This window comes from Bufo gargarizans, chromosome 2 (assembly GCF_014858855.1).
Source record: "Bufo gargarizans isolate SCDJY-AF-19 chromosome 2, ASM1485885v1, whole genome shotgun sequence".
In the NCBI taxonomy this organism is placed as follows: Eukaryota; Metazoa; Chordata; class Amphibia; order Anura; family Bufonidae; genus Bufo; species Bufo gargarizans.
In genome coordinates this window covers 597,403,350-597,475,438 of record NC_058081.1, presented here as the reverse complement: position 1 = coordinate 597,475,438, position 72,089 = coordinate 597,403,350, and the positions used below count along the sequence as shown (strand labels likewise).

Here is a 72,089-nt window from a genome sequence, read left to right as displayed (position 1 = left end):
TACAGCTAAGACCAACATTTACAGCATCAAGAAGCGGTTATTATTATAAACAAATGTCATGTTTGGAGATGAAAAAATGAAATGTACCTTTCCCGACCGACCATTTAAAGACGCTGGAAGTTTTCTGAAGACGTTGCCATCAACGAGTTTTCTGTAACACTAGTGCCACCTCCTGGACATACTGCATGCCTTTATATGTGTATGGAAAGAAAGTATGTTGGGTAAATAACAATTTTATAGCAAGACACGGAGGCGAGTATTGCATTCTCTTTCTTTACTAAATTCTATAGCAGCAAAGAAGAAAAAACCAAGGTAACATACAGAAACACCCCTAAGGGTAACCCCTCCCACCAACCAGTCCATAAATAGCCCCCCCTGGGTGTAATCTTCCTCTTTTTTTTGCTGCTCCATGGCAGATAAGTGTTTGGTTTTCTTCTCTAGCTTTATGTAAAGGGTTAATAGGGTCTGGGTGACCCTGCGACTATCTATATATTTTTCTCCACAGGTTTATAGTTTTTTTCCTTTTTCCCTTATTTAGTTTACCCTCGTTTGTGGGTTTAGTGCTGTCCCCATATATTTTCTATTGTTTCATTTTACGTCTGTTTCCCCATTTCCCCATGCCTTATTCCATCCGTTTTTCATCCCTGCCTCACTCTAGCTGCGCCGCGCCGCTGGCCCTCTCTTCCTTCCCTCCTCTCGCCTGTTATTCTCGCTGGCTTCTTTGTTGGTGAAGGGGGGCTGTTCGGCGCCATTTCTCCCTCTTTGCCGCCTTCGGCATCTGGCTTCTTCACTGCGCCCGTGATCTCGCGAGACGAGATTTCGGGCGCCATCTTGGGTTGCTGTCGCTCGGGATTCCTGGGCGTTTCCTTGGGCGGCGCTTCTCTCACTGGTCTTCTCCCTGTGGACACTGGAGGGGACGGGGGCGTGTCTCCTATTCCCCTCTCCGCCCCTTGTTCTCAATGGCGCTCGCGGTCGCCATTTTGCTGTGTGGATCGTCGGCTTCGGTTGGTTCTGCCTCAGTCTTGCACTGTTTCCCCTCAGGAGTGACTAACTCCCTCAGTGTCTTAATATGTCTCGCCCTTCTGATAGCACCCCTTTAGCCCCTGCCAGTTCTCAAGTGGCCATTCCTCTGGTGTCCCCCCCTGCTCACCCAGGGTCTGTTTCTGTGCCTGCTGCAGACGCCCAGACTCTGGCTCTGCAGCAGTCTATCTCTCATGCCATTGCCTCTGCTATGAAGTCTATGTCCTCAATTTTATCTCAGTCTATATCGCAGGCCCTTGGCCCTTTGGGCCCCCCCCCCCCCCCGCACTCCCCATCTGATGCTGTTGCCTCCAGAAATCCTACTAATGATAGCATAGTTCTATCAAAAGAGAGCGTGCTCAGCACACGCAAGAGAGCCTGTCCACTCCAGGCAGAAAAAGCGTGGCCGTGGAAGTCAGCTCGCAATCAGCCTGAGCATAGTTCTAACTCCTATATGGAGTCCGATGAGGAGGCTTTGAACTATCACCAAGGTTATTCTGATAATGATATTGAGGGCGCTATGGTGGACCCTGAGATGGACGATAACGTCCCTTTCTCTCGCCCCTCTACTAGTTTGGCCCCGGATGCCACCATGTCAGGCTCTGTCTCCCTTACGGATCCTTCCGGGGAGCCCCTGTTTGACCTCGATAGTCTGCATCATCCCAGATCTGCAGAGTGGTTCCCCGCGCCACATGTGGCCCATTATTTAGAAGCCAGAATGAGAACGCCCTTATGTAAGGAGACGCGTAATAAATTAAGGGCTGAATGCCCTCGCCCTCTTATTCCTAATAAGGTCTGCAAGACTCCTAACGTTGACCCTAAAATGGTCCAGTTTCTCGCCAAAACGGGGTTCAATCCCCGCAGGGGCTTAGATTCCGCTCTCGGATATCCTAGGGCCCCTGGCTAAAATATTTGATATAGCTGAGTCTGCTAGGGCGGATAGCTCCCCCATTGACCCAGAGGAACTCCGTGGATGGGTTCAGCGAGCAATTTGTGTGGCAGGGAATGTAAATACTTCCCTTGCGATTGAGAGGAGGAAAGCTATCCTCATGAAAATAGAGCCGAAACTGGCTAACATGGATTTAACTGAAGCCGGCAAGGACGCCCAAGGGCTTCTTTTTGGTGACTCTTTTATAAAAGAGCTAGGGAAATTTGTGGGGGCCTTCACGGCCTTAGACAAGGCGCAGTCTTCTATGCGCAAAGTTTTTCACGGTAGGGTCTCTACTAGGGCCGGCAGTACTAGGGGCCGTCTGTCCGGCCGTACGCATTTTCAGAACCGTAACACAGGTCGAGGTCCCTTCAACCAGCGTCCGGCGTTTTAGGACCACAGACAACCAGCCCCCTTCTTCCCGTCCAGAGGTGCTTTCGGAAGGTCCAGAGGCTTCAGAGCAGCTCCGGGTTCAAGACGTCCCTTCGGTGAGTTATCAAAACCTGCTCCTTCCTTATTCCCTTTGCAACGGGGGCAGACTCCAACATTTTTTGAATGCCTTGTCTCTCATTACGTCCGACCTGTGGGTCCTGGCTACAATCGGGGGGTTTCAGATAGAGCTGATAGACGCCCCGCTTTGTCTTCCTCCAGGCAGGGCAAGGAAGTTCTCGACAGAGTCTCTCCGGCTCATAGATATGGAGCTCACATCCCTTCAGGAAAAAAGGGCTATAGAGAGAGCTCCGCTTTCCCGGGGCGGTGTCATCAGCGAGATTTTCCTGGTGGAAAAGAAGGGCGGACAGTTTCGGCCAGTAATAAACCTAAAGGCCGTAAACTGTTATGTTCGGTACCGCCATTTCAAAACGGAGGGGATCCATCTTCTCAGGGACCTCCTGCTTCCGGGGGATTGGATGGTCAAGCTCGACCTGAAGGATGCTTACCTTACGGTTCCGGTTGCCAAACGGTCCAGGGACTTTCTTCAGTTCCTTTGGAGGGGTCAGCTCTGGCATTTTACCTGCCTCCCATTCGGCCTTTCTTCGGCTCCATGGTGTTTCACCAAACTCATGAAGCTGGTGGTTTCTTGGCTTCGCGGTCAGGGTGTCCGTCTGATAATCTACTTGGACGGCATGCTGATCATGGCCCAGGACCCGTCCATCCTTCTGTCTCACCTGCGTTTATCCGTTTCCCTTCTAACCGGTCTAGGGTTCGTTATCAATCAAGAGAAATCTTGTCTTCATCCGTCGAGGTCCATGGAGTTCTTGGGATTCACTGTGGATTCCACTGCTCTCACTCTGCGCCTTACCCTGTCCAAGGTCCGATCCATCCGCAAGGAGCTCCGTCACACCTTGTGGCTTCCCCAGGTTTCCCTTCGGCACCTTGCCCGGATAGTGGGTCTCCTGTCGTCCTCTATTCAACCAATCTTCCCGGCCCCGCTTCACTACCGGGAGCTTCAACGGCTCAAGATTGCACATCTGCAGGTGGGGGCCTCCTATGCGGACTCAATAGTCCTGGATCAGGACACCAGAGACGAGCTGACGTGGTGGATTCACAATCTCGACGCGTGGAATGGCAAAGCCATCGTGGGGCCCCAGCCAGATTTGGTTATAGAGTCGGACGCCAGCCTGCAGGGATGGGGTGCTCGCTGCAACGGTGTTTCCACCGGGGGTCCTTGGTCGACGTCAGAGGCGTCGCTACACATCAACGCCTTGGAGCTCTTAGCGGGCTCCTTCGCGATTCAGAGCTTCACCAGCGACAAAGTCAGTGCTTGCATACGGCTCAGGATGGACAATGTGTCAGCCGTTCGCTATGTGAACTCCATGGGCGGCACTCGTTCTGCAATGTTGACGCATCTGGCAAAGGAGTTCTGTTCCTTCTGTCTGGACAGGGGCTTCACGGTGGTGGCGGAGTATATCCCGGGTCTTCTCAATTACCACGCAGATTGGAATTCTCGGTACATCTCAGACTACAGCGACTGGAGATTGGAATTGACAGTGTTCTCTTCCATCGAATCCCTCTGGGGATTGTTTTCCCTAGACCTCTTCGCCTCGCGATGGAACGCCCAGTTGTCCAGATATTACAGTTGGAGGCCAGACCCTCAGTCAGAAGCGGTGGACGAGCTCCTCCAGGATTGGTCAGGCACCCTCTCCTATGCCTTTCCACCATTTGCGTTAATTCCGCGGGTGCTATCTCAGGTGCGTCGCCAACGGCAGAACTGGTGGCTCCTTTTTGGCAGGCTCAGGTGTGGTTTCCCCAGCTACTGGAGCTCCTGGTCGAGGATCCTTGTCTTCTTCCATCCCTGCCGAATCTCCTTCAGGGTCCAATGGATCAGCTCCACCCCCTCCTGATGGACGGCTCGCTGCGTCTTCTGGCGTGCAGGATTTCAGGGGGCGCTGGGACGTCGCTGGAGTATCAGAGACAGCTCGATTCCTTCTGGAGAGTGGGTGGGCCCCCAGTACCGGGCGTGCCTACCAGGCAGCTTGGGGTTCCTGGACTCGCTGGTGCATGGAACGGAACCTGGATTCCATTTCGGCTCCTGTAGAGGATATTTTACAGTTTCTGTCCTCACTGTTTGAAGACGGCAAAGCGTACCGTACTATTAATCTGTACAGGTCAGCTATTTCCTCCCATCATCAGGGTTTTTCTGGCTGCCCGGTGGGTCAGCATCCTTTGGTGCGTCGGTTGCTCAAAGGTTCTTGTCTCTCTCGGCCTCCTAGGCCTCGTTTCTCTTCATTATGGGACGTTTCGTTAGTCATTGATTTCCTGTCTCAGCCTTTTAATTCGGATTTATCTCTTCGTCACCCTTTTTTTCCTTATATCCTGTAAGAAGGTTTCTGATGTCCGTGCCCTCGACTTTGACGCGGTCTCCTTTACCCCGGATGGGGTGACTTTCAACATTTCCCGCCATACCAAGACCGCTATCAAGTCGGGTTTTCCTGAATCTCCGGCAGTTTGTCCGGTTTCATGTTTCAGGGAGTACCTTTTCCGGACTTCGTCCCTGCGATCCTCGGACTCTCCGCAGCTTTTTATCTCCTTTCGTAGGCCTTTTAGACCGGTCACCAGTGTTACCCTGTCTCGCTGGGTCAAATGGATTTTGTCTCTTGCAGGCATCGATACCTCAGTCTTCACCGCCCATTCGGTTCGGGGTGCTTCTGCCACGTCTATGGCGGTCTCGGGAGCCCGTCTGGAGGATATCTTGAAGTTGGCGGACTGGTCCAGAGCTTCTACATTCAGGGATTTTTATTTCAGACCTAGTCCTCACGCCTTTTCGGCAGTTTTGTCATAGCTTTAAACTTGCAATATGAGCCTCCGTGTCTTGATATAAAATTGTATGATTTTCCTAGTTTATGACGTAAAGTCATGATTTTATGAAAGACACGGAGGCGAGTATTGCCCTCCGTGTCCTCTCCCCATTGTTGGGTTGTAAGATATTTCATGGGAAGTGTATCTATTAATGCCTGTGTTTGATTATCCTATGATGCCAACTATACCTAATCTGGTTTTGCTATTGGTATTATTTTATTGTTAGAGGACGATTTTTGCCATAATATTACCACGTATTTTATTCTCCTTTTTCCCTAGGTTGAGTTCCTTGGTGTCGGAGTGGTTCCTTTAATCCTATGCCTGCGCATTCCGTTGTGGGCGCTCCAGTATGGGTCAGCGTTATTCGCGACTCCCGTTCAAGTTTCACCGGTTTAAAGAGGTTCCAGTGTCTCGTTTAGGTCCCGTTGGTGCTATGGTTGGACAAAGAAAGAGGAAGATTACACCCAGGGGGGCCTATTTATGGACTGGTTGGTGGGAGGGGCTACCCTTAGGGGTGTTTCTGTATGTTACCTTGGTTTTTTCTTCTTTGCTGCTATGGAATTAAGTAAAGAAAGAGAATGCAATACTCGCCTCCGTGTCTTTCATAAAATCATGACTTTACGTCATAAACTAGGAAAATCATACAATTTCTCACCAAAGCAATATTTATTACATACAGTAAGAGCTGCCATATTGTAGATTGTGTTCTCTAACATGTATAAATATCTTTGGCAACATTCACCTGTGATGAAAGTTACTGGTCACGGCTGTGAACAGTCTATTATGTGCCCGTGTCCCTAAGATAAGTCTCACATACGTGGGGAAAGTCCAGTTTTCTACTCTGGCATAGGAACAGAAAACCACATCCAGCATATGCCGGCCACCGCCTGTGCCTGACCGATCCCATTCATTATATTGGGATTCGTCACTTGCATGAGTCGGAATTTTCTCCTTTTTTTTTCCAACTGTGCCCCTTAGATTGACATATGCAGGCCTATAACGTTTGTATTGTCCAAAAGAAAAAAACTTGCTGCTACTGGTTGTTCTGAGAAAGTCTTCACAGGATCAAAGACACATAAACCTTTAAGATCTTTTTTCTGATGTGGTCAATCACTGCTCCATTTACAAATGCTTCTCCCAAATCTCCACACTTAACTCTGTGGGGCCACCACCTATGTCGAGATGGGCATACTTTGATGAGATGGCTGCCGTCTGACGCTCCCTTTACTACAGCAACTGATGATCCTCAATGCTCAGCCTTCCGAAATTTATTTTCTCCAAGACTGGAGAAGTAAGTTTGGGACAGCAGTTCAGCCATGAAGTCTTTTCTTCCAGGTCACACCTGGAATAGACTGAGAAAGAAAAGACTTCATGGCTGAACTGCTGTCCCAAACTTACTTCTCCAGTGTTGATTCCCCCCCAAGGGTTCTTAAAGGGGTATTTTGGTTATAAGATGTTATCCACTATCCACTGGATAGGGAATAACTGTTGGATCAGTGGAGGTTTGATTGCTGAGGACCTCCATTGACCAAGTGTTGACCTTTTGGATGGAGCGCTGGTCAAGTATTCCCACCACTCCTTTATTCAAGGTCTATGGGCCTCCTGGATATAGGGAAGCGCTGTACTTGTCAATCTCTGGCAGTCTCATAGATTTGGGAGGAGCAGTGGTGGATCAGTGCTTTATTCATACAGGGGACATGTCTTAGGAGTCCTTAAAAGATTGAAGGCTTAAAACAGCAGATAGTAGGTCACTTTTTAGAACAATTTATGCCTTAATTTAGGGGCACACACATTAGTAAATGTCGGCAAATGTGCCTGGATAACAGTGGTGGTGTAGATGTAAAATGCCAGGTCCCTGCCTATCAGACCCTCACAGATCACACATCGATAGCACATACTGAGAATTTTAAACCTCTGAAAAACATTTCCCAAAAAATCTACAAGAGGGCATTTTCTGGATTAAAATTTCTATATTGTCTCCTAAAATCCAAGCTTATTTTTCCATATCTGTCCACACTTTCCGGGCAACTGTAATATTTTAATTTGGTCTAAAACATACTAGACTACTTTTAATAAATTATTTTAGGCTTATGCCTTGCTGCTTAAAATATCCAGAAATTTGTGCAACACATCTGCCACTTGTTAATATACCCTAAAATTGCCCCAGTGCCTAAATTCCAGAGGGTCCCTTTCCCTTGGAGCAGCCATGATGCTATTGTTGATACATTTACTGGCATTTGCCCTGATATCTACCTGTCCGAATACTCAGACTATAGTGTGCAGGGCCCCTAGGGACAACTGCCGATCCTTGCTGTTACCACAGAACCACCGATGAATTTGGAGTAACCTAGGAAAATAGCATACTACTCCAGGAGGGTCACCTCTTTGGGATTTTCTCAGACATGCCAGGAGAGTAGACAAGTGTGGTCATGGATGAAAAAGGGACATGAATCATTAAGCCTATTACTATAATTACTATAAAGAATGTGTATGTAACAGAGGTCGCTTAGTGACATGGACGGTTTGAGAAAGGATTAGACATGATCAAGATGCCAAGATAGTTGTATAGTAACTTCAGAATTGCTTCTATAGAGACTTATTGGAGTTACACAGTCAGATTTCCTGATGCAGTTTTGAAAGCTGATATCAGAAGTGGATGAAAAAAGGAGAGAAAGTGTAAAAGACAAATACATCCTGGTTTTGACTTCTAAAGCTGCATCAGGAAACCCGGCCATGTACCCTTAGGGCGCTGCTATATGTTAAGGTTTTACAGTGCTGTTTTTAAAGCCAAAATCAGGAGTAGAGCATAAAAGGACAGAAAATATTAAAGAGGTTTTCCGGGTAGGGAGAGGTAATCAATATTAAACTGGTGTTTCTCCAACTCCTGACATGGCCCCCCGAGTCAGCTGTTGGAAGAAGCTATGGCATACCTGTGAGCGTTGCTGTCTCTTCACAGCTTACCAAGTACAGTGCCTTACATTGCATAGCAGCTGTGCTTGGTATTGCATCTCAGTCCCATTGACATGAATAGGTCTGAGCTGCGCTTAGGTCACGTGACCAACAGTGATGGTCAGTTCGCAGTGTTCGCCAGCGAACACATGCGGGCTGCCATCTTTATTAAGGTAGACTCACCCTTACCTGTGCCGGGAGCCAGTCTGAAATCAAATGCAGTCACCGGGAGCAGGCAGTTTCGAGAACAGCCGCCAGGGGCCTTAATCAGACTGTTCTCAAAACTGCCTGCTCCCGGTGACTGCATTTGATTTCAGACCGGCTCCCGGCACAGACACAGGTAAGGGCTTACCTGTGCATCGTCGGACGGGTGAGTCTACTTTACTAAAGATGGCAGCCCGCATACGCTGGCGAACACTGCGAACTGACCGTCACTGGTGATCAATGAACGTGGAATGAAGTCACTGGGCTAGGAAGAGGCTGCAACACTCCCTGGTGTGCCATGGTCTCTTTAAACAGTTGATCAGTGGGGTGCCGGGAGTCGGAACCCCACTAATCAGATACTGATGCATGAGTACAGGTCATCAATATTCTACTCCTGGAAAACCCCTTTAAGGGCAGATAGTCTTTCTCCTCTTTTTTGAAACCACTCTTGGTCTTGGCTACACAAACTACATCAAAACCTGAACATAGGGCAGCATAAGCAAGCATGGAAGGACCTCATGGTATGTTCACGGCATGAAGAATTCCAGGCACATACTGCAAAATCAGCAAGTTTTCAGATGTTGCAGGTTCTTACTGGAGCTGTAATACCAAGCTACAGTTTGCTGATAAGACTGGCACTATTTTTGGAAAGAGGTAGACCAATTTACTAATTTCAGTAGACAGTGCTTGCTGCTTCAAGATCTGTTCACTGTGCTCTTTCTGGCTGCTGAGAACAGCTGAACAGTGGAGTGCAGGTTCACCACTGAGCTGATATTGATGACTTATATTGAGGATAGGTTATCAATATGAAAGGATGTTCCTCTGTCCATAATGGGCAGAGCAGTGCGCAGGTGCGGTCCAGTTCCCAGCCCGCCATCCTCTGGTGCTGCTTGTGACGTCCGCCGGCTGGAGGTGTGTTTTTCTGGGCACATTGCCCAGTAACGCCGCCCCTGGGCACCTTCAGAAGATCATTTGCATAAGTTTAAAAAGTGTTATTTTCATTATCTGGACGAGGGACACAGAAGGGAAAGGTACGATTGTAATGAGGGTCAAAGAGTCTATAACCTGATCTGAGCGGTCTAAAACACTCAGATTAGGTGAAAGACTCCCTTTAAGGCCGATGACGTCCTTACGCAGGCGGGTGGGTAGTTTTGCTCCTCCGCGGCTAACGGCTTTATGTTGGTTCGTTGATAGAAAATCGCATGGCAAAGATGTAGTACCGGAAATGGTATAAAGTCCGATATGATGATTCGAAGAAAAGGCCTCTTTGCTCTTGAATTGGGGGGCAGTAGTACCAAATGTGTTTCAGGACTGTGTATCGTCCCTTCCTTCTACCACTGAGGAAGGGACGATACACAGTCCCGAAATGCGTTTGGTACTACTGCCCCCCAATTCAAGAGCAAATTTTTTTTTGCTATTCTTATTTTTAGTTTTCTATGTCAATATTTATATAAAACAACATAAGATCCTGCAGTTTTTGCACTGACCATTCAGCCTAATAATGGACGCCACTTCTTGGTCTGTACAGATCACTTTACTGCAATTATCTGCTTATCATTACAGGCAGGATTGGATTGACACATCTTACCTATATACACAGATAACGCAGGATTCACCATTCACAATAGATGATTGTCAAATTTTATCAGATCCCTCCTAACCTCTGCACAGGTCACAGAGCATGCCTAGAAAGTTCTCCCATAGACGTCAATGAGGTCCCCTCCTGACCATTGTGGATATGGATCATGGGGCTGCCGTAAAGCAGTTCTCTAAATGCTTTCTAAATGCTGTTAAGAACAGTTTAGGCAAAATCATGTTTTGAAAATAGAGCAAAAAAATCTACAACCAGAAAATAAAAACACAATCGAGAAAAAAAGTGTGTCACTATCTTGTTTTAACTGGCAGACAAAATTTTCTGTGACACATTTCCTTTAATAATAGATGAAAACAGATATACCGTATATAGCATTCAGGTGTGGATGAAAGACAGCATTTTTGGGAGGCTTTGTAGGACAAAATAAAAGTGCTTTATCAGTTCAGACCTCTGAGACATTTTGATAGAAGATATATAGATAGATAGATAGATAGATAGATTAGACAGACATAGATAGAGTAGATAGATACAGGGCCGGCTCCAGGTGTGGCAGGCGCAGCACTATGTGCCTTTTGCGCTGTGGCATTAGAAGAATTTTGATATCTGACTTTTTGTCTAACCAGAATGTCTATTACTCTGTAATTCCTCTAGCGCCGTTCTATGGAAACAGTAGGTTTAAAGAGCACACCAAATGCTTGAAAATAACTTTTTTATTAACTTCAACTTTTCTTCATATATAACACTGCCGCCTCCGCAGCAGATAGTCCATGTACAAAACACATGTTGAAAAGGTATCATAAAATGGCGGTGTTCTGCCTCTCCAGTCTAAGCATTACAATGTGATCTCTGAACTTACAGTTCTGCGGAGATGGCGATAACCATAATCTTAGGTGAATTGGCGGACAGGGACTCGATCCAAATGACACCTGTCACGGACGGTGTACAGGAAACAAGGCAAAACAACATGCATAAATGACTCGCTGGATCCAAAAGCTAAGGAACAAAAGGGAGAACCCTGCAGAAGACCTGGCACTTTCCCTGGCTGCTCAGCCTATGCAAAGATCCGAATGGTGGAGGTTTGCATATTCACGTACCTTGACTATATAACCCCTGAGCACCCTACAATAGTGAGGGGACACGACCACCAGCTCCCTACACAAGACACGGAGGAAGTCAGGGTCACCTGGGATCCAGCAAACAGAAAATAACAGATAAATGTACAACACTTAACTTTGTAGAAGAGAGGAGAACCAGTTGAGCATGCACACACACTCCAGGAAGAAATATAAGCCGCCCAGAAAAGCATTCTGGGGAGGAATTTAAAGGGAAGCAATTAGTCCAACACATGACAGCTGAGAGAGGCTAACGAGATGAGTAACTGAATACCACAACAAAGAAACTCAAGGGGGAGGTTCTGAAAGGCCTCTGTCAGAGCTTCTCAGCTGTCTGGTTGTGACAGTACCCCTCCCTCTACGAGTGGACTCCGGACGCTCAGAACCCACCTTCTCAGGATGGGACCTATGGAAAGCCCTGATGAGACGAGAGGCCTTAATGTCCGTCACTGGGACCCACATCCTCTCCTCAGGACCATACCCCTCCCAATGAACAAGGTACTGAAGAGAACCGCGGACAAGACGAGAATCCACAATCCTAGAGACCTGAAATTCAAGATTCCCATCAACCATAATCGGAGGAGGAGGCAAAGGCGAGGGTACAATGGGTTGAACATAAGGTTTCAATAAGGACTTATGAAAAACATTATGGATCTTCCAAGTCTGAGGAAGATCAAGACGGTATGCAACAGGATTGATGACAGACAGGATTTTGTAAGGCCCAATAAACCTAGGACCCAACTTCCAGGAGGGAACCTTCAATTTGATATTCTTGGTAGACAACCACACCAGATCACCAACATTCAGGTCCGGACCAAGCACACGTCTCTTATCTGCCACACGCTTATATCTCTCACTCATGCTCTTTAGATTATCTTGAATCTTTTGCCAAATAGATGACAAAGACGAGGAGAATCTGTCCTCATCAGGTAAACCAGAAGACCCCTCTCCCGAGAAAGTCCCAAACTGCGGATGAAACCCATATGCACCAAAAAATGGTGACTTATCAGAGGACTCCTGACGACGGTTATTTAAAGCAAACTCAGCAAGGGACAAAAAAGAACACCAATCCTCTTGATTCTCCGCCACAAAACAGCGCAGATATGTCTCCAGATTCTGATTGACGCGCTCTGTCTGGCCATTCGACTGCGGGTGGAAAGCAGAAGAGAATGACAACCGAACCCCCAAGCGAGAACAGAAAGCCTTCCAGAATCTGGAAACAAACTGCGTGCCCCTATCAGAGACTATGTCTGAAGGAATACCGTGCAATTTGACAATGTGATCAATAAATGCCTGCGCCAGCGTCTTAGCATTGGGCAAACCAGGAAAAGGGATGAAATGCACCATTTTGCTAAAACGGTCCACCACCACCAGAATCACAGTCTTCCCCGAGGAACGAGGCAGGTCCGTTATGAAGTCCATGGACAGATGTGTCCAAGGACGGGAAGGAATGGGTAAGGGAAGGAGAGGACCTGATGGCCGTGAATGAGGGACTTTGGCACGAGCGCAAGTCTCGCAGGCTGCCACAAAACCCTCAACCGACTTACGAAGCGCAGGCCACCAGAATCTCCGAGCGATGAGATCCAGTGTGGCTCTTACCCCCGGGTGTCCAGCAAAGACCGTATCGTGGTGTTCTTTAAAAATCTTGTGTCTTAAAGCGAGAGGCACAAACAACCTCCCAGGAGGACAAAGATCAGGAGCCTCTGACTGGGCTGCCTGCACCTCTGCCTCCAATTCAGGAAAAAGAGCCTAGACCACCACACCTTCAGCCAAAATGGGACCCGGGTCTTCAAAATTCCCGCCTCCCGGAAAACAACGTGACAGGGCATCTGCCTTCACATTCTTAACTCCAGGGCGAAACGTGACAACAAAATTAAACCTAGAAAAGAACAAAGACCATCTGGCCTGTCTCGGGTTCAGACGCTTGGCTGACTCCAAGTAAGCCAGATTTTTATGGTCAGTAAATACGGTAATAGGGTGTCTGGCTCCCTCTAGCCAATGGCGCCATTCCTCAAAAGCCAACTTGATGGCCAACAATTCCCTATCTCCCACATCGTAATTTCTCTCTGCAGAGGAGAGTTTTCTTGAGAAAAAGGCACACGGTCGCCAATTGGCAGGAGAGGAACCCTGAGACAAGACCGCCCCCACACCCACCTCAGAAGCATCAACCTCAACTATGAAGGGTAAAGAAACATCAGGTTGCACCAAGATGGGAGCGGAAGCAAAACTCTCCTTGATATCAGAAAAAGCCTTACGCGCCTCTACTGACCAAGAAGAAAAATCTACCCCCTTTCTGGTCATATCAGTGAGTGGTTTAACAATAGAAGAATAATTCAAAATGAACTTCCTGTAATAATTGGCAAAGCCCAAAAAACGCATCAGCGCCTTCTGATTCTCAGGAAGCTCCCACTCAAGCACAGCGCGGACCTTCTCGGGGTCCATGCGAAAACCAGAAGCGGAGAGAAGAAACCCCAGAAATTGAATTTCTGGAACCGCAAACACACATTTTTCCAGTTTCGCATATAATTTATTCTCCCGCAGGATGAGCAAGACCTGACGTAAATGTTCCTTATGAGTTTTGAAATCGGGAGAAAAAATCAAAATGTCATCCAAATACACCAATACAAATTTTCCCATCAAATGATAAAAAATGCTGTTCACGAAATGCTGAAAAACGGCTGGGGCATTCATCAAACCAAAAGGCATAACCAAATTTTCAAAATGGCCCTCAGGGGTATTGAAGGCCGTCTTCCATTCGTCCCCTTCTCTGACCCTGACCAGGTTGTATGCCCCTCTTAGATCTAATTTGGAAAAGACTTTAGCCCCAACAACCTGGTTAAACAGGTCCGGGATCAGAGGAAGCGGATAAGGGTCACGAATTGTGATACTGTTCAGCTCCCTGAAATCCAGACAAGGTCTTAAAGAACCATCTTTTTTCTTAACAAAGAAAAAACCAGCGGCAACAGGTGACTTCGAGGGTCGTATGTGTCCTTTTCTCAGACTCTCAGAGATATAAGCACGCATAGCGATCCTCTCAGGTTGGGAAAGATTGTATAAACGAGATTTAGGCAGCTTGGCGTCTGGGATGAGATTAATAGGGCAATCGTACTCCCTGTGCGGGGGCAAATCCTGAACTCCACTCTCAGAGAAGACATCCGAAAATTCAGAGAGAAAAGATGGTACAGTCTTAGTAGCAACCTCAGAAACAGATGTCATGAGGCAATTCTCTCTGCTTAGTGAGCCAGGGCAGCCCCAACACCAGAGGGGTAGGCAAACCGCTAAGGACGAAACATGACACATCCTCAACATGAGCATCACTCACAATTAAACGGATATTGTGAACTATGCCCTTTAATGATTTCTGAGAAAGTGGAGCGGAATCGATAGCAAAAACAGGAATATCCTTTCCCAAAGTGCACACCTGGAAACCATGAGTTATCACAAATTGATTATCAATGAGATTAACCGCTGCTCCACTATCCACAAAAATCTCACAAAAAATGTTCTTGCTCTCTAGCGCCACCGGGACAAAACGGGAACTACAAGTAAACGGAAAACCTTCAATTTCCGCCTCAACCCTGCCAATAGTAACAGACGGAACATTTTTAAAAGATTTTTTCCTCTTTGTTTCTTTATTATTCCCAGAGAACTGCCTGAATCTCCTAGAGGGACAAATATTTGCCAAATGATTAATACCTCCACAACAAAAACAAACCCTCCCATGCGGGCTGAATCTTCTATTGTCAGAAGCAATCAACCCCAGCTGCATGGGCTCCTGCTCAGAAGGGGCTGACAGCGACTGAGACCCCTGCGCACAGAATGGGACCGCTGCACAGTCCTGGGACCGAGTATGACAGGAAGGAGAGATCTCTCATCTCTCTCTAAGACGCCTGTCAATACGAACGGCCTGAGACATAGCAGAGTCCAAAGAAATAGGCCTTTCATGAAAGGCAAATGCATCTTTCAATCCCTCTGAAAGACCATGGCAAAATTGACTTCGGAGCGCAGCATCATTCCAACCAGTATCAGCTGCCCTTCTCCGAAATTCTGAGCAGTATATTTCTGCGGATTGTTTACCCTGGCATAAGAGACGTAGTCTAGACTCCGCCAGAGCAATACGATCCGGATCATCATATATCTGACCCAGGGCTAAAAAGAATTCATCCACTGAACAGAGGGGCCGTGCCCCCTCCGGCAGCGAAAAGGCCCAGGACTGAGCGTTACCCCTGAGCAGCGATATAATGATCCCCACCCTCCGTTCCTCATCACCAGAGGAATGGGGAAGAAGGCGAAAATGGAGTTTGCAAGCCTCTCTAAAACGCACAAAATTCTAACTACCCCCGGAAAACGTATCCGGGAGCGAGATCTTAGGCTCAGAACAAACTCCATGAACGCCAGCTGAACCGGTCACTTGAAGCTGAGAAAAAGTCCTGCGGAGATCAGCTACCTCCAATGAAAGACCCTGAAGGCGTTCAGCCAAAAGTGAAACCGGATCCATGCTTGAGACGGTTATGGCGGCTTATAATGTCACGGACGGTGTACAGGAAACAAGGCAAAACAACATGCATAAATGACTCGCTGGATCCAAAAGCTAAGGAACAAAAGGGAGAACCCTGCAGAAGACCTGGCACTTTCCCTGGCTGCTCAGCCTATGCAAAGATCCGAATGGTGGAGGTTTGCATATCCACGTACCTTGACTATATATCCCCTGAGCACCCTACAATAGTGAGGGGACACGACCACCAGCTCCCTACACAAGACACGGAGGAAGTCAGGGTCACCTGGGATCCAGCAAACAGAAAATAACAGATAAATGTACAACACTTAACTTTGTAGAAGAGAGGAGAACCAGATGAGCATGCACACACACTCCAGGAAGAAATATAAGCCGCCCAGAAAAGCATTCTGGGGAGGAATTTAAAGGGAAGCAATTAGTCCAACACATGACAGCTGAGAGAGGCTAACGAGATGAGTAACTGAATACCACAACAAAGAAACTCAAGGGGGAGGTTCTGAAAGGCCTCTGTCAGAGCTTCTCAGCTGTCTGGTTGTGACAACACCTTGTAGATCGTGAAGAAGTTTATTTCAAACTGTGCAGATCATACACCGATGAACAGATGGATAGGTCAAAAAATCATGCTGTGAGCAGCTGACAGAGCAAGTAGCTGAGATGAGGGGTGAAGCCAGAATGAAGAAGAGGGGAGGAGACAAGAGAGAGAGCAGAAGCTAGGAGAAGAGAGAAGGGGACACACATAATGAAAAGGCTAACTATGCATGTGTGACATGATAGGCGGTATGCAGTTAGCAGTAACTATTTGCAGATTGGTTGAGTATGATCTTGTATGGTTGTATGCCATTTGGATTGCAAAATGTTTGTATGGTATTTGTAGTAGTTCACAGTTTGCAACTGTAGCTTGCTATTTGTATTTGTACTTTGCAATTGGTGGAACTATAAGTAAACACACATATAACTGGTTCAATATACAGTTCCAATCACAATACTAACAACAGGAACATTATATAACTGTTTTAAATACCTATTTTGGCCTCTCCTGCTTCCATAAAAACACAGCTCTCAGTGGAGTGAATGTCTCTTCAGCTCCTGTCTCTGGTGAATAATGATTCTAGCAGCTCCTGCTAGGGGAATTCCCAGACAGACTGTGTGTGAGGCTGGCTGTGATTGGTGAAAACTCTTGCTGTGTAAGAAGCTGGCTGTGATTGTGCAGTACGCCATTCCTTCAGGGTGAGCGAATGTGAGGTCACGGGGGTCAGTTAACAGACCGAGGGTTGCTCTTGGCACTCACAGTTTGTAGTATACCCTAGGCAGGCGTACAGCAGTGATGAAGAGGCTGGCATGTAGATCCTCTGGGGCACTCTCTAGATATAGGGACCAGGCCAGGTGATTGGTGAGGTGCCCTGGGTGTTGAAGGTTTAGTGTGCCTGTGGCAAGATCCCTTACAGTTCGTGATGCCAGTAACGGTGGCACACCGATTGTTAGGAGGAATAATGGAGGTACACACAATTGTAGTGAACTAGAATTCTTCTTTACTGAACAGTTCAACTATGTACAAGCTTCAGACAGTTCCATATGAAGAATATTTGGTAACAGGCAGGCTTTACATAAATGGCAGGTAGAATCCTATCAAGATAACACAGAGGGAATAAAACTCACAGATCAGGCTGTACTTTCTGCAGAATCCTGTCTGGCTTTCTCCAAGGCCCGTATGCCTAATAGCTGGCTTTATCCTTGGGTAGGGAAACCTCCTCTGGTATAAATCCTCTTGCTGACAATAAACTTCTGCCCCTCAGCTTTCCACTTGGCTGCAGGATTAGCACTGCTCTGTACTTTGCAAGATGCAGGATGACTTCAGGAGGAAACTTCTTCTCCTGGACGCAGGTTAGGAACCTGGACTATCTAGCTGCATGTTAGAAGCTGACACTCAGCTACTACCTGACTAAAGTGAACACTGGCTTCTAACCCCACACTCCCTCTCCTGGACTGGACCTGTGTATATATATATATATATATATATATACAAAGGGGTTCCCTAGCTCCCTCTACAGCTTAGGAGGAGGAACTACAGCCCCAGCAGGCCTGGTACACAGGAGATAACATGACAATATACATTACAATGCAATACAAAATACCATGACCATGTTCCACAGGAGGTGGGGAACAACATGACCCAATTGACCCTTTAGTGCCCACCTTTACGTAGTGGGACACTACAATTGGTCTAGACTTCTGCCCAGCAACAACAGATTAACACTATGCTTTCTGCTGTGTCACTGAGCTTACCTTACACTATAAAATGAATCTTAAAGGCATATTATCTTTCCTGCTTCTGTGAACACAAAATACAACAGTTATATGACATCCAAAACATGATGTCACAGTAAATAACTCTGCTTTTGTCTTTAACACATAAACTGTATTAAGGTTTTTAGCAGGTTTAGCTGCATACACATATAAGCTATATTAGCAACCTAGGACAAGTCTTAGCTGGCCAGCTACACTCCCACCAAAATTACCTATAAATCTATGTTCTTAGTGGTAGGACTTAAAAATTAATTTGAGGAATTTTACATCAGGTTCTCAACTTCCAAGTGTCTTTTATCACTCTAAAGTAGAACAACTAACTTCTGTATAGGACGTTCCAACTTGCGTGGAGTAGTGAGACGTTTTCCTTTTTTGTCACATTTTGAGTCTCCTATTTGTAACAACACTCTTCTTACTAGTTTGTCTTCATCCTTTTGAACTTTTAGAACTTTGGCCAATTTCCATTGACTTCTAGGTAAATCTTCTTCTTTCACTAACACTATGTCACCAACTTGGACATTCCTCCTGGATGTTTGCCATTTACTTCTTAGCATAAGATTGGCTAAGTACTCTTTCCTCAATCTATTCCAAAACTGTTCTGATAGATATTGAACTCTTCACCATCTCTTTCTGGCATATAAATCCTCTTTGGTGAACTTGCCAGGCAGTGGCTGTATGTAATCAGACTTAAGGTGAAGTAGATGGTTGGGAGTTAAAGGGTCCAAACTTGTTGGATCGTTGATGTTATCAACTGTAAGTGGACGACTGTTAACAATAGACATTACTTCATAAAATAGGGTCTTAAGTGAAGCATCATCTGTTCTTCAGGCGTTTTTTTTTTCAACACTGAACTTAACACATTTCTCACAGTTCTGATTTGTCATTCCCAAACTCCTCCTGTAGGGCTTGCATGTGGAGCATTCATTTGAAAATCACACTGTTTTTCTAACAAATACTCAGTTACTTTTTCTTTATCAATCTCTTTTAGAGCTTTCTTCAATTCATTCTTTGCTCCGACAAAATTAGATCCTTTGCCAGATCGAAGCTCTCTGTCAGTACCTCTAATGGCTATGAAACATTTTAATGCATTGATGAATGCGTCAGTTGACATATCCTCTAAAATTTCCAGGTGAATTGCCCTGGAGCTCAGACATGTAAATATTAGTCCATATCTCTTGTACTCCTTCTGGTTCTGTTTGGTGATGAATGGGCCAAAACAATCAATTCCGCTATAAAGAAATGGCGGTGATGGGATCAATCTTGTGAAGGTAGAGTTTTGGGGTAGAATCGCTGGATGATTCACTCTGCTAGGTAATGAAGCATTTTCCAGTCTCCCTCCCACCTTCAGTGTACCATCCTGCAGAACATCCTGAAAGCCTTTTAGGTTCTTGTCTAAGTCTCTTCAACTCTTCACTTTAGAATCTCTGTTGAATGAGTATTATGACTGTTTCTTCAGCTTTCATTCTTTCTTCTACATCCAACAATTCCTTCTTTCTGATTCCCATTGCCAAACGTTGAATTCGAGCTACTACGTTTATTCTATTTTGGACATCTGGCTAGTCTTTCAAGTATGTCATCTTGACACTTGGCAGCAGTGCTCAATGTTTGTGCAACTTTTACTTCCGGATCACCCATAGACAATTCTGTGTAACCTTTACTGGGCGTGATTTCCTTTTCCCAAAGGAACTCTGGACCGGTGACCCAGTTAAAACTTTTTAATTCTGTTACATTCAGCATGATCTGCTGGGTTATGCTTTGTGTCAATGTGATGCCAATGTTCCGGATTTGTTATTTCCCGAATTTTCTCAACTTTGTTGGCGACAAAGATATGGAATCTATGAGCTTCGTTGTTTATGTATCCTAGGACAACTTGTGAGTCTGTCCAAAAATATTCTTCATCTATTTTCAATTCCAATTCTTCTCTCAGAAACTTGCTTACTGATGCTGAAACAACAGCTGCTGTCAGTTCAAATCTTGGTATTGTCTGAATACTGGTAGGTGCAACTCTGGCCTTCCCCATAACTAGGGCACAGTGTATCTTTCCTTCTCCTATTACTCTGATGTAGGAGCACTGACTATAACCATATCTACTGGCATCTAAAAAAAAATATGAAGTTCTATTTTCTTGTACTTTCCGAAATCATGAGGTACAAAACATCTGGGTATTCTAACTTTTCTCAAGTTTTGTAAGTCTCTTATCCACCTCTCTTACCTTGGCCTCAAATTTTCAGGTATGGGCTCATCCCATCCTAACTTCTGTCTACATAGTTCTTGCAGTATTTCTTTTGCTCTGAGGATTACTGGGGCCAAGAATCCCAATGGATCAAATATAGAAGTCACTGCGGAAAGAATGGTTCGTCTAGTTGCAACTTTTTCTTCAATAGATACTACAAAGAAGAACTTGTCGTTCTCTACATTCCATCCCAATCCCAGTATGTTCTGAACTGGAAGATGATCATAATTGAGATCTACATTCTTCATTGTTGCTGCACATTCAGAGTCACTGATGGATTCCAGTACCTCTCTGTTGTTTGAGATGAATTTGTGAAGGCACAGGTTTCCTCTTGCGCATAACTCTTGGCTTTCTTTCACTAGTTTGATTGCAGATTCTGTAGACTCTAGACTTATGAAACCATCATCTACATAAAAGTTTTTCTTCAGAAAATTTGCTGCTGATGGGCAATCCTTTCCATTCTGATTAGCCAGGTACTTCATACCATAATTGGCACAACCTGGAGATGATGCTGTTTCAAACAAGTGTACTTTCATTCTGTATTCTGCTGGATCTGGATCTCCATCCTCACACCATAAAACCTCAGGAAGTCTCTATCTTCATTGTTCACATGAAACTGGTGGAACATCTTTTCAACGTCACATATGACCGCTATGGGATACTTTCTGAATCTACAGAGTACTCCAGCCAGAGCATTTGTAAGATCTGGCTTTTAGTAGATGATCATTCAATGCAACACCATTGTACTTTGCTGAGCAATTAAATACTACTCTAATCTTATCTGGTTTCTTTGAGTGGTAAACACCTTGATGTGGGATTTACCACACTTCTCCTTCTTTAGGTTGGTTATTAACTTTCTCTGCACGTCCTTCTTCAAGGATGCATTCCATGAATTTCAAATAATTCTCCTTGAATTTGGGATCTCTTCCCATCTTTTTCTTCAAACATTTCAATCTTGCTAGGGCAAGATTTTTGTTATTTGGCAGATGAGGTCGTTCTCTAAAAGGTAAGGGCATTACAAGATGACCTTGTTGATTATGCTGAATATTTTCTTCTAGAGTGTGTATGAACTTTACGTCTTCTTGGGATACACTCTTTTCTTTAGAACGTATATCTGCAAAGTCGGATTCAAGGATCTTGATTACTTTTGCTGGACTTACAGTTGGTAACTCTTGAACAGATATTCGATGACACAATCCTGTCACCTGTCTTGAGTTTGCGATCTGCTGTTTTCCTCCAACAACACCCCATCCTAGATCAGTTTGAACAGCATAGGGTTCACCCTTTCCTCCTGTGATTACCTTTCGTGGTACGAAGGCTTCGAGACAATCGTAGCCTATCAACAGTCCAACACCAAATTCCTTCAGAGGGGACATTTCATAAGATATGACAGATAGGTGCTCCCATTCATTGGCTGTTTCACAGGTAGATATGCGATCTCGATCTAGAGGTATATAGTCTTTTGTATAAGCTGGAGGTAGCTCTAATGTGCAGTTTGAATGAAGTCCTCTAACTCTCAGTCCTTTTTCCGTTTCACTAATGTGTCTCTCTCGTTATTGTGGTGAGTTTGAGCTTCACTGATTCTGTAGCCACTTGTATTTTCTTGCAGATTTCTTGATCAATGAAGGTGACATAACTCTGGGCATCCAGTAGCACATAGGCATATACCTTCTTGTTCTTCATTTTAGGATTTAATATGCACACTGGTACAACTATTGATGTGCCATTGCTTTCTCCTTCCCTCACTCTGCAAGAGAATACCGATACTTTCTTTCCTTCCTCAGTATCTTTAGGTATTGAGGATTTATCTTTGTTTGGACATTCTTCATGTAGTGGTTCATGTGGCCTTTTTCTTGCACTCCTTAGTAACATGGCCTTTTTTTAGGCATCCGAAACACAGTTGGCTATCCAGCACAAATTTTTTCTTTTCTTCTTGGGACTTCTCCTTCAATTGTTGGCACTTATGTATGGAGTGGTTCTCTCCACAGAACATACACTTGAAAGTAGTCTGAAGATTTGTCAGTTCTGTCTCTCTACTGATCCCAGTAGTGACTTTGGACGTGCTCTCGTGGGTATCTGGACCTTTAGCTGCTGTGTTGGTTGCAAAGCTGGTTGCTCTTGCACGTCTTATCTCTCTTGCAAGCCTTTCTTCTAATGATTTTAAGACATAAGATGATTTTACTGGATTACATGCTATCCGTGCTTCCTCATTGACCAACTCAGAGAACTCTTTAAAACTTGGGATTTTTACCTAGATGTAACTGTTTAGTCACATAGTGATTCCATCTAGAAGCCACTTCTTCAGGTAGCTTAGTGAACATCCTGTGGTTTTTCTAGATAATCGTTCAGTACTTCCAGTCCTTGAACATGTGGGATGGCATTGCTGCATACTTTCAGAAAGTCACCATACTTGTGGAGTCTAAAGTATTCTTTAGGACCTATTTTAGGCTCGTTATTCAGTTTCTCTCTAAAGGCTCTTTGTACTAATAAAGGATGACCATATCTTGCATTCAATTTTTCCCAAGCTTGTTTGTAGGCTTCTTCGTCTTTTCTATAGAAGTTACCCTCAAGAACTTCCTTTGCTTCTCCACCAACATATCTCTGAAGGTAGAATAACTTGTCAACTGGACTGAAGCAATGATGCTCAATGATCATTTCAAAACTTGCCTTTCACTCTATGAACTTCAGTACATCTTCTGAAAATACAGTGGGTTCCGGAACGGGAAGTCTAGCTAGGACTGTTCTCTGTGGTCTTGCTGGGACAATGGTTGTTACATTCTCCTGAGCATTGCCGTTGCATCTAGGAATAGAATCATTTGGTTCTATTTTCTCACTTACTTCTGAATTAGATGAGTCCTTTTCTTCATTTTTTCCGATAGAGATAGAGGGTAAATTCACACACCTCTTTCCTAACACTGGACTAGTCCTCTCTTTGTTTTTCTGAGCAGGGATGGAAGGATAATAACTTATTTCTTCACTAAGTGCTGGAGATTTTCTTTCATTCTCTTGAGCGTACAAAGGAAAATAGGAGTCTTTTTCTTCACTTAGTACAGATTTGAACCTATGACTACTCTGACTCATATCCTCCTTGTGTACTCTGAGTCTGGCTTCTATTATCTTAACTTCTTTCTGCCTTTCCAGACTTTTCATCTGTTGTTCATCAGATTCCATTTGATGGCGCTGTGCCTCCATTTTTAGCTTCCATATGATGGTGTTGTGCATCCATTTGATAGCGTTGTGCATCCTTTTCAGCTATCAGTTTGCGCTGCGCCTTGATAGCAGCTTCCATCTCAATATCTGCTCTCTTGACAGCAAGTTGTTCAGCTAATTCCTGTCTTTTGGCTGAAGTATTTGAGGACTCTGATATATGGGTGGCACTTCTGCTAGCAAAGGAAGTCACACTTGAGATTGTGGTTCCACCTAAGGACCTAGCATAGTCTCTCATAAAATGCTTGTTCATTCTCCTTCTTGCTTTAACTTCATCATAGTTTTCAGCAGATGATAGTTCTCTCATAAGCTTGACCAAATCTTTAGTGATCGCAGTACATGTGTCCATGTTCCTTACAATGCCCTGGGAAGGTGTCGTAAACTAATGCAGGTTGACATATGCTGCCATAAGTTTCGATTCAGATTCTTCTACCGTCTCTACCATATCACTCAAGTTCCTTTTTATACTTTCTTGCTTTAGCTTTCTACGAATTTCTTTAATGTATGATTTCCACCTATTATGCATCCTGGCAAACTTTTTCTCCTTTAATGCTGCTTCTTGCTCCAAATTTTCCAGCATCTTTGAGGTCGGTTTTCTGTTATGTGATGAACATCTTAGTTCATCTGTTCGGGCTATATTTGTTTAAGGCAAGACTAATGCTGCATCAGACTCTTCTACCTCAGACAGGTTCCCTTGCTCTTCCCCCTCTACTCTATCTTTGTATCCTCTAACAGTGGCATGGTGATACTAGGCTCAGACATTTTACTTTAAATGCAATGCTGACAATCAATACAAATATTAAGAGTCCTTTAAATGCAATATTGACAAATGCTGAAATAAATGACTTTCACTTTAAAGATAACAGCGATAAATGCAGGCAATAAATGACTTTCACTTTAAATGCAATAGAGTCCGTGTAATACAAACTGTCCTTTGTTTTACTTTAAAGTCTTTATCTGAACATAAAAATGTCTCCTCATGCCAAAGCCTATATGCAATGATAAGTAATAAAAGGAAAGCTCTGACCTTATTCTGAAGAGCAGGAACAAATGTAAATCTTAAGGGAGACGTGTCTTTTCTTGATATGATGCGATGCTTGCGCTGACTTGCGATGCTCTGTGCAGACTTGCGATGCTTTGTGATGACTTGCAATGTGCTGGCTTGGATACGCTGTTGCAGGCTTTTGGCCTTGTATCGGGAAACTAGCTGGCTGCAGTATATGGTCTCTCCGTGGATAGCGGTGCAGGCGATCTAGCTCTGGACTTTGGTCTCCCACCATGCGTCTCTTTCTCTCTCTAGGGATCGCAGGAGGGTTGGCGCTTTTTCTCTGACTACTTTGCCTTTGCCGTTCTGCCACTTTAAGAGTCGGCTGCAGTTTGATTAATGCACACATTCTATGGCCTTTATGGTAGCTCCGCTGAGGTGTCTTTGCTTGCTCACTCAGGGAACAGTTGCTGCGCGGCAGTATATGCTGGGGCTCCGCTGCTCTAATGCGCTCTCTACTGTGCAAGTTGAGGAGCGCTATCACTTCGCCCCCTGAGGGCAATAGTTCCACTGTGGCAGTCGCAGCACTATAAAGTGCCTTTTGCGCTGTGGCATTAGAAGAATTTTGATATCTGACTTTTAGTCTAACCAGACTGTCTGTTACTCTGTAATTCCTCTAGCGCCGTTCTATTGAAACAGTAGGTTTAAAGAGCACACCAAATGGTTGAAAATAACTTGTTTATTAACTTCAATTTTTCTTCATATATAACACTGCCGCCTCCGCAGCAGATAGTCCATGTACAAAACACGTGTTGAAAAGGTATCAAAAAATGGCGGTATTTGCAGATTGGTTGAGTATGATCTTGTATGGTTGTATGCAATTTGGATTGCAATATGTTTGTATGGTATTTGTAGTAGTTCACAGTTTGTAACTGTAGCTTGCAATTTGCAATTTGTATTTTTACTTTGCAATTGGTGGAACTGTAAGTAAACACACATATAACTGGTTCAATATACAGTTCCAGTCACAATACTAACAACAGGAACATTATACATTATATCATTTTGGCCTCTCCTGCTTCCATAAAAACACAGCTCTCAGTGGAGTGAATGTCTCTTCAGCTCCTGTCCCTGGTGAATAATGATTCTAGCAGCTCCAGCTAGGGGAATTCCCAGACAGACTGTATGTGAGGCTGGCTGTGATTGGTGAAAACTCTTGCTGCGTGAGAAGCTGGCTATGATTGCTCTAGACTCCTGCCCAGCAACAACAGATTAACACTATGCTTTCTGTTGTTTCTGCTGTGTCACTAAGCTTACCTTACACTATAAAATGAATCTTAAAAGCATATTATCTTTTTTGCTTCTGTGAATACAAAATATTACAGTTATATTACATCCAAATCATGATGTCACAGTAAATAACTCTGCTTTTGTCTTTAACACATAAACATAGGAACTGTATTAAGGCTAGTAGCAGGTTTAGCTGTATACACATATAAGCTATATTAGCAACCTAGGACAGGTCTTAGCTGGCCAGCTACACCAGGTTCATGTGGGCCCTTGGGCGATAAATCCCAGTGGGCCCCCTTGAGGCATTTTTTTTACATTTATAGGTCCCCCTGTGGCTCCCACATGGTATAATGACCCCCACTGGCCCCTATACAGTATCATGACAACTAGTGGGCCTTCACACAGTATAATGACCCCCCCCCCAATGCCCCCCACACACAGTATAATGACGCCCAGTGGCCGCACACACAGTATAATGATCCCACAGTGGCCCTCTAATCAGAATAATGACCCTTAGTTGCCCCCATTCAGAATAATGACCCCCAGTGGGGGTTAAACTGTATGGAGGGGCACTGGAGGTCATTATACTAAATGGAGGGTCATTTCGGATCATTATACTAAATGGGGGGGCACTAGGGGTCATTATGCTGTGTGAGGGGCCCTCACAGTGTAATGATCCCCCAATGGCTCCCTCACATACCTATCATTGCTGGTGCGCAGGGGAGCTGGAGGTCCTGTCATTCACTAACTGCAGCTTATCTCCCTGCACTCCTTCTTTCCTCAGACCCGCTGCAGCAGTGAGACACACGTCATGACGTTACTGCTGGGCCCCACAGAAAATGTTAGTACGTTCCCGCCCCCCCTCCCCCAGTAAGTTCACATCACATTTTTTCTATCAGTTTGATGTATACAAATGTGCAGCACATGTTTTTGTATCCTGAAGTGTTCAATAAAAAATGCATACGTTAACGTATATGTTTTTTTTACAATTGAACTCTATGATGAATGGACGCCACTGTACGGCATCAGTCTGAGGCATCTGTTAACGTATACATTTTTGGTATACATTAAATGGATGGCACAAATGGGATGTGAACCCATCCCTAGTGTCAGAATAAGCCCCAGTACACAGCGGAACAGCGTGGCGGAGAGGGGAGGCCGCCATGTACTGACAGAGCGCTAACTGGTCCTGGTGGATGGATTAATTAGCTGACTAGAGTGTGACCATTTGAGCCTAGAATATTGAACCTTTTCACAAAATTCTAATTTTAAGCTGCATTAATGCAATTCCTTTTAACTTGCATTACTGAAATAAATGGACTTTTGCATGATATTCTAATTTTTCGAGTTTCCCCTGTATATGTAGACACAAGCACAGCCACTTCCATTCAGTCTCCACTAGGATGCGCCATTGTACAATGGGGTCAGGGAACCTAAGATTCTCCTAAGATTTTTATTCTTGAGCCAACTGAAAACATCTGGGCTCATTCACACCTTGCAGTTTGATGCTGTCTGGTTGCATCAGCCATTGCTTTTAAGCTGGCCTTACACATTAGTTATATGTTGGCCGAAGCCAGTAAATTTGGCGGGATTGGCTGACCATCTAATGTTTAAGGAGGCCTCGATAACAGATGGGTCTGGCATGTTGGATTTTAATATGCCCGATCCTTTAGTTCTCGGGGAGATAAGGCGGTGGTGACTGGCAGCAGCTTTAACAACACGTGCATGTATGTGGAGGGATCAAGACAGAGCGCTGTCAGCTGGCTTTACTCTTCATTGCAGTCAAAAGGATTTAGAAAAGAAACCTGGTCTGTGCTGGAGTATTAGCTCAATAATAACAGCAAACGGGTTACATTGTTTGCGGAACATCCTATTACTAAGATACAGTATTGCTAGATGTAATCCGACAGTTGTGTACACAGCGCTGGAAGGAATTACCAGAATGCGGACATCGCAGGACAAAGGAGATACACAATAGGAAGATCAGAGAAGACGACAGAGCAGTAAAGGCAGCCAGCTACTGCCGCCCCATGTACACATTAGGCACCTCAAGACAACCAACACCACCGACGAGTTCTCTTTCATCATTCTTGCTGCGTTTTGTTGATGTAAAAAATAAACAACATCATATAGCACATGACAATCTCTAAGGCTACTTTCACATCTGCGTCTTTGCTGGATTCGTCATGGATCAGCAAAAACGCTTCCGTCAGGAGAATACAACCGGCTGCATCCGTTATGAACGGATCAGGTGGTTGTATTATGTCTAAAATGGCCATAACGGATCCGGCACTAAAACCAATGTAAGTCAATGGGGGATGGATCCGGCACCATTGATTTAGGGTCCATTCAGACATCCGTAGTTCAGGGTCCGCAACCGTTCTACAATTTTGAGGGACGGGTGTGGACCTATTAATTTCAATGGGGCTGCAAAAGATTCGGACAGCACACAGTGTGCTGTCCGCATCCGTAGTTCCGTTCCGCGACCCCGCAAAAAAGATGGAGCATGTCCACAATCGCGGACAAGAATAGGCATTTTTATCAGGGCTGGCCATGTGCGGCCACAAAATGCAAAATACACACAGCCGGTATCTGTGTTTTGCTGATCCACAATTTGCGGAACGCAAAACACTTGCGGATGTCTGAATGGATCCTTACATTGCGTTTCAGGCCGTCTTGCTCCGCATCCCAAGACGCACTCCAAAATTATGGTTTCAGCATTTTTCTGTCCGGCATTGGAACGCGACCAAACGGAACGGAATGCATTCTGGAGCACTCCGTTCCATTCAGTTCAGCTTTGTTCCCGTTGACAATGAATGGGGACAAAACGGAAGTGTTTTCCTCTGGTATTGCGACCCTATGACGGAAAAAAAAAACTGATGTGAAAGTAGCCCAACCAAGCTAGAGCCAGCCCTGTATCTGTTATGGATCCAGAGATTTTCCAAATTCATTGATGAATTTATCTGCTAGGTTTTTGTCAGGCTGGTTGTTCAGGGGGCATATTCTTTTTCAGGGGGCATGTCATTTCTCAGGAGACATGTTCTTTCTCAGGAGGGGTGTCCTTTCTGCTGCAGCTCTCTCCCTGTCACACTTCAAGGGTTATGTTCTCTCCCTGTTACAGTTCACAGGGTGTGTCCTTTCTCAGGGGGCATGTCCTTCCTGCTGCAGCTCACGTCATGTAATTGTCATGGTGTTTAACAGTAGATATGGCTGGTGGTAAACGAAGGATGGAACAAAGCAAATGCGACCACCTCAGTAGGTGGATGTTCATATTACTATACAGGGGGCACCATTATAATGAAGCAAAGAAAATATCTCACAAATGGACCATTTCTTTAACAGAAAGTAAATTACTAAACTATTTTTCCATGATAAATTATATTAAAAATAACATTTAATAGTGGCACCACAACCCCTGTAAATGGTAAATATATTTTCTTGTAATCTATATCAAAGAACGCAAGAACAAAAAAAAAAAACATGTGTGAAAATAGCCTAAAAGGGAAGAGGCACCTGTATCCCTATTAGTTTGTAGCAGGACTGGTGTTTCGTAAACCATGTATTTCCACATTTTAGTGGCGATAGTTGTATAGAAATGGATAAAGGAGCAAATGTTTGCACAAAATGTCACTTGCAAAAAAAGTTGCGACTTTTATAAGCCACAAAACTTGTGTATAGCCTTAGATAAATCCCTAAGTCTGTAGAGAAGAACGTTACTTAGGCCTCATGCACACAAACGTTTTTTTTTCTCATTTACGTTCCTATTTTGCGTTCCGTATACGGTCCATATACGGAACCATTCATTTCAATGGGTCCGCAAAAATAAAAAAACTGAATGTACTCCGTATGCATTCCGTTTCTGTATTTCCGTTTTTCCGTTCTGTTCAAAGATAGAACATGTCCTATTATTGTCCGCATAACGGACAAGGATAGTACTGTTCTATTAGGGGCCAGATGCTCCGTTCCGCAAAAAACGGAATGCACGCGGATGTCATCCGTATTTTTTGCAGACTGCAAAATACTGAAAAAGTGCAATAGGCCTTAGGCAGATACAATAGACAACAGTGCAGGGCATGGATCATTGTTAGTGTTTCTGCCTCCTGTGTACAAGGTCTGGTGTCGGAGACACAACCTCAGAGACAAGTTATACGGAGGCACTAAAAAATATTGAAATACAGTGCACCGTATTTTGCAAAGTCTTCAGTTTCTTTTACATTTTGTTATGTTGCGGCATTGTGCTAAAATAAAAAAAATTCTAGTTTTTCCCCCTCATTCTGCACTAAAAACGCTATAATAAGAAAGTGAAAACAGAATGTTAAAAATTCCTTGCAAATTTATTGAAAAGATAAAACAAAAATCTTGCATTGACATAGGTATTTAGACGGTTTACTCAGGACAGTTGAAGCACCTTTGGCAGTGATGGCATCCTCCAGTCTTCTGGGCTATTATGCCACAAGGATTGCATCATACCCCAGGTAGATTTGGGGATTTTGCGATTCTTCTCTGCAGATACTCTCATGCTCTGTCAGGTTGGATGGGGACCATTTTCAGGTCTCTCCAGAGATGTTTGAATGGCTGGACCACTCAAGGACCTTCACAGAGTTGTCACCTCTCTTACAAGGCCCTTCTCCCACTGTTAATTAGTTTGGCGAGGCAGCCAGCTCTAGAAAAAGTCCTGGTTGTTTGAAAATTGTATATAATTCTGGAGGCCACTGTTCTCTTAGAAACTTTTAGTGCAGCAGAATTTTTTTGTACCCTTCTCCAGACCTATGCCTCTACACAATCCTGTTTCAGATCTCTACAGTCAATTCTTTTCTCCTCATGGCTTGGTTTTTGCTCTGATTCATTGTCAGCTGTGAGACCTTATATAGACAGCAGTGTGTCTTTCCAAATTATGTCCAAGCAACTGAATTTATAACAGGTGGACTCCAATCAAGGTGTAGAAACATCTGAAAAATGATTAAAAGAATTGGGAGGTCCAAGAGCTAAATTTCAAGTTTCATAACAAAGGGTCTGAATACTTACACTGATGAGCAAAAGGGTAAGAATCTTTTGAACTTTTGACTCCATATCTCACCATCCACTACAGCTTCTAACGTGAGACTACCTAATAACACACTGAGCTATCGGGGAATGTGAGAACAGGTTGTAATTTGTAGTATACAAGAAGAAAAAGGTTGTTCCACCCCCAGGAGCAAAACAGTAACAATGCAGCTACACGACAAGAATCTGCATAACTAATCATATGCTAAATAGCTGCAAGTTCAATTTATGTATGAGATAGCCAAGATGATTGTCTATAAAATGATGGTGGTCTCACATTCTCTCTTTCTTTCAAATTTATTTTTATTGAGTAAGTAGATCAATAAATAATCAAGACAAACATATTAGGGGCAACATACCCCTGGATCATAAAGCGGTATACAAGTGATAAAGAGCAATAATATACAGCCATAAACAGAGGTACCACATTAAACACAGATATGCGCAGCATGAATTAGTGAGGAGAAAGAGAAGTGACCAAACCTCCAATAGATGAGAGACACGATTAAACAAACGTGTAGGGAGGACCCTCCAAGAGACAGTAAACTACCTGCTGTTCTGATGCTATCCACCTAAAAGGAGGGGCACCTTTAAGATTTGTCCAACCATTTGACCCAAGTGACCATATACCTATCGTGAGACAAAGTCTCCCAGCTAGATAACTCCTCGAATCTGCAGATTTCATGCACTTTCTCCTTCCACATTTGTACAGTTGGAGCCTGTGTAGAGAGCCATTTCAGTGGAATAAGGAGCTTGGCCGCAGCTATTAGGTGAGAGAGCAAGGAGTGTTTGCTAAGGGGACAATTAAGGTCTGGTAGATTCAGGAGGACAGCTGTGGCTGTTAGAGTCGTGCTGGTAGAACAGATTTTCCTAATCTCACTCTCCACTCCATCCCAGAAAAGGCGGATGCCAGGGCAAGACCACCAAACATGCAGAGCTGTGCCTTTTTCTGCAGAGCATCTCCAACAATCGGCGGACACCTCTGGAAACATCTTATTTAGAAAATCTGGAGTGCGATACCATTTAGTTACTATTTTAAAAGCGTTTTCCTGCATTGATATGCAACTAGAAAAGCCGTGTGAGTGACTGAGAATCCTATCCACATCGGTATCCGAGAGGTGTACGCCGAGGTCAGATTCCCACTGGGTGATATAGGGAGGTCTCCTGGTACCTCGAGGCTCTAGTATTTTATTATAAAGACAAGAGAGAAGCTTGTTTCTAGGGTTGTGGGACTGCAAGATAACATCATACCAGGAGGGAGTATAATCCTTCCGAGCATTGCCCAAGTATTCCAAACATACTTTACTTAAGTGTAGGTAATGTAAGTGCAACCATTTGTGTACATTATAAGCCTCTTTCAACTGTTCTAACTCTGGTTTTACATTGCCCTTTAGTACGTCCCCCACAGCTGCATTCCGGAAACCAGGCCATAGGTTAAAGTCGTCCCTATATCCATCTTGAAGATGATATGGAACTAATCGGATAGGCATGAAAGGAGAGGGACCTACAGGGAGTGACAGCTGAGAAGAGAATTTCTTCCAGGCCCTATGCACCCCTACAAATGTAGGGTTCGATGGGTTATTTCCAATGGCATCTAATGACGGGTTCGCCCATAGTCTGGCAATTTCTGAGGGATCCCATGAGTTGTTAACTATTTGACAGCCTAGTTTGCAAGAGTAAGGATTCAGAATTTCTGAGTGCAAGCGAATCAGATTGGCCAAATAGTAGCTTTTGATATCTGGAAGGCTCAAAAGGGTCAAGCTGCTCTTATGTCTCAAAGCATGTTGTATTAACATCTGTACTCTAAATGTGCTGTCCCTGCACTCATGCCCCCCTACAAAGCCAGTTTGGTCAGGAGAGATAAGGCTTTTTAAGAATGGCGCAATTCTATGTGCCAGAAGTTTGGCCCAAAGTTTAGTGTCGGAATTTAAGAGGGAAACGGGCCTATAGCTAGAAGGAACCTCTGGGTCTTTATTCGGCTTTTGGAGGACCACAATATGAGCTTCTAGTGCCTATTTAGCCGGAGGGGCACCCTCAAGCAATGAATTAAAGTAAGTCACAAGGTGGGGACCGAGTATATGGAAGAATTTCTTGTAGTAAGCAATCGGTAGGCCGTCAGGGCCTGGGCTTTTACCTGAAGGGGTGGAGTTGAGAATTTTTTGGATTTCTAAAAGGGTGATAGGGGTGGTTAGGGATTCACTATCTACTTGTGACAATGTAGGTAAATTGAGAGATGCCAAGAAATTTTTAGTGAGGGCTTCCCTGTCCCGGTTGGCAATGGAGGGTTCACTTTTACGCAAGTTATATAGAGCGGCATAATATGAGTTAAATATCTTGGCTATGCTTGGGGTGTCAGACACTACCAGACCTTTCTCATTACGCATTTTGGCGATGTAAGATTGTTCGCTTCTCTTTTTAATAAGGGCCGACATCAATCTGTTTCCCCTATTTCCATGTGCATATTGTTTATGCCTGATTTTTAGGTAGGCCTTAGCCGCTTTGACATTTAAAAGATCCTTAAGTTCCCCTCTAAAAACTGATAAAGCCTCTAAGTCTGTGTCTGTCATGGATCTCTTATGGGCTTGTTCTAGCAAAGAGATTTTGGAAAGTAGGGAACACAGATGTGTTTCACGCTTCTTTTTCAAATGAGAACCCAAAGCTATGAATTCCCCACCCACGACGGCTTTATGGGCTTCCCATATGGAAGAAGGAGAGGTCTCAGCTACAGCGTTAAGTGTAAAATATTCCGACAGCTTCTTCCCAAATGAGTCTGTGTCAGTATGAGAATTGAGAAGTGTAGAGTTAAGAGACCAAATCCACTCCTTACTAGAGGACCCAGGGACAGTGAAGGATAGGGATACTGGGGCATGGTCTGAAATTGTAATATTGTGTATTTCAGCTTTACCAACCTGGAGTAACCAATCAGAGATGAATAAGTAATCGAGGCGCTGGTAAGACTTATGGGGATGCGAATAAAAATGAATATTCCGTTCTATCAGCATGAATGGATCTCCAGACGTTACTTAAACCCATGGATCTAAGCTTGCTAAGTAGCCCCTTCAGCACCCCGGAGGAGACCGCGGACCTGCGAGTGGAGGCATCCAAAAGGGGGTGCAAGGTTAAATTAAAGTCCCCTCCTATAATCAGCATACCAGAGGTAAAAACTGATATTTTATGCAATATCTTAGATAACTATTTAGAGGTGTTGTTATTAGGGGCGGGTAGTCTCATGTTCAAAGCTGTAGTAGATGGTGAGATATGGAGCCTGAAAGTCAAAAGTTCAAAGCATTGTTACCCTTTTGTTGATCAGTTGCATATTGCATGGTTGCATGAATTTTGTCATATAGTTTTTTTCCCACATTTTACTTACAAAATAGGCACCTGAGGTTCAGTTGTCTATAACTTAACTGTGGGGTCACAATGAGCGATGTACAGACATGAGCTGTTGCCTGTGCCAGCGCAGATCTGCATAGCACATTAGTGCAGAAGATGCTCCCTGTAGCCCACTTTGGCCCCACAGTGGATTCCGTTCCAAATCCGAGTGTACGGTATCCAAAGTGCTATAAGACCTGCCTATAAGACTCCTCACCATAAGGAGATATAGACCAATCCTGACCTAGGTCTCTCACCCAGTTAAGCCAGTACTCCCTGCTCTGATGAGGGGCAATTACCCTGAAACAGCTGTCTGCAGATGAGGTGCTGGCTTATTTATTATCCAAGTCATGTTTCAAGGCCTGTTTAAAAGGTCAAACATTAACTTATAGGATAGCTGCCTTACATCTGGTGGAATCAGAGGCAGAGGTTGCTAAGAGCTTATTTGCATCCCTACTTCCCAGAATTCCAGAGGAGCATTCTCTGGCCTATAAGACTCCTTACACCGATTAAGGCACTCTCCATAAGGAGATATAGTACCCTCCAAAAACGCTATAGACACCTGAAAGGAAAATGTAAAAAGGTATATAACAATAATAAATTATGGCATTTAGAATAGTTTTTAATAAAGTTCTTCAAAACTTAAGGTACACTTTTATGTTTTAGTATTTTTTTTTAACTACTGTTGCTTTTCTTGTTTTTAGTAAATCTTAGAGGATACGGTATGTTGTATCATACCTAGATTTATAAGGCATGGCATGTTTGTACTGTGCAACACTAGCCCAGGAGGTCAGTCTAGTGATTTGTCCTAGGGCCTATCATTGTCCTCATGTGTCTTTTCAGCTATTATGCTTCCCTCCCGCCTGTGCCCCTCCCCCGGTACTTTGTAAACTTCACTGAAATCATTAGCAGATTACCCTTTAACAGAGGGAAGCTCTGTAGGGGAACAAGTTTTTACTTGCCAAGGTATCCAACAAGTGTAATTGCACAAGATCTGCTTTGTTTAATCTTCTTCTCAATTTCACGTCAAGTCAACCTGCTGTGTACAGTATGTGCGGCACAGCGTGAAGCAGCGGGTGTAGTGGACACACAGGGTAATGATCCTAGACTACAAGACTTCTGAGGGGGGAAGCCAGCAGTTATCCTGGACCGACACTGCGCTGACCAGCCACAAGTACTGTTCAGGTAAATCACAGATCACAGTGCGTAAAACTGAGCTTTTTCTTCTTTTTTAATGAAATATCCAGAGAAACTAGATGAATAAGTATGAGAATTATAAAAAATGTATACTGTAGTTCTGTGCTCTATGGATCCATTAGACGTACTCTTCCCTAGATGCTTCTGTATACAGTGCGGCACCAAGATAATACAAGGTGGCACACGCAGTGCCTACTGCTCCGTAATACTGAACCATAGAGATCTGTATGTCGCCACACACGCGCTGTGCATGCTGCTTTGTCATATGCATAAAGTCATAGGCATTATTTTAACACAGATATATGGCCATTTTTGCGGCCGATGTTTTCACCCTGTATTTTAACCAAACCCAGGAGAAACAAGGGGCAGTAACCTTTCATAAAGGGATTTTTTCAATGAACTTTCTCTGCCAAGATCCATTTCTGTTGCCAAAAAATATATATTATAGACAATATAGACTGTGGGCATACAAGCCCTTGGTAGAAACAGAACATAATATAACAGCTCTATTAATACCTGCATAGTATTACCTTACACCACAGGGATGAATGCATCCTCTATGAACCTGTTAACATGTTGGTGTTATCTAGCTCAAGAAAAATAAAAAATACAATTTTTAAAGAGTAACTAAACCTTTGAATAAAATTTTAATATGTTGTCCCTATGTTATATTGGAAAATACTTTTTCCAATATAGTTTATTTACTAATTTAGTATTTTTCTTAGTGTTCACCCTACCTAAAGCGCACCATTCACTGTGCATTCAAAACTCAGTTCTCCGTACACCGCTGACAGCTCAGTGGTGTACGGAGTATGAAGTGTGAAATTCATGAATGGGGCCGCAGCAGTGATGTGAGTACGGGCAGGAGCGCATATTGCTGCTCCAGCCCGCGCCCCCCGGAGGATTACTAACACCTGGCATAGCACATAGGTACTCTGTACCCATGTATTATGCCAGGATTAGCTGCTGCGGTGAGCTGTTAGAGGTGTACGGAGAACTGAGTTTTAAGTGCACAGTGAATGGTGCGCTTTAGGTAGGGTGAACACTAAGAAAAATACTAAATTAGTTAAATAAAGTATATTGGAAAAAGTTTTTAGGGCATTAGGGACAACATATTAAAATTTCATTCAAAGGTTTAGTTGCTCTTTAAGGATACGGCCACACGGTCATGTTTCCTGATGCAGTTTTGGAAGCCAAAACCAAGTGAATTTAAAAAAGAGAGGAGACATCATTTCTGTCCTTTATAATTTCTCTCCTTTTATGATCCACTCCTGATTTTGGCTTCCAAACCTGCATGGAGAAACCTGACTGTGTGGCCGTACCCTCAAGGGGTTGTCTTGTACAAATTGAAACGAGCGTATCACATTGCTGTAACATATCCCCTGCAGCATCTGTCCAGAGGGACCTGTGTTGTAGGTTATATGTTTTACATCTAGTGTGTCCGTAAGCGAGGAATTCATACATCTAAGCATCACATGGTTTGGATGTACTATACGTAACACATTGAGGTGTCCCTCTAGTTGGATTCCCATGATCTGACCAAAACTGCTTACCAAATATAGGACACATATCTACATATACTGAAAGATTACATGCAAACCTCAGCATTATCAGTGATTATTCATATCTCAGCTTGACTAGTACAATAAGTGCATGTGAACATTTTAAACATTATGATAACAGAACAGAAACTGACATATGGCTGCTATGTAAAAGTACACATGCTCTTAAAGGGGTTGTCCCATGAAAAATATTCTACAGTTTTCAAACCAGCACCTGGATATGAATATTTTTGTAATTGTATGTAATTGAAAATTTAGCATAGCCACTGAGTTATTCAATAAAATGTATCTGTATAGCGCCACCTGCTGTTTTTTTCTTATTTCTTGGTCCTGCTCATTGAGATGGCCGCACATGCTCCGTTTCATCCTTCACCTGCCTCCAGTCCCATAGGGCTGTGTCCTTTTATTTATTTAAAAAAAATGATTTTAGAGATATGAGCCTGGTAAGGAGCGCAAGTGGCTGTACTAACCTGTGCTGGCATCAGCCTCAGGGAAGGAACTGCGCATCGCGAGATTACGGCAATCTAACTGTGATGAAAGGAGGAGATTCGGAGGACATAGGCGGTGTTGGGCTCCTTCACAGGGGGTCGTGGCTGGGCACCAGGAAGGTTAGTACAGCCCCTTGGGCTCCTTACAAGGCTCATTTACTTATCTCCAAAATCATTTTTTAAACAAAATAAAAGCACACAGCCCTATAGGACCGGTATATTGCGGACATGCTAGCGGCGATCTAGCCGTGCATGTCCGCAGCTCTATAGCCAAAAACAAGGTGACAGAATTCCTTTAATAAATGGGTAAATTGGCTTTATAGAGACAAAAAAAGAACAATTGAATGACTTATGTTTTCTGTTTTGTTTTATTTATTATGGTTGTTTTTAGCAAAGTGTAGCAAGATACATTGTACAATTAAGAATTTTATAGCTGATGACATGTTTGCAAAATGCACACTAGAACATGGGGTCAGCCTAGTGACTATCATTGTCCTCAAGTGTCTTTTACAGCTATTGTGCTCGCCGCCTTCCGTTCCCCTCCCCTGGTTCCTTAGTACTTTTTTTACAATTCAATGAAATTAGGAGAGCTCTCTTTAAGTACTGTTTAGCTGACGGATCACTTTACTCTAACCTACCCCTCACCACTGATGGCAAATGCTGAAATCTAAAGCCTGTATTGTTAGCGATCATTTTGCAGTTTAATACTGCCGCCAATTGCCCAGCGCTCTTTCTTCAGGCAATCCAAATCTTTTGACATGTTAAAAAATTATAATTTGCAGGCAGCAGGTTGTGGTGTCTAATCACTATCTGCCGCCGGCAAACCACTATACAGCATGGGGACGAGTAATGGCATTGTGATCACTCCTCCCCATGCTGTGGAGGAGATCGCTACATGTAATAGCAGCGGTCTCCTCTGCTAGTGAGTAGGCGATTGCCAGAAGGAAATCACATTGTGCTGTGTAATACAGCCTAAGGGTACTTTCACACTTGCGGCAGAGTGATATGGCAAGCAGTTCCGTCGCCGCAACTGTGTGCCGTATCCGGCAATCTGCATGCAAATGGACAGCATTTGTAGACGGATGCGGATCCGTCTCAAAAATGCATTGCAAGAATGGATCTGTCTGTCCGTTTCTCATATGGACAAACGGATCCGTTTCAATTTTTTTTTTTCAAATTTTTAAAGGTCTGCGCATGTGCAGACCGGAAGGATGGATCCGGCATTGCAGTATTTTTAATGCCGGATCCGGCACTGATAAATTTCAATGTAAATTAATGCTGGATCCAGCATTCCGGCAAGTGTTTAGGAACTTTGGACAGAGATAAAACCGCAGCATGCTGCGGTATTATCTCAGTCCTGAAAAGTCAAAAAGACTGAACTGAAGACATCCTGATGCATCCTGAACTGACTTCTCTCCATTCAGAATGCATGGGGGTAAATCTGATCAGTTCTTTTCCGGTATAGAGCCCCTAGGACGGAACTCAGTGCCGGAAAAGAAAAACGCTAGTGTGAAAGTACTCTTAACTCGTCCAAACCTCACTGCATTAGCATTGGAGTGTATGAGAGTTACAATGTATTCCAATGGAGCCCTGCAACAAGGAGGTAATGTACGGCAGCTTCAGTTCATTTCGGAGGACTGAAGCTGCCGCACAATGCATCTGGTTCTCCCGATCTCCTCCGGGGGGAGCCGGAGCACACCTGGAAGCGTGTGATTCCAGGTTTTAGGACATTCAGATGCCATGGTCTTGTTTGACCTTGGCATCTAAAGGGTTAAAAGTCCACAATCGGCATTATCGCCAGTCGCAGACTTTAGCTGCGGGTGTCTGCTGTATGAAACAGCAGGCACCTGGTGGCTATGGCGCCCGCTGCACATGCGAGCGGGCGCCATGTTTGAAGTCCTCAGATCCCCATTCTTTATCAGACATCAGATCACACCCCAAAATCCTCCCCTCTATCTCCAACAGACCTCAGATCAGACTCTCAAGTTCAATCAGCCTCAGATCAGACCTCCCAACCTCCATCAGTCTCAGATCAGACCCCCTAGCCTCCCTCAGCCTCAGATCTAACCCCCATCAGCCTCAGATCAGGTTAGATCAGACCCCATCAGCCTCAAATCAGACCCCATCAGCTTCATATTGGACCCCTGTCAGCCTCAGATCAAGTGTAAAAAAAGAAATGCACTTACCTTGCTTGCTCAGCACTCCTTGCTCTTCTTCTGCACTGTATGGACAGGACAAAATACATACCTTATGAAATACAGAAAATTGTGCAGAATTTCAACAAAGACTATATTAGTAAGTGTCATGTAATCATCTCACAAACAGATTGGTCAACAGTAACCAGAAAGTGGCCAACCCCTTTAAGTGTGAATAAATGAGCGGCATTTGTGTTAGGCCTCATGCGCTTTACTGTGTCTGTACTACGTTCTGCAAACCATAGATCCACATAACACGGACATCTTCAGTGTGCAATCTGCAATTTTCTTGCTACCATCACTAGAAATTAGTATTCTTGTTCGCAATACTGACAAGAATAGGACATGTTCTATAATTTGCAGAATGGACACAGCAGACAGCACACGGATGACATCTGTGTGTTGTTCGTTTTTTTACAGACCCATAGAAATGAATAGGTCTGTGCAATTCGCTAAAAATGTGGATCGGACAGGGATGCAAAATACAGTCGTGTGCATGAGGACTTATAATGGATTACAATATATTCACATCATAAATTGTATTCTGTATGATAGGTCATAACACATTGATTGATGGAAGTCAGTCACTGATCCTGAGAAGAGTACTGTATTAATTCTACACAAGTGGAGTGCAGACTCCACGTGTCTGGTCTCTCTCCATTAATCTGGAGACTATGGAGTGTTAACTATAACTTTGATTTGTTACTATGAGGAAAGACAGCACCTATATTACCTGCTCTATGCCACCAAATGGGACTATCTTGCTGATAGGCCATAATATTTTGGCCACTTTCACACGGTCAGTATTTGGTCAGTATTTGTAGGCCAAAACCATTGGTGGTTCCAGAACATCTCAGAGATGCATATCTTTCCATTATACCTTTCTCTGTAGGATTCAGTCCTGGTTTTGACTAATGCAAAAATACTGATTAAATACTGATGGTATAAAAGTGACCATAAGCATTTTCCCCTGGTGTTTTATAATACAAGCTGCTGGGAAATTGACTGAAAATGACAACTGTCAAGGCATATCTGATCTCCCAGAAAGGTGATCATGCCTATAATTATTCATTTGAGAATGCAATAATTCCATGACGCTGTAAATCAAAAGGGGGTAAACATACATAATATAAAAATACAATGAACAATAAACTATTAACAGACTGGTAAAAAAAAGGGGGAAGAGGACCCTGCCCGTAAGAGCTTACAATCTACAAGGGAAGAGGGAAGAACACAGTAGGTGAGGGTAAAGGCTGCTCATTTGGTGGTGTGGTGGCAGCATGCTTTTTGGAGGTAATAGACTTTAGTAATGAATCGCATTCCATTGTATGAAGCGGGCACAATGACGGCCCGCCACTGTCATTTAAGTCTTTAGATGCCGCATTCAATGCTGATTGCAGCATCTGAGAGTCACATTTATCCTATCAGGGGGCTAAAACAAAAAAATACATACTCACCTCATCCATTTGATCGTGGACAGGCCGTCACGGGCATCTAGATTGAAGAAAATCTGGCAATTCTCAGTGCATGCGAGAATTGGTGCCGCAACGGCCTTCTGCAATTAAAATTGATTAGTTACCATGAAGCGCCAACAAATTCGGATTCGTAGTGAATCCAATTTTTCCTGAAATTCGGATCAAATTCCACTTCCTTAACTTCGATTCGCTCAACACTAGTTTGGATGTTGGGGGAGAGTCTGATGTCCTGGAATAGTGAGATCCAGAGTAGGGGAGAGGCACGTGAGAAATCTTGTCGTCAACTGTGTGAAAAACAGATGAGAGGAGAAGAGAGGAAGAGGTCCTGTGAGGATCGGAGATCACATGTGGGGATGTATCTAGAAAGCAGGTCAGAGATGTACAGAGGGGACAGGTTGTGGATGGCCTTATACAGTATGTATTTATTAGTATTTTAAACTGCAATGGGAAGCCAGTGAAGGGACTGCCAAAGAAGAGAATCAGAGTTGAAACGAGGGGAAAGGTGAATTAACTAGATGGGAGGCCACAGAATGGAATTTTGCAGTAGTCTAGGCAGGGAAATGACTAGGGTAAGCACTAGCATTTTAGTTGACTTAGAGGTGAGGAAGGAGCAAATACGAGAGATGTTCTTAAAGGGAACCTGTCATTAACTTTATGCTGCCCAAACTAACAGCAGAATAAAGTAGAGATAGGTGAGTTGATTTCAGCGGTCTGTCATTTATAAGTTAAAAGTAAGTTCCAATCGTTGCAGATTGGGCCTGGAAAAATGTCACGGACACCTGAGAAGAGTCATGGTTATTCAAAAATTCTTGCTCTCCTGCCCACCTGCTGATGACTGACAGCCTTCTACCTAGTTTTCTCCCTTTCTCTCTAGGAGAGAACTGCTAATCATCAGCAGATGAGCTGGAGAGCAGGAGCTCACGAATAACCATGACTCTTCTCAGGTAGCAGTGACTCTTTTCAAGGCCTGGGCTGCAATGGTTATGATGCTGGTTCTCGGCAACCACTTACTTTTAGCTCATAAGTGACACACGGCTGAGATCAGCATTTCTGTCACTATTATATGCTGCCCTCAGTGAGATCAGCATAAAGTTGATGACAGGTTCCCTTTAAGTTGAAAGTGGCAGCTGGAGGTGATGGTTTGGATGTGTGGCTGAAAATACAGGGCAGAACTAGTAAAATTAGTAAAAAAAATATATATATTTGTACTGTGTTAGCCAGTAAATAAAAGATAAAAAAAGATTACGATTTCTCAGTTTCCTCATACTTTGCTCCAACAATTAACTGTTACAACTGTTTGTTTTCTCCTCCATATATTGATCTGCTTTACATCACTTGTCTCATTATTCCTATGTACTCCTATTCCTACCTCATTATTCCTATGTACTTTGGTGTATAAATATTTGACTCTTCAGATACTGTCTTAAGAGACGCCTGACAAAGAGGCCTAAGTAGCCTCGAAAGCTTGCAGTTCTGTAATTTTTTCAGTTAGCTATTAAAAGGTTTCAACAACTGAGGAATCTCAATCTTTTTCCATCATGTTACCCCCAGGCAGCGGACCTGTGAGCCTGGAGAAAGCATTGTGCTATTAACTGTAATGGATAGGTCAGGTAGGGGGGCTGAGTGACATGGGGGAAAGACAATGAACTCTTGCCAGTAATGCATATAACATCAGTATTTTGCATTGTTCATGTAAAAATACAGGACCTCCAGAAAAATGTATGAACAATATAGGCAGATAAATCTCTCTATGGTATATTGACAGCATGTCCAATAATAGAGGAAATTAAAAGCCAAGTCAGGCAAAATTTGGAGTTGGTCATCCTGTTGCATTCGCACTGTCAAGCTCAATGCATTCCTATGGACATCACCATTGTACCACTAACATGTTGTTCATTTTATGCACTTACTGTATATAGCGCTACTATATTCCACAGCGCTTTACAGACATTCGCATCACATTGTCCCCAATGGAGCTCACAATCTAAGGTCCTGATCAATATGTCTTTGGAGTGTAGGAGGAAACCCACACAAATACGGGGAGAACATACAAACTCCATGCAGATGTTGTCCTTGGTCAGATTTGAACCTAGGACCCCAGCGCTGCAAGACACCAGTGCTTACCAGTGCTAACCACTGAGCCACCATGCTGCCCATTCAGCTAATCTAATGCAGATGTCTGAATAGTGAATAAATAGGCTTACATAAACCCAACAATATTATTCAAATATTAATAGAGATTTCCCTTTATCATTATATCGGTGGCTTGGAGAAGCTGAAAAGGTAAATTTGGATTCTATTCTTCAAAGCAACCACATTTCCTCACATGTCTGCAGCCTATCAACACGGCAAGGTCACCTACTATGTACTAATTAGCACGTGACATGATGTGCATGTGTCCTGTATGTGTAATTTACCCGTAATTGCATGTTATTATTTACCCTGCATGTCTTATGGATTGCTGTGTACAAAGTAGTTATTGTGCAATGTGCAACCCAAGAACTATTTATTGCTTAGAACCTGACTCCTCCATTGTTATACATCCATTAACACTGTAATTAGCATACAAATAGTCAGATTAAGTTTTATGTGATAATCACCATAGTGCAATACAGTAATTACGATATACACTGCATTGTGAAAGTCTTCAGACCCTTTCACTTTTTTTAATTTTGCTATGTTGCAGCCTTGTGCTAAAATAAAAGAAAGTTCAAAACTTTCCCCTCCCATCATTCTGTACTCAGTACTCGTAATGAGAAAGTGAAGACATAATTTTAGAAATGTTTTCAATTTTTTTTAAAAGGAAAAACTAGAATCTTGCATTGGCATAAGTATTCACACTGTTTACTCAAGACTTAGTTGAAGCTCCTTTGGCAGTGATTTCAGCCTCCACTCTTCTTGGGTATGATGCCACATGGTTTGTACATCAGGATTTGGGGATTTTCTGCCATTCTCCTCTGCAGATCCTCTTAAGTTCTGTCAGGTTGGATGGGGACCATCAATGGACAGCTATTTTCAGGTCTCTCCAGGGATGTTCAATTGGGTTGGGGCTGGGGCACTCGAGGACATTCACAGAGTTGTCCCTAAGCCACTCCTGTGTTGTCTTGGCTGTGTGCTTAGGGTCATTGTCTTGCTGGAAGGTGACCCTTCAGCCCACATGCTGGAATTGTTTTGTATTAAGAATACCTCTGTTCTTTGCTCCATTCAGCTTTCCCTTAACACTGGTATTGGGCATATGATGAGCAGTGCCTGGTTTCCTCCATAACGCTTATAATTGAGGCCAAGAAGTTTTGTTTTTTTGCAAACTTTCATGTGTCTTTTACTGGTCACTCTGCCATAAAGCCCACATTGGTGGAGCGGAGTGCTGCACTGATGGATGACCTTCTGGAAGTTTTTCCCATCTGCACTCAGCCAGAGTGACCATTGGGTTCTTGATTACCTCTCTTACCAAGGTTCTTTCCCCCGATTAATATGTTAGGGACAGCAAGTTCTAAGAAGAGTCTTGGTTGTTCCAAACATCTCTATATTTAAGAATAATAGAGGCTGAAAAAAAGACATCTGTCTATCCAGTTCAGCCTGTTATCCTGCAGGTGGATCCAGAGGAAGGCAAAGAAACCCTGTGAGGTAGAAGCCAATTTTCCTCACTTTAGGGGGGGAATTTCTTTCCCGACTCCAATCAAGCAATCAGAATAACTCCCTGGATCAACAACCCATCTCTAGTAGCTATAGCCTGTAATATTATTACATTCTATAAATACATCCAGGCCCCTCTTGAACTCTTTTAGTGAATTCCCCATCACCACCTCCTCAGGCAAATGGTTCCATAGTCTCACTGCTCTTACCGTAAAGAATCCTCTTCTATGTTTGTATACAAACCTTCTTTCCTCCAGACAAAGAGGATGTCCCCTTGTCACAGTCCTGGGAATAAATAGATGATGAGAGAGATCTCTGTACTGACCCCTGATATATTTATACACGGTTATTAGATCTCCCCTTAGTCGTCTTTTTATAAAGTGAATAACCCCAATTTTGATAATCTTTCTGAGTACTGTAGTCTACCCATTCCAGTTATTACTTTAGCTTTCCTCCTCTGAACCCTCTCCAACTCTGCTATGTCTGCCTTGTACACAGGAGCCCAGAACTGTACACAGTACTCCATGTGTGGTCTGACTAGTGATTTGTAGAGTGGTAGGACTATGTTCTCATCACGGGCATCTATGCCTCTTTTGATGCTACCCATTATCTTATTGGCCTTGGCAGCAGCTGCCTTACACTGGTTTCCACAGCTTAGTTTGCTGTTCACTAAAATTCCTAAGTTATTTTCCATGTCAGTGTTACCCATTGTTTTACCATTTAGTATTGTGGTGATGTGAACAGCGAAATCTGTGAGAAAGTCCCAGAAGAGGTGTATATCTCACCCAGGTTTTTTCAACTGGGTGAGGTAAATAAAATCCAGGATGGTACTGGCTTCAGCAAACATAGTTGCTGAAGCTATTTTTCTTTAGTGGTTCATGGGCTGGATTTTATTGGACTGGGGAAGGTAGGCTTGGTAGTGGAACCTCCCCAGTCCACCCCATTCCAGGGCCTGTTTTTCCCTAAGCCTGAGGGATCTCCAGGTATCATCTGGGATCGTTAAGGGGAAATAAAAACCTGTCCCAGGCTGTCAGTCTGGGGGAAGAGAGGATTGTAATACACAAACCTGTGGAGGCTGAGGGGCCACAAGGCTATGTGACGCCTGATACCTTCCCTGTGTGTGGACTGTTTGGCTGTGCAAAGCCGTACCTACTTGGACGCGTGAACAGGGCTCTACAAGTGAGGTAGGGACGTTATTTTGTTTAGGTAGTGCCTAGACAGGCAGGTGTTTATTTTGGTTCTGTTTGGAGTGCTGTCTTTTGTGTTGATATGCCTCAATAAAGCACAAGTTTGGACCTTAAACCTGGTATCCGTGAAGTCGTCTGTGAGTGCGACCCCCTGTAAGAGATACCCCTCACAGTATGTGCAGGTGACTTGAAACCTCATCTGCCACGTCTCTGTCCAAGTCTCCAATATATCCAGATCCTTCTGTAGTAGTATACTGTCCTCTTCTGTGCTAATTACTTTACACAGTTTAGTGTTATCTGCAAATATGTAAATTTTTCTGTGCAAGCCTTCTACAAGATAATTAATAAATATATTGAAAAGAATAGGGGCCAATACTGACCCCTGAGGTACCCCACTAGTGACAGTGACCCAATCTGAGTGTGTACCATTAATAACCACCCTCTGTTTTCTATCACTGAGCCAGTTACAGGCACATACAGACATTTTCTCCTAGTCCAAGCATTCTGACTTTATATACTAACCTTTTATGTAGTACAGTATCAAATGCTTTGGAGAAGTCAAGATATACGACATCCATTGATTCACCACAGTCAGGTCTAGAACTTACCTCCTCATAGAATGATCAAGAGAAAGGGGAGGCCCCAGAGCTAATTTCAAAATTTATAGCAAAGGGTCTGAATACTTATGTCAAAGCAAAAGTTTAGTTTTTTTCCTACATTTTAATACATTTGCAAACATTTCAAAAATTCTGTCTTCACTTTGTCACTATGTGGTACTGAGTGCAGGCTGATGGGGGAAAACTAGAATTTTTTATTTTATTTTACCACAAGGTCACAACATAGCGAAATGTGAAAAAAGTGAAAGCGTCTGAAGAGTTTCCAAATGCACTGTACATATTAGATTTATGTAGTCTGAACCCACTTATTTTGGTGGGTTTGGCCAACCATCTAACGTGTATGGGGCCTCCCAACTCTCCTCTAATGGCTCATGTTAGGGGAGATAATGATCAAGCACATTAGATTTCAACTTCCGTTCTCAGAAGAGAAGCCACAGCTACAGGTGTCTGGGAACGGCTTTCCTCCTCTGCTCATTCATTACATATGCATGATTGGTAAGCATATGTATGAGAGAATATGGAGAGATAGCTGTTTGCCAACTCGTCATACAGTTATCTTACATGTATGTCCAGCTTTACTCATACGATGTGGGCAATCAATTGACCATGGGTTCATACAAATGATCCTGAAAGCAACATGGTGGACAAAACTGGCTGATCAGGGAGCCCTTTCCTTAAGACCAGCCAGTGCTAGCCCCTTTCTCCATGGGGCACTTGGAGAGGGGTCTAGCCCTGGTTGGGAATATTCCATTCTGTCCTGATAAAATCTTGCACTATAATGTTTGCTGCCCTAGGGCCTACTCTATTCTATGTACAAAGCAAAGAGGAGACAGGGCCACACCTCACGTGTAAGCTTTGAACCGCAAGGACATGCCCCAATGCATAATGCTGTTGTGGACATGTAGGCTGAACAGGCCAATGGAAATCTCAGCAGCTCTCTCCTGCAACAGGAGTTCCATCTGGATCCTGCAAGGTCAGGTATAAAAATTCAGATTGAGGGGCGCTATTTCCGAACTTATATATAAAGGAATTGTATTAGACTACATATAAAAGTATAAGTGTGACGTATTTCATCAGCGTACTGTTGACGTTATCAGACATAGTCTGACATCGTTTTTTCTTAATAAACATCAACATAATAATGATTAATAATGATTAATGTTGTTGTGTGATAAGTGTGTATCTTGTGCTGTCTTGGGAGGTCACTAGGCACATCTTTCAGCACTGTCAGGAGATTTATGTTCTACAATGATGACTGCTGTGAGCAACGTTCTCCAGACACCAGACTGTGGCATAACAGGACCCATAGTTTCCAAACTGCAGTGTGGTCACCAATATGTGACACATCAGCACCGCTACTGTGTTGTCATGGTCAGTTGACTGATGGATCAGCGCTGTCCTGTGAACTATAGGTTCTATTACTTGCCAAATAATAGGCACAGTGGTTGGTGCATCAACTTTATGAAAGAATAGTAGGTTAATACAGCAGTCTAGTGAGTGCCCCGACCACTTGTCACAATACAACAGTTTTGTCTCAAACAAAAAGCACAGTTCTTACAATGTTAAATAGTCCAACTTACAATAAAGTGGTGGTGGATCTCATGTGATCCAGATGTACAGTGCAATATTAGCAGTGCTATGCAATATTTTCCTGATTCAGAGGTATGTTTCTGATGGTGGTTTTGAGCTGCATTGTGTAATTTTGCTAAGCTTCTCTAAGGCCTGCTTGTAGGCCAGGCTCTCACTGCTGCCTCCTCTTGCTATTCTGGTCATTGTGTGGAAGTGTTGCCACATGAACACGCATAAAAACCAGCTAAGCAGTACCAGCTGACGACTCCCTCATGGTATCCTTCCAGCGCTCATGGTATCCTCCCAGGCTGCAGCTTAGTAATGGCATCCGACTCGTCTCAGGGGTGAAGCAGTTATATTGACATCTGCCCAACAAGGTTCCGCAAAAGTGGAAAGGACATCAATCCATTCCATCACTAAGGTGCCCACAGGAGCACTGTGTCCTTATGTCTATGCACTGTCATGCTGCAAAGGGTCAACACTATGTACTTACCTATCAATCATGGTGTCTGGGCCCATATCGTACCACAGCACGATATTGTAAATGTTATGGATATGGTTCATGCCCACCAGTGCTCATCTGCTTCGACGCTCCTGTGTACCGTCAGCTCCAGCCTGATGGTGTTCCCCTCCTCCTACCCAGCGGGCCCGGACACTGAAGTAGCACTGCTGGTATCCCACTCCTAAATGTAAGCTATGTCTGGATCTACTCAGCCTGTAGGACACACGCATCCTCCTGGCCATCTACAGGTACTTAAAGTACCTTCCGCAAATAATAGGTTCTAGTATACTAGTTTCCTGAAAATATGCGCCATTAGCTTCTGCCTGATTATTGGATTTGACCCTTCGCTGCCTGTCCTGACCTCTGCCCAATTACCATACTGACCCTAAACTGATCTAGTACTGCTTATAGAATAGCACAAACCCTGCCTGTCCTGACCTCGGTCTGTTCCTAATTACAGTTTTCTTGATTCCTCAGTGCCGCACACTGTTGTCTCTTAACCCCTGTGGATCAGCAGTAACTTGAACAAAGACTACTCTAGAGGTAGCGGCCTGGTGGCAGAGTCCAGATCCCTAAAGAGAATGGCCAATACCAATAATTTCATCAATAAAGAACTATCACAGTTTTACATAACTCAATACAAAGTTTATTAAACCTACAAAAGAAAAAACCTCTCTGTCTAGTCTAAACAGAACACATCACTTGATATCATCCAATCTATAAACAAAAAATTCAAGTGGAAGGGGTATGTATATCAAAATATCACTTTATTCTCAAATAATAATTACGGGAAAAGACAGGATGGAAAACAGTATACAGAGAGCCATAGGGCCGTACACAAAAATGGAATCATGTACAATCATGCAATTAAGCATGGATAACCCACAGGTACAGATAATATTGGCACATGGATGATCGGAATCCTGTGTACAAGCATATGGGAAATTGCAACTAAATAAGTGAACAGCCCACCATAAGACTGAATCCCATATTACAATAACAAGGGGACTACCGATCATACATGAACCTCACATCAGCAAGGAAAATATAAATATATATACACTTGCAAGGATCCAGTATAGGTAGTATAATAGATAAGATCACTATATATCATTATAAAAACCCCCACAACTAGTGATGTGGATCTAGTGTGGATGCCAGCTGGAGCCAAACGTGAACACGCCCAGTAATATAATACTAAACGAAAACCGTACCTGAGGACATGGTAACCATAAGTGTAAGCCCTTAGAGCGCAAACCTCGACGCGCGTTTCGCCTGAGCGGCTTCGTCAGGAGGTATTACCTCCTGACGAAGCCGCTCAGGCGAAACGCGCGTCGAGGTTTGCGCTCTAAGGGCTTACACTTATGGTTACCATGTCCTCAGGTACGGTTTTCGTTTAGTATTATATTACTGGGCGTGTTCACGTTTGGCTCCAGCTGGCATCCACACTAGATCCACATCACTAGTTGTGGGGGGTTTTATAATGATATATAGTGATCTTATCTATTATACTACCTATACTGGATCCTTGCAAGTGTATATATATTTATATTTTCCTTGCTGATGTGAGGTTCATGTATGATCGGTAGTCCCCTTGTTATTGTAATATGGGATTCAGTCTTATGGTGGGCTGTTCACTTATTTAGTTGCAATTTCCCATATGCTTGTACACAGGATTCCGATCATCCATGTGCCAATATTATCTGTACCTGTGGGTTATCCATGCTTAATTGCATGATTGTACATGATTCCATTTTTGTGTACGGCCCTATGGCTCTCTGTATACTGTTTTCCATCCTGTCTTTTCCCGTAATTATTATTTGAGAATAAAGTAAAATTTTGATATACATACCCCTTCCACTTGAATTTTTTGTCAATACAAAGTTTAACTGGTACACATATGGATATAGCATTACCACTATTAAAGGCATAACTTAGCATTACTATTTAGCATCATGAATAGGTCTATGCTCTGAACTTGGAGGGAGGACGCCCTTCCATGATGTCCATATGCATTTATAGACAGGGAATATCTTTATGATACATCCCAGGCAAATGTGCTAATATGAGGTGCCTTGTGCAGGTCTTGAGTTAAAGAGGTTGTCCAGGATTTTTATTATTCCCCCTTTCAGTCTTACCTGTGATGAGATCTCTACTAGTTACTTGCTCCACGCTTCTCAGTTTTGGCTCAGTGACTATCTTCACTGGACTTCCAGGCCCAGCCTGTCAACTTCCACATGGACAGAGTCGTGTGCCACTGCAGCCAATAACCGGTTTCTGCTGTGATGTGTCTCCATGCGGCATGTCACTGCAAAGTCATATGCCGCTTGTGGACACGTCAATGCTGAGGCCAGTCAATGGCTGCAGTTGCACCTGTGACCCCATTCATGTGGAAGTTGACAGTCAGGTATTGGTAATCCAGTGAAGACAGCCCAGGAGCCACAGAGTCAGACTGGAGCAGCGAGGAGCAGGTAAGTATAGATTTCCTCACAAGGGACCACGGGATGTGTGTGTATTTTAAAGAAAAACCTGGACAACCCATTTAAAAGGCCTTATAAATCCTTTAATAGTCGTTGGCCAAATGCTCGTTAAGCCAACAGCTATCTCTTCTGACACCCTGATGCACAAACACTCTTGGCTGCCGGCAAACGGCGATTTAGGTGCCCATACAAATGAACCAATTACCTGACGAACGAGCACTTTGCTTGCTTATCTGGGAATCGGCAGCACCTTTACACAGCCATATAATCGCTAACGGGAGTTCCTAAGAAGCCTTGTCGCCTCTGTAAGCTGATTTTCACCATAATTTTTGGACATGCCATTGATATACTTATATAAGTTAATCATATAATATACCAGAGTCCACAGAAAATCTACTACTAAACGAGATAGACGAGGCGGCAAATCATAATGAGGTGGCTATTATTGGGGACTTCAACTACCCAGATATAGACTGGGAAACTGAAACTTGTACATCTCATAAAGGTTCTTGGCAATAACCAAAGATAATTACCTCTCCCAACTGGTTCAGGACCCGACTAGAGGGATGGCCTTACTGGACTTAGTATTAACCAATAGGCCTGACAGAACAACAGACGTGCAGGTTGGGGGACACCTGGGAAATAGTGACCATAAAGTAATAACAATCCAATTATCATTCAAAAGAGTGTTTCTACAGGGAGGAACAAAAATACCAAACTTAAAAAAAGCTAAATTTAGCCAACTTAGAGGCCATAGGCCTAACTAACTGGGACAAAGTCCTCAAAAATAAAAATACAGCCACAAAATGGGATATCTTTAAAAGCATCCTAAAATCTCATTGTGAGCGGTACATACCATATGGGAATAAAAGGTTAAGGAACAAAAAGAAACCAATGTGGATAAATAGAACTGTAAAGAAAGCAATAAATGACAAAAAGAAAGCATATAAATCACTAAAACAGGAGGGTAGCAAGCAAGCACTGAAAAACTATAAGGAAAAAAAATAGAACATGTAAAAAACGAAATAAAAGCGGACAAACTAGAGACTGAGAGATTAATTGCCAAAGAGAGTAAAACTAACCCTAAAATGTTCTTCAATTATATAAATGTTAAAAAGTATAAATCTGAAGGTGTTGACCCTTTAAAGAGTAATGAGGGGGGAGTCGCAGAGAGAAAAGCTGTTAAATATTTTTTTCTCCACTGTATTCACTGAGAAAAATAAACTGTCAGATGAAATGCTGAATGTAAAAATAATATCCCCATTAAAAGTGTCCTGTCTGACCCAGGAAGAAGTACAACAGCGACTTAAAAAGATTAAAATAGACAAATCGCCAGGACCGGATGGCATACACCCCCGTATCCTAAGGGAATTAAGTAATGTCATAGCCAGACCCTAATTTCTGAAATTTGCAGACTCTATACTGACAAGGAATGTTCCACAGGACTGGCGCATGGCAAATGCAGTGCCAATATTCAAAAAGGCTCCAAAAACAGAGCCTGGAAACTATAGGTTGGTAAGTTTAACATCTGTTGTGGGTAAACTGTTTGAAGGTTTTCTGAGAGATGCTATGTTAGAGCATCTCAACGGAAATAAGCAAATAACGCCATATCAGCATGGCTTCGTAAGGGATCGGTCATGTCAGACTAATTTAGTTTTTATGAGGAGGTAAGTTCTAGACTTGACAGCGGTGAATCAATGTATGTCGTGTATCTGGACTTCTCCAAAGCATTTGCCACTGTACCACATAAAAGGTTAGTATATAAAATGAGAATGCTCGGACTGGGAGAAAACGTCTGTATGTGGGTAAGTAACTGGCTCAATGATAGAAAACAGAGGGTGGTTATTAACGGTACATACTCAGATTGGGTCACTGTCACTAGTGGGGTACCTCAGGGGTCAGTATTGGGCCCTATTCTCTTCAATTTATTTATTAATGATCTTGTAGAAGGCTTGCACAGTAAAGTATAAATTTTCGCAGATGACACTAAACTGAAAAAAGTAATTAACACTGAAGAGGACAGTATACTGCTACAGAGCGATCTGGATAGATTGGAGGCTTGGGCAGATAAGTGGCAGATGAGGTTTAACACTGACAAATGTAAGGTTATGCAAATGGAAAGGAATAATGCAAGTCACCCGTACATACTAAATGGTAAAACACTCAGTAACACTGACATGGAAAAGGATCTAGGAATTTTAATAAACAACAAACTAAGCTGCAAAAACCAGTGTCAGACAGCTGCTGCCAAGGCCAATAAGATAATGGGTTGCTTCAAAAGGGGCATAGATGCCCGTGATGAGAACATAGTCCTACCACTTTACAAATCACTAGTCAGACCACACATGGAGTACTGTGTACAGTTCTGGCTCCTGTGAACAAGGCAGACATAGCAGAGCTGTAGAGGGTCCAGAGGAGGGCAACTAAAGTAATAACTGGAATGGGGCAACTACAGTACCCTGAAAGATTATCAAAATTAGGGTTATTTACGTTAGAAAAAAGACGACTGAGGGGAGATCTAATTACTATGTATAAATATATCAGGGGTCAGTACAGAGATCTCTCCCATCATCTATTTATCCCCAGGACTGTGACGAGGGGACATCCTCTGCGTCTGGAGGAAAGAAGGTTTGTACACAAACATAGAAGAGGATTCTTTACGGTAAGAGCAGTGAGACTATGGAACTCTCTGCCTGAGGAGGTGGTGATGGTGAGTACAATAAAGGAATTCAAGAGGGGCCTGGATGTATTTCTGGAGTGTAATAATATTACAGGCTATAGCTACTAGAGAGGGGTCGTTGATCCAGGGAGTTATTCCGATTGCCTGATTGGAGTCGGGAAGGAATTTTTTATTCCCCTAAAGTCGGGAAAATTGGCTTCTACCTCACAGGTTTTATTTTTTGCCTTCCTCTGGATCAACTTGCAGGATGACAGGCCAAACTGGATGGACAAATGTCTTTTTGTCTTTTTTCGGCCTTATGTACTATGTTACTATGTCCGCCTTCAGACACTTCTTCTCAAGACTAAAAAATTGTATTCTTTTAATCTTTTCTCACAACTAAGGGTACTTTCAAACTCACTAGCGTTTTTCTTTTCCAGCACTGGGTTCCGTCCTAGGGGCTCAATACCGGAAAATAACTGATCAGTTTTATCCCAATGAATTCTGAATGGAGAGAAATCCATTCAGGATGTCATCAGTTCAGTCACTGAATGGTGTTTTGGACGGAGGAAATTTACATAAAAAATTTATTAGTGCCGGGTCCGGCATTAAAAATATCGCAATGCCGGATCCGTCCCTCTGGTCTGCGCATGCGCAGGCCGGTAAAAATGTGAAAAAAATATATAACGGATCCGTTTCTCCGGATGTCATTCCTGCAATGCATTTGTAAGACGGATCCGCATCCGGATCCGTCTACAAATGCTGCCGTTTGCATGCCGCAAGTGTGAAAGTAGCCTCAGATCCTCCATGGCACACCAATAGTTCCCCATACACATTAGATTATCATCTTGTCCCACCAAAAATGTCTGGTTCGGCAGTAAATAGCGTGTTTAGGGTCTTACAGGAGACCTCAAGGCAGCTACCTTTTCTGCCTATAAGATACTGTATGTATGTTCATACCTGCTGACCTATTAGCAAACTCGCAAATGTCCTGGGATCTGTAGGACATGCACAAAGCATTTACTGATTTTCATAGCCCTGTACGTATATTGTTGTCATTAATGATTAACCTTATATTAATGATCTTTCTTGTAAGATATGCAGCAGAAATTAGGGGCACCAACCCTGGACGCTGAGCTGGCAAGAAGATGCCTACAACTAAGTGAAGAACTAAGTGTGCCAGAGAAGCTGGGTCATGCTACCTATGAATGGAAAGCCCTCCATTTGGCATCCTGGAATGGGAACACTGGTCTTGTGAAACAACTTTTACAACAAGGAGAAAAGATTGATGACAGGTATGTGTATATAGCCACTAATGTCTGCACTGCTCCCCACACACCTCAATTGCTAAGATTATTTTACAGACATAAATCCGTCTTAAGAGCCAGAGTCTTTGTTGGGTTCTAATGTTCATTCAAGGTGTTAATCCCTCCCCGGCCTTGATGTCCATGAAGACTTCTAATCCTATGCACACGCTGGTGATAAAGTCTCTCAGCGTCAAATAGGTGACTGAGCAACCGAAAGATGATACTTGAGATTAATCTAGATAGGACAATAGATGTGATTTCTATGGGTGGAATGTTTAAAACATACTGTATAGGACATTTGAGACATTCGAGATATTTCGCTGTGCTGAGACTTGGCAAACCAATTATTTGTTAAACCTTACAGATGATCCATTTCCAGTCAATAGTTCTTCAGGGGTTAATTGATCTTGCTTTGTCAACAGATATCTTACTTAAAGGGCTTGGCCACTTTCTTGCTACTGTTGACCAATATGTTTATAAGATGACTATATAGCACTTGCTAATAGAGCCTTTGTTGAAATTCTGTACCATTTTCCAGATTTCATAAGGTATGTACCCTTGTTTGCTAAGTCTTGTGTGCTGTCCACACAAAGGTCCTGTCCATAAAATGTCAGCTTATGGAGGTTCATGTGACAAGGCAAACAGACTGTTTGTAAGGTCTTCTCCATTTATACACACCGCACCTGCCATCTGCATTGTGTTTGAATAGAGGAGATGAGTGATGTGTCTGGTCAGATGACCCTCCATCAGCAGCCATCTTATGGAGAGGACAAAAACGCAGACAGCACAGAATATTTGCCCAATATGGGGGCATGGCTTATGAAATATAAGAAAAAGGCACACAATATCAACAAAGGCTAAATTAGTAAATGCCACAGGCATTTTTCTCTGGCGTAACGCCCCGCAACGGCGCTTCGCCACCTATTTTCTGCCGACTTGCCCCGCCCCCCTTTAGTTACTGGGCCCAGCCGGCCTGCTGCTTACTTACAGTTTACATGTTGCTCAGCCTCAGTCCCTGCAGCCTCCGGCACCTCCGGCTCTCCACTGGCTCAGGCCCGTCCAGCTCCCGCCCACCACTGACAGCGGCGGAGAGAGTGAGAGAGGAGACGCCGATTCTGTGGCCCCAAACCACGCCCCCAGGCCGACTCTATTGCTATCTGCGGCCCCAGACCCGGGACCCCCCCTGACAGGCCCGCACAGCAGCTGGGCGGGGCTGCTGGAGGCGCGGGCGGCAGTTTAGTGTCGTGGGTGTCGGCACGAGCAGGAGTCAGGAGGCAGAGCGGCACCAGGCAGGAAAAGGAAACAAAAGGAAAAAGGTAATTTTTCATTTATTTCATTTTTAAATTAAAAAAGATTGAATTGGCCAATTAGGGGAACAGGAACAGGGAAGGAAGGGGCCAGGCCCAGGGCGGCGGCGGCCGTGGGCACTGGCAGCCTGGCTGTCACGACCGTCACTGGCAATTTTACTTGCATCCCTGTTCTCTAAAGGGGTGGTTTTAGGGGGCGGTCCTAGGGGTGGGTAGGGGCGTGGCCAGGGGAGGGGGGGCGAGTTCCATCACCTTTTCTCTGAGAAAAAAAGCCCTGGAATGCCATATAGTCATCTTACATACACATTGGTCACAAGATCCAGAAAGTGTCCTCCAAGACATGTAGAACCACAACCCTAACATAACAATTAACATATTCCGTACATACATCTTTTTTCTACTATTAAAATTGTATTTTTTCCATAAAGGGGTATTATCAACTGAGATACTATTTTTATGGCATATTGAACATAGAGTATATATTCTAAAGGTCTAGTTACACTTCTAGTACTGCTATCTAATGAGAGAATACATGAACGATACAAGTGAGCAGCCACAAGACATGGACATACATGTCTGTTACCAGATGGTTGGGGGCCGCACAGAATAGTATTGAGGGCCGCATGTGGGTAGAGTCCTGACCACGTTTTCACCCCCGGTAAAAGAGGGGATGATCCCAACTGGGCCCCCTCTTGCCCTGGGCCCCATAGCAGTCCCATGGTCTGCCACTCTGGTAGTTATGCCCCTGGGTAATAGGAGTCAGACCTCCACCGATTTGATATTGATGGCCTATACTAAGAATTGCTTGCACAGCTAATGGTCTATTGCAGTGATGGGGAACCTTTTAGAATCCAAGTGCCCAAACTGCAACCCAAAACCCACTTATTTATCACAAAGTGCAAACACGGCAATTTAACCTTAATACTACAGTCCAATATAGTATATCTTCCATGTACTTTATCATTTAGCTATAATAACCCGCCTACATTCAGTGCGCTGCCTGTGCCGTTCATAGCGCTCCCTACGCTGATGGCAGGAAAGGCATATTGGTGCATCATAGCCTTTTCCAGGGTGTGGGTGCCCACAGAGAGGGCTCTGAGTGCCGCCTCTGGCAACCGTGCCATAGGTTTGCCACCACTGGTCTATTGTATGGGTAAGGGTGCTTTCACACTAGCATTATTCTTTTCCGGTATTGAAATCCGGTAAAGGGTCTCAATACTGGAAAAAACACATCAGTTTTGTCCCAATGCATTCTGAATGGAAAACAATCCATTCAGTATGCATCAGGATGTCTTCCATTCCGTCCCTTGTGGGTACTTACCGGACAGAATACCGCAGGTATTTTTTCTGGCCAAAATCCTGGAACACTACCGCACTTGACGTATCCGGCATTAATTACCATTGAAATGTATTAATGCCGGATCCGGTACCAAGTGTTCAGGAAATTGCTGCATCGCCGGATCCAGTTTTCCAGTCTGAGCATGCGCAGTTCTTTCTAGCTTTGAAAATATTTAATACCGGATCTGTTATTCCGGATGATACCGGAAAGACGGATCTGATATTTCAATGCATAAGTCTATTGGATCCAGAAAAAAATTAGATAACAGTGCCCGGCGCATGCGCCGGATCTTGTGAAGTCCGGTACAGTAAGCGCCGCCCAGCTCATCAATATTCACTTCGCTGGGCGGCGCTTACTGTCCCCGACTTCACAAGATCCGGCGCATGCGCAGGGCACTGTTCAGCGCAGCGCTTCAGAGCGGGGACCGCAGAAGCCGCCCAGCAAACTGAATATTCATGAGCTGGGCGGCGCTTCAAAGCGGTTGAGGGAGGCTGGCTGGGCGCAAGAGAGGTGAAACGCCGCCCCTTGGGCAGATTGAAGACTGTTGGAGCAGGTTATAAAACTTAAAGTTTACTGTTTGTATAATGTGGACAGGGGGAATACTTATATGATTGTAATACCCATTATAAGACCTGTAGTGCCATATATATACCTCAATATGCTTATTGGCCCTGTCAGTGTCCCTTTAATAAAAAAATTTTTTTGCTTTTTTATATTTGACATTATAATAAACATATTGCTTGCCTTATTCAGGGATGAGCTTGGCTGGACTCCTCTTCACTGCGCAGCATCCAATGGTCACTTAGTTACAGCAAAGCTCTTAATCCAGAGAGGAGCTTCAATAAATGTTCAGGATGCTTCAGGCTGTACCCCTCTCCACCATGCTGCATGGAGTGGCCATACACACTTGTCTGAGATGCTGTTAAACCGTGGATCCAGTGCCATCGCTCCTACAAAAGGAGGTCTAACAGCTTTACATTTAGCGGCAGCAAATGGTCATACACTCATTGCACAGCTATTGTTGAAGAAAAATACAGACCCATGTATTGGTGACAACAACAAGTGGAGTCCATTGCACTGGGCAACCGTCAGCAATCATGTCCATATCTTAGAACTTTTAAGTGAACACAATGTCTCCCTTGGACTTGAGACCTCTGGGAATTTGACCCCTTTGCATGTTGCAGCTGAGACTGGAAAAATGGAGGCTCTGAACTATCTCTTGGAGAAGGGGGTCGATGTGAATGTCCAAGACATGCTGGGCAGAACAGCTCTAGCAATTGCAGCTAGTAATGGTAGCTTGGAGGTATGTGTTGCTGAATGAGAACACATTTTCAGCCTAGGACAGGTTATATGTACTATAGAGAGAAGGGAAGAGGGGGTCCACATTGACTTTGTCCTATTGTAGAGGGTGGTGTCAACCACAGAGATGTTATGGAGAGCTCTTCACTCTTACGCAGCAGGTGGTGTCAAAAATAATAGTGGACTTTTTGAGTCTCATGGGTTACATAATAGGGTATGCCCTATTTATTAAAATACTGTGGTAGCATAGATATTGTGCCAAACCAAGATCATTACATAAATACAGCACCAGAACCAAGACCAGTACATAAAGACAGCACCAGAACCAATCTAATAACATACTACAGTTCCAGAGCCAAGCTCAGCACATATATACAACACGCAAACCAAGTTCAGTACATATACACAGCACCAGAACCAAGCTCATAACATAATTATAGCACCCAAACAAAGCATGGTACACGGTACATGGTATAGCACCTTCTCAAAAAAAAAATGCTCAATGCAGATACTATTTGCTTGAATTGACCTTGTGAGAAGGTGACCAGGAGTGGGGGCCCAGAACCTGGGTGACTGCCAGGAATACCAGGTGATTTGGCAGGTCTGCAACAGAGAATGTGTAAATGCAGCTCTCATCGCCTCAACATTTTGTTCCCAATAATTGCCTGCTCAGTGGGATACATGTAAATGGACCATCCGCTGTATGGCCCCTTTCCTCTTTGTACGCCCCTGGACCTAGGACACACTTTACGTAACTAAGACAACTACATTCACTTAAACAAGGAACACAATGTCCTTATGTACAGTACACAAGGAAGGAAAGACAAGTAATTAGTTAAAGCCTTTGATCTGGCGGACAGGCACAAATGCATGTGACGTCCAGGTGACAGGTGGACATAGCTAGAAGGACAATAAGTCTTCGGCTGCCCATACACCTCAGTAGCCGACAGCTATACTTCCTGACCCGGCCCCGATACAAATACATGCTCAGCTTGGCCTACAGTGATTTTGTGTTCTCAATAGAGAGAGGGAAATAAACCTAGCTATACGTCATACTCATTACTTACATCATCCAAACCCGCCGATTTCCTATCAGGAACGGCACATGCCTCAGAGATCACATGTCATTCCGGCATGTGCCACCACTGAGGCCACTGATTGGCCGGCAGCGGGGACGTGCATGTAAGACAGCACATCACACTTCCTGACCAGTATGGACGGAGACATACTGGGAGGTTCCAACCAATGATTTTTTTTTTTAGCCCATGCCTGGTCACCCCTCAAGGAAAGGTCTGATACTGCCTATCCTAATTAAAATAAAGAATTAAAGAGGTTTTCCATGATTACTATGGTCTCTAACAGATATGGCTCCTGTAGTTGCTTACTTCATGTACACAAATCACTCTGGTCTCTTTCCATCCTCTATGAAGCACTTCTTGTTGCTGTCTCCAGCCAGACCCATGATAGAAACATAGAACCAAGACCAGTACATAAAGACAGCACCAGAACCAATCTAATAACATACAGTACATACAGTTCCAGAGCCAAGCTCAGCACATATAGACAGCACGCAAACCAGGTTCAGTAGATATACACAGCACCAGAACCAAGCTCATAACGTAATTATAGCACCCAAACAAAGCATTTCTTCTTCCTCTGTCACCGACCCTAAGAACGCCCAGTTAGTTTATAGCTCCTCCCACCCAGCTAGTTACACAGACACTCCCCTATCACTGCCCCTGTATGGACATAACATCACAGGAAATAAGACAGAGCTGTATGGACATGGTCATGTGACCACAGCCCAGGACAGAAGAAATACATTACAAAATACAGCTACCTTCATAAATGATCTTTTTTAAAGGATATTGATGCAAACCAGAAAAATCCCTTTAAATTGTTCAATCCTTGATGCAATAAGACCCTGAGTAACCATTGGCGTAAGCCCATAGAAACCTCCGACGCGTGCCACTGTCTGGGCATACAATGGCCATTGCCTCCCATTCCTACTCCCATACTGCGTCCTATACTGTGTTTTACTGTGCATAGCAAACTACATTTTCTTAAAAAATGCAATAAGGGTACGCTGATGCATACTGGTCGAGGGTACATGGGGCCTATGGACATGTTAGAGGCATATGACGGCGAATACCCTCAACATATACCTCCGATGTGGCCAATAACAGGGTGTGAACAGAGTCTTACTTGGTTCTGGTGGTTGTAGTAAACCAGTGCCTGGCACGCATCTATTACAGAAGGATACAAATGGGACCCTTCCTAGTTAATAGGTTTCTACCTAGTCTTGTGTATTTCATGACCCCTTTTCTGTCCCCTTCCCTCTTTTTCAATAGGTTATTCACTTGCTTTTGGATAATAAAGCTCAGCCGAACGTTGCGGACAATCATGGACGGACCGCCTTACACAAGGCCGCGGCAGCAGGGCATCTCACTGTGGTACAGATCCTTGTCCAGAACGGAGCCTCAGTGAATATAAAGGACAGCCTGTGTCTCACACCAATGCAGAGAGCGGCCATGATGGGACACAAGCAAGTGTCTACCTACCTGCAAGGAGCACTACCTACAGTTCAAAATGTACTCTAATCCTGTACGTCTCTAACTAGGGTCACCTCTCACATTGAACATGCAGTTCCATCTGCAGGCAGTGGAGTATACAGAAAGAGGAGCTGAGCAGACTGGTATATATTGGGGGAGATTTATCAAACTGGTGTAAAGTAGACCTGGCTTAGTTGCCCATAGCAACCAATCAGATTCCACCTTTCATTGTACAGCACTCCCCTGGAAAGGTGAAATATGATTGGTTGCTTCGGGCAACTGAGGCTAGTTTCACATCAGCGACGTATATTCTTTCCAGATACGGCACTGCCGGATGCAAAAGGTACGCCCGCCGGCCCAGTTATGTACATTCCTGTACGCTGCGGTTTGTGTCTGGCCGATTCTCTGCATTTTCTGACGTAACAGGCGGCCAGATCTCCGTACAGCTGATGTGAAACTAGCCTAAGCCAATTTTTCTTTACACCAGTTTAATAAATCTCCCCCACTGAGTTTTGTGGGAAAAGTATAATTTTCAGTATAATTTTATTTTTATTTTTTTGAAATGGAGTCTGTCACCTAATTTTCATAAACATCATGTTCAGCATACAATGTTTCCCTTGTTGGTGGTTCCGTGCTCCAGAAAAAGAAGTTTGAGCCGATATGCTTGTGAAGGCCAAGTGCCCAGTTGGGTGCTCCCCTCCCCCTTGCTCCTGATTGACAGCTCCTTTTTGTGCAGGCGCAGTATGACGCATTGATAAAACCGCTTAATTAACAAGAATAAGGATTTGTTCCCACATGGCAGATATGCCACACGTTTGCCGCCGAGAATTTGCCTATGGTAAATCTTCAGCATTTTACAGTACCAATATCGTGAAGGCGATCATAAGGCTATGTTCACATGCAGTGAATTTTTCATGTGAATAATTCACAAATACGCGGAAAATGACAGTACAGTACAAGTCAATAGAGTTTTGCTCACACTGTGCACATTGCAGTTTTTTTTGTGTGTATTCCTTTTTGCGGATTTTATTTGGAAATCTGCAGCATGTCCCTTAATTTGCGCATTGCTTGCGGATTTACCGCAGATTTTTCCCTTTGAACTCAATGGAGTTCACCAGATATAATTAGCATGAGCCTTTTTATAGGACTTCAAGGGGTTGTTAAAGGGAACCTGTCACCAAGATTTTGGGTATAGAGCTGAGGACATGGGTTGCTAGATGGCCGCCAGCACATCCGCAATACCCAGTCCCCATAGCTCTGTATGCTTTTATTGTGTAAAAAAAACAACGATTTGATACATATGCAAATTAACATAAAAGAGTCATATCTTACTTGTGTGACCAGAGAAGAGTCATATTTTCAAGCTCTGACTCATCTCAGGGTAATTTGCATATGTATCAAATCGTTTTTTTTTTACACAATAAAAGCACACAGAGCTATGGGGACTGGGTATTGCGGATGTGCTAGTGGCCATCTAGCAACCCATGTCCTCAGCTCTATACCCAAAATCCCGGTGACAGGTTCCCTTTAACTTATAATCATCCTCAGATCCACACCAAAGCCGCATAATATTTCATTACGGATTCACGTGCAAATTTCATCCATGATGAGTGAACTTAGCCTAAGAGGTTTCATCGACAAGCTGTAAAAAAAATGACCTTTTTTATTTTATAATCGCAGCACGTCAATTTATGCAATGGATTTTCACAGCGGATGTTATTCTTTAAATTCTGCAGCAAAATTTGCATGTGAAGGTCCTTTTACAAGGATTGATGTGTCAGGCAATTATCAGGAGCAAACCAGACGTTCCCGGTAATTGCCTGATCAATGGAGGTGGGGATTGAGGATTTACAGGCAGCAATCACTGCTGCTGTATGGGAACACATGATCCATACAGGGAGCACCTGTCCCCATAGAGAATCATTGTTACTGGGCATCAGATACCGGTTTAGACACAACAATCTGTTGCACAGAAACAATTATTTTTGGTTTCGGGTGAAAAACAGGATAAGCCTTTTACACAGACCAAAGACTTTTACTCAGCAGAAAAATCCACAGTGAATTTTCTACTGCATTTTACATCTGTGTGCTTGTACCTTTAAAGTTAAGGGGGTTATCTCATGTTTAATAAAAAAAAATAAAAAAATTGATTATCATATAGTACATATCAATCTCTTTCTAACACAGCTAGAACCAGCCCTGTACCTCACATGGATCCAGAGTAGGGCTGCACAATATGGGAATTGTGTGCGATTGCGATTAGGGCCCTAAAAATTGCGATAACGATATGCGATGCAATATTTTCAGGGAATTGTGCTAGAGGTCTATTTGCTTGGATTTTCCCATATGAGCCGCTGACCCGGCTGGGTATGACATAGTTATGGGGGATCTGTGAATGGCACTGTTATGGGGGATCTGTGGATGACGCACTGTTGGGGGGGATCTGACGTCACTTAGTAACGCTCCTCCCACTTCAGGAAGCAGGAGCGTTACTAAGTGACGTCAGTCACGCGCCGGCCGGCCCGCTCGCTGCCGTTCGCTGCAGTGCATTCATCGTGAAAGTGAGTACAGAGGCTGGCCACTTTATCAATAGGAGAGAGATTGTTTCACACAGTAGTAAAATACTTTACACACACTTCATATATAATCGCGGCATTTTCGGGTCGGCCAAATCGCCATATCACATTTGGCGATTATCACTATTCAATTATTTTTTCGATATATTGTGCAGCCCTAATCCAGAGATTTCCCTATTGATTGCTCTGCTAGATTTAAATCAACCTGGCAGCTCAGGGGCGTGTCCTTTTCTCAGGGGGTGTATCCTTTCTGCTGCAGCTCTCTCCCTATCACAACTCAGGAGGCAGTTGGAGGTTGGAACTAATAATGTGCATCCACCTCAGTGAGCTGGACAAAGAAATAAGAAAAATACACAGCAGGTGGCGCTATACAGATATATCTTATTGTATAACTCAGTGGCTAAACAAATTTTTTAACTACATGCAATTACAAAAGTATTCAGATCCAGGTGCTGGTTTGAAAACTGCAGAATATTTTTCATGGCACAACCTCGTCAATGAATCATTTTATGTTGAATCTTGAATTTCCTGCAAAACTGTCTGCATGTTCATCGTTGCAGGTTCCCTTTAAACAGGATTTTATAGAATAAATTATTTCTCTTTCACAATTCTGTAGTCTTCAGAGCTGAAACTTCCCAGCATTCTCTGCTTGTTCAGCGTCCACTCAGCGCTTGCTTTGCTTATTTGCATTCTGATTCATTTTAACACCGGGTGCTGTGATCTAACGTAGAAACAGCTAACAGTACCATTACAGGAACTTAGATAGGTTGCCAGGAATGTGCCTGGCAGTAAACCAGCAGATTTGTGATTACAGCTCTGGAGTATAATTCTGTAATTCAGAATTAACGCACAAAACCTAATGCAATGTATTTAAAGGGAACCTGTCGGCACCAAAATGGATCATAAACCGCCAGCAGTACCTTAAAGCTGTTAACATCCGGCTTCTAATGATGTTCTTGTGTTAGATGTCTGAGGCGCATGATTGCTGTAAAACAACTTTTATTCCCCCGCAGGTCGTATGCAAATGAGGCTTCCTTGCTTAGACTCTAGGTAAGCACGTCCCCTAACCGTCCCCTCTATTGTTAGATTGACAGCCTGCAGCGCGGTCAGGATGGCACAAGTCTCGCGCATGCGCAGTGCGCCGCTGAAACCAGGCTAACAGCGGCAGCCGGAGACAGGATCGCGCCTTACCAAGGAGCGCACCACGCATGCGTGAGACTTATGCGATCCAGGCCACACTGCAGGCTGTCAATCTAACAAAAGATGGGACGGTTAGGGGGCGCGCTTACCTTGACTCGAAGCAAGGAAGCTCACGCGAGATTTTATCTGTAGGGGCGTTTCTTAGGCGGAGCTGAGGAGCTTGACTCGGAGACAATATGACTCTTCTCTGGTCAAGCATGTAAGATATGACTCTTTTCTGTTAATTAGCATAAAAGACTGGAAAGCGTTATAGGGCGATAAAATAGGACAGGTTAGTCCTGAGAAGATTATGGATCGATCGCTGGGAACTATCAGGGTAAACCATCATTAAGGTACATTTGGTTTTATATGTCAGATCATGGGGACAGGTTCCCATTAAGAAGTTACTTTTTATGGCTCTATAAAGGAGTTTTCCCATCTCAGGCATTCATGGCCGGACTTATCCAAACAGCTGAGTGGGCTATGCCCTTAATGCCCCCTCCCAATAGTGATGCCCCTTAGTGCCGTCGACACAGTAATGATGATCCAGTTATGATGCTCCTTTAGTTCTGCCGACATAGTATGATGGCCCCTTAAGTAACTCCCATTTTGAGGAAAGGGTGCAGACCCATTCATTTCAATTGGCCCACAAAAAATGCGGACAGCACACCGGCAAAAATGGCCCGGCAAAAAAGATAGAGCATGTCCTACCAGTGTAAAGTAGAACTGGCTTAGTTTCCCATAGCAACCAATCAGATTCCGTCTTTCATTTTTCACAGCTCCGTTGGAAAATGAAAGGTGAAATCTGATAGGTTGCTATGGGCAACTAAGACAGTTTTCATTTACACCAGTTTGATGAATCTCCAGTATCTATCCATCAAACATATTCATTTTGTACATTTAATACCTCCCTCCCCCAAAAAAAGTAAGCCCATCTGGTAAAGGCATTTAATGCATATGTTAATAGCCTTAAAGCCCTAATTTGAAATATTTTAAAGCCATATTTCTGGAGTACAGAAAATGTATTTGTCTGATTTGTCATATTTATTTATTTTCCCTATTATTTGAACATTTTCTCTGTGAACAACATGTTTTCTGCAATAAAAGAATATTTGCATTCATTAAATCTATTTCATTTCTTTGTAATTGCCTTCCATTCTGATTTACTACAATCAGACTTCTACTACATCTCTTATAAAGTGACTACATGGAAGGGAGGATTCGGTTGCAATGTATTACAAATCCTTTTGTCTGTCCCAAAACTATTCCAGCACGTTGGGTCTTTTGTTCATGTGTGGGAATAGCGGGTTCTATCAATTTCTGGGAAATGTGCATGACTCCTACTCTGAGGGTTTTTACAGTAACCATGGTAGAGTCCCAGTGAAGTCTAGTGACCCCTGCTGGCCGTACTGCATTACTGAATTACTATTGTAGCTCTGCATCACACTAACAAATTACATCTAGGGATGAGTGAACTTGTGTTTTCAAGTTTGGCGTACAACGTTCGGGTTCGGTCCACTTTCACTGACCATAATAAGTTAACGTCCGTGGTAGTAGAATCTATAACGGAATTCTTAGATATCCGAACCTGAACCTTGTACGCTGAACTTGAAGACACAAGTTCGCTCAACACTAATTACATCCAAATATCTGATCTGAAGCACGTTCCACATGTCTGATGGATACATGTGAGAATGCTGTGGAAAAGACAAGTGTGACAGAGAAATAAAGCTTATTTTCTATGATTAGCATCAGATGATAGATCGGTTCCCTGAAAACTGCGTTTGAATGCTGTACGGAGATTCATCTCCGTACAGCAGTCAAATGTATGGGCTCCAGTGAGGGAAATCCGTTATCACCGAAGTCTCAGGGGACTCTAGTGAATAACTCCGGACTTCGATTTTAAAACTTGGATCTGAAGTCGGCTTCAGTACTGAGGTCCCAGCCGATACCGATGCCGACTTTGGATTCCTGTTTTAAAATGGTTTTCAACTAATTTTACCTCCCGGAGCCCATACATTTTATTGCTGTAGTGAGACGGGTCTCTGAGACAACCCCTTATGGCAAATGGACATCAAAGGAGATGGTTCCTTGTTTGGGACCCACCTCTATTAGTGCGGCCCTCATTCTGATGGGCTTGAGCTGTCCTTGTTAATATCTGAATGCACAATAAATCTTTTAGTCCTCTTCCTAGGTGGGCCCCTTCTGAGTTCAGGCCCCAAAGCAGCAACTTTCCCTGCTTCCCCTATAGCTAAGCCCCTGGCTCCAATGCAAATACTGAACCATCAATGGCAACTTGTGTTATACAAGCCATATATTCACATTTCCATAGTTCACATAATACGCTAGGCTCTGTTCACGTTGCTTTTGAGCCTTTTATTGGAGGTATGGTTCTGGAGTATTAGGCCCCTTTCACACAAGCGTGTCCGGATTAGGTCTGGATGCGTCCCGGGTGCATTGCGGCAAACCCGCACGAGTAGGTACCCAATTGCAGTCAGTTTTGACTGCGATTGCGTTCCATGGTTCAGTTTTTATCGCTCGGGTGCAATGCGTTTTGCACGCGCGTGATAAAAAACTGAATGTGGTACCCAGACCCGAACTTCTTCAGTAAAGTTCAGGTTTGGGTTCGGTGTTGTGTAGATGTCATTATTTTCACTTATAATATGGTTATAAGGGAAAATAATAGAATTCTTTAATACAGAATGCTTAGTAGAAGGTCAATTGAGGGTTAAAAAATAAAATAAAAATTAACTCACCTCCTCCAATTGATCGCGTAGCTGCCGATCTCCTGTTCTTTCTTCAGGACCTGTCAAAGGACCTGTGGTGACATCACTGAGCTCATCACATGGTCCAATCACATGGTCCATCACCACGGTGATGGACCATGTGATGTGACGTCACCACAGGTCCTTAAGCCGGCAGCTCATGATTAAAGAAGTAAGAAGAGACCGTCTGCTACGCGATCAAGAGGAGGAGGTGAGTTAATTATTTAATTTATTTTTTTAACCCTCAATTGACCTTCTACTAAGCATTCTGTATTAAAGAATGCTATTATTTTCCCTATAATACAGTGAATAGACTTTCATCTTAGCAACCATGAGTGAAAATCGCACCGCATCTGCACTTGCCTGCGGATGCTTGCGATTTTCACGCAGCCCCATTCACTTCTATGGGGCCTGCGTTGCGTGGAAAACGCACAATATAGAGCATGCTGCGATTTCACACAATGCACAAGTGATACGTGAAAATCACCGCTCATGTGCACAGCCCCATAGAAATAAATGGGTCCGGATTCAGTGCGGGTGCAATGCGTTCACCGCACGCATTGCACCCATGCGGAAAACTCGCCCGTATGAAAGGGGCCTTACCTCTGCTGTCCTAGGTGGGCCCCTTCTGAGTTCAGGCCCCAAAGCAGCAACTTCCCCTGCTTCCCCTATAGCTAAGCCCCTGGCTCCAATGCAAATACTGAACCATCAATGGCAACTTGTGTTATACAAGCCATATATTCACATAATACGCTAGGCTCTGTTCACGTTGCTTTTGAGCCTTTCATTGGAGGTATGGTTCTGGAGCAAATACCACAGTACAGCACAAAATACTGCTGCCATCATCATAATTCTCTCCCGTGGCTCTCCCGTGGCCCTGGTACGGGAAGGTATGTCCCGCTTTCTGGCAGCTGTCCCTGCTTTCATAGGAAGCAGAGACAGCTGCCTGTAATGATGAAGCAGAGAGACGTCCGTCTGCTCCCTGCTCCATCATTCCTCCCCCCTTCTGGAGCTCCACACTGCAGGTCTGAGGGGGCACATATTTGGGCATTGCTACTGTGAGGGGCACATATATTGGCATAACTACTGGGAGGGGCACATATCTGGTCATAACTACTGTGAAGGAGGCACAATGCTGGCATAACTACTGTGTGGTGGCATAAAGAGGGAATAATCACTATGTGGGGGAATTGAGGGGACTGGGTAGGATTAGGTTAGGGTGGCCACTTGCAGAGCCCCAAAAAGGAGGACACCACATCCCGAAAAGGAGGACATCGTACCGGGGACAGTGGCGCACAATAGTACTACATGCTCAGGTTATACCAGCATGCTCCATATCACTATATACAAGAATATATATAACTTATACCAGCTGTACATATATAATTATACAAACCGGATTCCAAAAAAGTTGGGACACTAAACAAATCCTGAATAAAAACTGAATGCAATGATGTGGAGATGGCAAATGTCAATATTTTATTTGTAATAGAAGTTAGATGACAGATCAAACGTTTAATCCGAGTAAATGTATCATTTTAAAGGAAAAATACGTTGATTCAAATTTTCACGGTGTCAACAAATCCCCAAAAAGTTGGGACAAGTAGCAATAAGAGGCTGGAAAAAATAAATTTGAGCATAACGAAGAGCTGGAAGACCAATTAACACTAATTAGGTCAATTGGCAACATGATTGGGTATAAAAAGAGCTTCTCAGAGTGGCAGTGTCTCTCAGAAGCCAAGATGGGTAGAGGATCACCAATTCCCACAATGTTGCGCAGAAAGATAGTGGAGCAATATCAGAAAGGTGTTACCCAGCGAAAAATTGCGAAGACTTTGCATCTATCATCATCAACTGTGCATAACATGATCCGAAGATTCAGAGAATCTGGAACAATCTCTGTGCGTAAGGGTCAAGGCCGTAAAACCATACTGGATGCCAGTGATCGCCAGGCCCTTAAACGACACTGCACCACAAACAGGAATGCTACTGTAAAGGAAATCACAGAATGGGCTCAGGAATACTTCCAGAAACCATTGTCAGTGAACACAATCCACCGTGCCATCCGCCGTTGCCAGCTGAAACTCTACAGTGCAAAGAAGAAGCCATTTCTAAGCAAGATCCACAAGCTCAGGCGTTTTCACTGGGCCGGGGATCATTTAAAATGGAGTGTGGCAAAATGAAAGACTGTTCTGTGGTCAGACGAGTCACGATTCGAAGTTCTTTTTGGAAATCTGGGACGCCATGTCATCCGGACCAAAGAGGACAAGGACAACCCAAGTTGTTATCAACGCTCAGTTCAGAAGCCTGCATCTCTGATGGTATGGGGTTGCATGAGTGCGTGTGGCATGGGCAGCTTGCATGTCTGGAAAGGCACCATCAATGCAGAAAAATATATTCAGGTTCTAGAACAACATATGCTCCCATCCAGACGTCATCTCTTTCAGGGAAGACCCTGCATTTTTTAACAAGATAATGCCAGACCACATTCTGCATCAATCACAACATCATGGCTGCGTAGGAGAAGGATCCGGGTACTGAAATGGCCAGTCTGCAGTCCAGATCTTTCACCTATAGAGAACATTTGGCGCATCATAAAGAGGAAGGTGCAACAAAGAAGGCCCAAGACGATTGAACAGTTAGAGGCCTGTATTAGACAAGAATGGGAGAGCATTCCTATTTCTAAACTTGAGAAACTGATCTCCTCGGTCCCCAGACGTCTGTTGAGTGTTGTAAGAAGGAGGGGAGATGCCACACAGTGGTGAAAATGGCCTTGTCCCAACTTTTTGGGGATTTGTTGACACCATGAAATTCTGATTCAACATATTTTTCCCTTAAAATGGTACATTTTCTCAGTTTATACTTTTGTTCCGTGATTTATGTTCTATTCTGAATAAAATATTAGAAGTTGGCACCTCCACATCATTGCATTCAGTTTTTATTCACGATTTGTATAGTGTCCCAACTTTTTTGGAATCCGGTTTGTATACAGGAGATGCCCAGGTTATACCAGCGTGGTCCATATCACTATATACAAGAAGATGTATAACTTATACCAGTTGTAAATATATAGTTGTATACAGGAGATACCCAGGTTATACCAGCATGCTCCATATCACTGTATACAAGAAGATGGACAGATGGACTATGCTGGTATAACCTGGGTATCTCCTGTATATAATTATATATGTACAGCTGGTATAAGTTATATATCTTCTTGTATATAGTGATATAGTGCATGCTGGTATAACAATGGGCATCTCCTGTATATAATTATATATGTACAGTATAACTTATACCAGTTGTACATATATAATAATATACAGATATACTCAAGTTATACCAGCATACTCCATATAACTAAATACAAGAAGATGTATGACTTATACTAGGCCAGCTGACAGTAATATATATTACAGGGAGTGCAGAATTATTAGGCAAATGAGTATTTTGACCACATCATCCTCTTTATGCATGTTGTCTTACTCCAAGCTGTATAGGCTCGAAAGCCTACTACCAATTAAGCATATTAGGTGATGTGCATCTCTGTAATGAGAAGGGGAGTGGTCTAATGACATCAACACCCTATATCAGGTGTGCATAATTATTAGGCAACTTCCTTTCCTTTGGCAAAATGGGTCAAAAGAAGGACTTGACAGGCTTAGAAAAGTCAAAAATAGTGAGATATCTTGCAGAGGGATGCAGCACTCTTAAAATTGCAAAGCTTCTGAAGCGTGATCATCGAACAATCAAGCGTTTCATTCAAAATAGTCAACAGGGTCGCAAGAAGCGTGTGGAAAAACCAAGGCGCAAAATAACTGCCCATGAACTGAGAAAAGTCAAGCGTGCAGCTGCCAAGATGCCACTTGCCACCAGTTTGGCCATATTTCAGAGCTGCAACATCACTGGAGTGCCCAAAAGCACAAGGTGTGCAATACTCAGAGACATGGCCAAGGTAAGAAAGGCTGAAAGACGACCACCACTGAACAAGACACACAAGCTGAAACGTCAAGACTGGGCCAAGAAATATCTCAAGACTGATTTTTCTAAGGTTTTATGGACTGATGAAATGAGAGTGAGTCTTGATGGGCCAGATGGATGGGCCCGTGGCTGGATTGGTAAAGGGCAGAGAGCTCCAGTCCGACTC

At 43.6% G+C, this 72,089-nt stretch overlaps 1 protein-coding gene across 1 annotated transcript; it reads left to right on the top strand.

The window, feature by feature from the left end:
* Window positions 1-35,141: 35,141 nt before the first annotated feature.
* ANKRD65 (ankyrin repeat domain 65) lies at window positions 35,142-62,578 on the top strand. Its single transcript, XM_044278275.1, has 4 exons — window positions 35,142-35,239; window positions 54,715-54,913; window positions 58,325-58,874; window positions 61,222-62,578. Exons 1-4 carry the CDS (start codon window positions 35,152-35,154, stop codon window positions 61,468-61,470), a joined length of 1,086 nt encoding a protein of 361 aa, XP_044134210.1. The 5' UTR covers window positions 35,142-35,151; the 3' UTR covers window positions 61,471-62,578.
* The last annotated feature ends 9,511 nt before the right edge of the window (window positions 62,579-72,089 follow it).

Coding starts and splice junctions, on each gene's coding strand:
- ANKRD65 (XM_044278275.1), top strand. CDS start 35,152: ATGATCCTAGACTACAAGACTTCTGAGGGGGGAAGCCAGCAGTTATCC. Junction 54,914..58,324: donor GGAGAAAAGATTGATGACAG/GTATGTGTATAT, acceptor TGCCTTATTCAG/GGATGAGCTTGGCTGGACTC. Junction 58,875..61,221: donor CTAGTAATGGTAGCTTGGAG/GTATGTGTTGCT, acceptor CTTTTTCAATAG/GTTATTCACTTGCTTTTGGA.